Source organism: Conger conger, chromosome 3 (assembly GCF_963514075.1).
Source record: "Conger conger chromosome 3, fConCon1.1, whole genome shotgun sequence".
NCBI lineage: Eukaryota > Metazoa > Chordata > Actinopteri > Anguilliformes > Congridae > Conger > Conger conger.
Window position 1 is genome coordinate 44,294,509 of NC_083762.1, and position 72,089 is coordinate 44,366,597.

A 72,089-nucleotide genomic window follows, 5' to 3' on the forward strand; every position below is an offset into this window, starting at 1 on the left:
ATTATAGTTAAATTATTTGAAAAACAATTTAGTCAATTCGTTCGTTGGCACTCAGTTTGTAACATAAAAACGATTTACTCTGATGTTCCTCATAAGTCTCACAGATTGTGTTCTTTAATGTATTCTCAGAAGGACCAGAGCAACTTTAGTAGAATTTTAATGACCTCCTGCTACGGTCTTGGATTCTAGAATACATACATGTATTTTTGTAGCTGTAGGCTATCCCAATGTGCTTCACTGAACTAATTATATATATGCAATTCAAAATGCTGGTAGCCTACTTTGGGCTTAATTTTATTTCAGTTTTTGAGAAATTTAAAAGAGCAGTGACTCAAACACTTTTAGTCATAATGTTTACATTTTTCTCAGCACGCAGCAATGGCTGTTGTCCATGGGAGGAACACGAATTGTATTTTTCCAGGTGTTGTATTCTTCTTTTTAGGCGAATGAAAACGAATAACATGCATTGCAGTAATGATTGTAAATATTCCTTATGGAATCCATAATCCCCAGAGCAGGGTGTACAACGAGACACCTTGCAGCACAATTTTATTCTAATTCCAATCGAAGTAACTCAAACTGTGTCATATGTATTTGTCATATAAAAGTGTTAAAACATGTCTTTACGTTTTGATCATTTTAACGCACTGTTTGAATTTAGTGCTTGTCAAAAAGCGTCTAAAAGCTGCAGTGCCACCTAGTGCAATCTGCCTGTCAGTAATGGCTGACATTCCCAGATCCTATTGCCCTTTTCAGAACGCCTGCAGTAGAAGCTGGCAGAAACTGCCGAATTGCCATCATGCACAGAGCTGAAGTCATACGGGAGACCAAATGTAGATCACTACTTATATTATTAAATTAGTGTATGCATTTTTATTTAGATTTTAAAACATCAACTGTGAAAGAAGTGCTATATCTGTCTTCAGATGTAACACTCAAACAGCAGCATTACTTTTTCAGTGTACCCTCTTTTACTGTGTTTCTGTTAGTCAGAAATCCATAATAATGATGCCCTGGATATGATTCTGATTCAGCACATGTAACTGTATATGAAGCAAGAAGTTACCATTCAAGAAGTTTCTGTGTGATTGTTCTGTTCTGTCTACTGGAATTTAAATAAAGGTTAGCTTGGTCTGCGCCTGGGTCAGGGTGACCCAGTTTGGTCTCACTTCCCCAGTACCACTACAGCAAGTTCTCATCAGGGCTGTACAAGGTTAGGCATGACCATTATGAGACATTAGCCCCGGCTTTCATCATTAACAGACCACAGGCCATGAGTACTGGCCTCTATTCTTTTATCGCTGGTATTGTGTATACTCCGCTAGGGTTTGATTTCAGATATTTTCATCTGTGTACGGTGTACTTCCCATGATGAATCTGAAATCATTTATTTATTTTTACGGAGGGGTCAGTCAAACGGTCATATCATGACACAGCTGGAAGAGGGGAGAATTGGGTGTCTGGATGATCAATTCTGCATTGTGGTGTGATTTATGGACAGTCATTTAAAAAAGCCACGGTATTGACCTGGAGGGTACACCCCCATATAATGAACACGTTGAATGGATGGGGTATCTAAAAGAAATCTACCCATTGTGGGATACAGGAAGTATGAGATGTGGGTAATAGTTGGGATGTGCTGCAGTAATGACGGGTCTTGTTCTTCTCCGTGCAGTGAGGTTCGGTCATCGCAGGACTGGATTAAAATATACATGGGACACTGGAACAGAAAGTCGTTGTTTGACTTGTTTAATCCTTTAAGCTCATTATGTAGATGTGCATACATGACCCTGTCAGAAATGGACCCAGTGCTTTTGCTCAAAATGACTAAAAAGCCATATATGAACATACATATTTCAGCCATGCAATGTACCAGTGCTACTATTTATCAAATATAATATCTGAAATTATATATTTTAACAAATAGAATGAACAATTTATTTTAAAATACTTTTATTAAATGTGAATGCATAAATGAGCTCTCGCTGAATACTCATAGACCCCAGTGAAGAACTGCAGTGACACACTGGTTTCAGTGTTCTCATTGAGCCCCGTGTGTAATGCATCTATATGCATGCATACAGGCCTGCTCGTGCTCTTTTGGGCATTCATTCATAGGGGAATGAAATAGATTTTCTAAGAAATAAAATAAAAGCCCCACCATTTTAACACAATGCCACTGCTACCATACTTCATGTTATTAGATACTGTATCATGCCCACGAGCGGCTCTCGTATGTGAGAACGCACGCAGATGTGCTCATATACTCAGCGGCAGGAATACATTGTGAGGGCAGAGACAATGCAGCAGCCAATTGTTTTCAGATTCGCCCGGCGTTCGGAATTTCCACAGCGCGGAAATCGCATGCAGAACGTCGAGCACAGATGTTGTTCTCATGTGTGGAATTGGCCATTTTGTGTCAACTCCCTTCCGTAAGAATACAAGCATATATAATAGCCCACAGAGGAACGACTCCAGTTTCCCTGACTTTGATACTGAGGGATGGAAGCAAGCTTCACCTAAGTGTAGTGAAGCAGAGAAATAATGGTATCCCGCTCTGGCTGTGCAAAAGCAAGGGGAGAACGAGGGGGTTTCGTATTAAAAGTGCCTTCTAGGTAGCTGACATGACGCGTCTAGTCAGACGTAAATAATGACAGACGGAAACTATCATGAGGTCTGTGAAGCATCCACATGCAGCCATCATTTTCTGTCTAACCTTGCATTTCCAGTAGCTCCCAGCCCCGCCAGCCCGGGAGATCATTTAAAAAGCAGAGACTAATGATGCTGCCTGGCCAAACACCAGTCGGGTGGATTTGCATGATTTTAGATCAGTTAAGTAGCTCCAGGTCGCTGCCGTGTCTGACTTCTGACAGCCAGCTCTTGCATTCATTTCAATACCATACATTTTTATTTTGTTTTTCCACCCTTTTATTTGTAAATGGAAAAAAAATCGCGGAGGAATCCAAGACCCTGACTTTTGTCTCTCATAAGTTACCAGCACCGACCCCCTGCCCTCCCCTTCCCCCAACACGGCCAGGTTGTTCGCCAGGAGTCACAATGCTGCAATGAAGACAATGCTATTGATTGGTCTCTTAATGTGAATGTATCACTTTTTGCATGAGGCCGATGTGAAATTAAGATATAAGAGGAAAAAATAGCCTGCGTCTCAATTTGCGCAACGATTTGCTGTTGAGGACGGTCACTTTCTAATCGCTTTCTGTTCAAGACTGGGTGTTTACACATGCACTAAACATGTCCAGTTATTTACTGTGAAAAGCTAAATTGAGAAAGATGAGACTTGTGTTTTGATATTACAGATGATATAGTGCAGTGTAATAGAAAAGGCCAGGTTATACAGTGTAAAAACACACAAGAAAAATACATTCAAGTTCTGATTACTTCAAGATCATGAAGGTTGCTTCATTCATTGTCATTCAAAAATATATAATTTTTTGATTTGAAAAGACAATATAAGCATATTGAACTGAACACCTGTCGTACAGTTAATTGTGGGGTTGTACCCTATAAATGGAAACTAGTCAAAGTTATGAAATATCTCCTTTTAAAATGCTAAGCAAGCATTTAATTTGTAGTGTTCTAAGACAACATAGGCAGATTAAGTTTATTTAGCTGCATGCTGCAGCTGTATGCATCATGCTCTGCACTTGTGCTCTTCTGCATGCATCATGTTCTGTAGGTGTGTGTTTCTGCATGCATCATGTTCTGTAGGTGTGTTCTTCTGCATGCATCATGTTCTGTAGGTGTGCTCTTCTGCATGCATCATGTTCTGTAGGTGTGCTCTTCTGCATGCATGAGGTTCTGTAGGTGTGTTCTTCTGCATGCATTAGGTTCTATAGATGTGCTCTTCTGCATGCATCATGTTCTGTAGGTGTGTTCTGCATGCATCATGTTCTATTGGTCTGCTCTTCTGCATGCATCATGTTCTATAGATGTGCTCTTCTGCATGCATCGTGTTCTGTAGGTGTACTCTTCTGCATGCATCATGTTCTATAGATGTGCTCTTCTGCATGCATCGTGTTCTGTAGGTGTGTTCTTCTGCATTCATCATGTTCTGCAGGTGTTGGTCTGCATGCATCATGCTATTTAGGTGTTTTTCTGCATGCATTGTGCTGTTCAGGTACTATTCTGCATGTATCATGCTCTGCACTTGTGCTCTTCTCTGTAGGTATGCTTTTCTGCATGCATCATACTATGTAGGTGTTCTTCTGCACGCAACATACTCTGTGGGTGTTCTTCTCTGCATGCATCATGCTATATAGATGTTCTTCTGCATGCATTGTACTATTCAGGTGCTCTTCTGCATGCATCATGCTCGGTAGCTGTTCTTCTGCATGCAAAATACTCTGTGGGTGTTCTTTTCTGCATGCATTGTGCTATTCAGTTACTCTTCTGCATCATGTGTTTGTCAACATGCATCATGCTATGTAGGTGTTCTTCTGCATGCATTGTGTTCTGTAGGTGTTCTTCTGCATGCATCATGATCTGTATGTGTTTGTCAACATGCATCATGCTCAGCACATGTGCTCATCTGTTTGTGCAAAAGCTACTTTGTGGCCTTCTATTTCTGAAACACTCCAGAATTATGCTACAAAAGGACAATCAATGGCAGGTTATTTTGTTTTTAATCAAAATCACTCTTTGCATGAATTTTAATTTCCATGCCATTAAATGCTATGAAATTCAAGAGCCTAACTAAATGATGTGGTGTAAAAATGAATTTACATAATGTAAATCTCAGTCTCACTTAATTTAATAAACATATTAATCTAAATTCTAAAGGCAATGGCAAAATAATACTTACGTGCTGTAATTGGCATCTTGTGGTTTGCTTGCCTGAGGAGAGGGTGAGTTTTACATGTGTTCATAATAAATAGCATATTTAAACACCCAGGAAATCACTGCAAGACATCCATCCTAGAGCGTTCCATTTATTCTTGTGTGTTTAATTAAAGCCGGGAAACTGCCTGCAATTTGTTTTTGAACAGTGTCTGATTTCTGAGACTGGTTATTAAATATTAAATTGATGCATAATTCAGGCAATTAAGAAAGTAATCACACAAAGTAATGTAATGGAAGTTAATTATTACTGCATAAGCAAACAGTTCATTAATGGTAGTTAAGGCTGTGACTGCCTCCCTAATATGCGCACTAAAGCAGGCGCGGTGTCTGCCCTCTGAGCATTGGAAAGAGCTGAGCAAACACAATGCGGGCTGACTGGCTGAAGAAGGTGGCGGGCCTGCTCACCTGCCCTGTTCTGAGCGACAGTGTTCACCAGGCTGACAGGCCGGGAGGGTGCCTGTTCCTCCAAAAGAAAGGGAGTTCTGGCGTCCCGACACTGCCCGTTTCAAAAAGAAAGGTGACTGGCTTCCAGGTCCAGCGCCACCTAACTTTGTCATGTGGGACAATCCCAAACCCCTCTCTGGAAACCCCGTCACATGGCAGCCGCCTCGATAAGGTTGATATTTAGACCTGTGTCCTCAAACTAAGTACTGTTATTTGCTTCTGGCCCTGTCGCAGTACAAGGAAGGGAAATTGAAGGAGCGTGTTTTCATTAGTGCCCACGTCGATTTTCCAAGAGATTTTGTCCCAGAGAAAAGCCTGTATCAAAATGTACTTAGAGACATCCTAATGTCGAAAATATGCAAGTTTCATTTACGGGGAATTATTCTCCCTTAGCAAGTAACAGTAGAACATGACGGATAGTGTGTACTTTAAAAGCCGGGAGATGCTTATCTGCCCTCTCCCTTTTATAGAAGCAATAAGGAAGTGAGTGTCTCCTGACAAGAGACACAATGAACACGTGGAGCCCTTGTCTGGGACCCTTAGTCAATGTAATCCCAACGATTGGAGCTGAGCTTTTGAAGCTTGGGGTGGGGGAGCAGGGGGGTGCAGTAAAATGGGACCTTCCAGCCTATGGTTGTTTTCCTGAGTAAACATGCGTGTCACAGTTGACCTTTCCTGGGGTCGACCCGCTTTTATATAGGCTGACATGTTTTCAAGTTAATAGAACCATTTAGCTGCTATCCCCCGGGACTTAATATTTATTAAGCTGCAATGAGTTGCATCTGTCTGGCAGAATCAAGGGGACCTAGCAGCAGAGGTCAGATGATTTGAGTGCAAATGCACAGGCACAAGTACGCACACACACACACATACATGCACACACACAAACACGCACGCACACACACACACATACACGCACACACACGCACACACACATACACGCACACACACACACACACACACACACATACACACACATACACGCACACACACACATACACGCACACACATATACACACACACACACATATGCACTGACACATACCAACATGCACACATACATTCACACATTTATATTGGTGCTTGCCAACAAGCAAGTATGCATGCACATGCAGGCTAGCACGGATGCAAAAATGCTTACATACACACCTTGTGCACATACACTATGTGCACAAACACACACAGCTACCATATACAGGTAATGCAGGCTCATCTGCACGTCTTTATATGATTTACCATGCATTCTAATAGTTGAGCTTCATTTTCTCACATTTTGGCGATAACACATACACAGAGACATGTGTATATACACTCAGTGAGCACTTTATTAAGTAGACCTGTACACCATCTTGTTAATGCAAATATTTAATCTGCCAATTATGTGGCATCAACTAAATGCATGAAAACATGCAGACATGGTCAAGAGGTTCAGCTGCTTTTCAGATAAAATGTCAGAATGGGGAAGAAATGTGATCTAAGTGACTTTGACCGTGGAATGATTGTAGGTGTCAGACAGGGTGGTTGGAATATCTCAGAAACTGCTGATCTCCTGGGATTTTCACGCACAACAGTTTCTAGAGTTCCAGAAATCCAGTGAGCAGCAGTTCTGCAGGCAAAAACACCTTGTTAATGAGAGAGCTCAGTGGAGAAGGTCCTGACAGGTCAAAGCTGACAGGAAGGTGACAGTAACGCAAATAATCAAACATTACAACAGTGGTATTGCAGTATCTCTGAACACACAACGCGTCAAACCTCTTAAGTGGATAGGCTACAGCAGCAGAAGACCAATAAGTCTAAAAAATAGGTCTAATAAATACCTAATAAAGTGCTCACTGAGTGTATATACGTATAATTGATGTGACCGTCTTTTGTTTTGTTTTTTGTGCTATTGTTTTAGATTTGTATTGATTTATCCCTCTACAGCCATTGTACAACATCGCATAATGCTGGTCATTTTCTGAGACTGATTGTAAGCCTCTCTCTTGTAATCATGGATAATTGTCAATTATCACAAGGAGACCTTCAGATCAATTACTGGGGAATCAATATAGGCACTTAACCATTGTGTTTTCTTTCTCTCTAAAAGCACCTTCTGAGGTTTGGAACCGAGTGTTCATTTTGTTTACCTTATTACTGACATTTTAAAATGTTCAAATGAACATTTTGAGCCGTTACACCATATGTGTGGTTTTAAGGAGACCACAAAGCAGAGTTAGAGAGTAAACATAGACATAAGGTTCACTGATTTTTCTAATTTAATCACTCGCACAGTATCGGATTGCATCATCTATTACTAGCCATGAAAAGTTGTGGTTAACAGAATACCGGCACGCGCGCAAATGAAGAGAAACGTACATTTGGTAAATTCTCCTTTGATACCGCTTTTTTAAACAGCTTCATAAATAGCCTTCATCTATAAATGACATGGCTCATGGAATAATGCCCCCCTGCCTTCACTAAAGCACACCGCCAGATGGGCTTCTGTTGGCTCTTTATTTAACGCCTAATGGTGACAAAACTACAGTAAACTCAAAAAATTGAATGCCGGTATATTGGGTCTTTTCCATCATCGTTGAAAGCTGAAAAGATGCCTCTACCTTGAGAATAAAATGGTCGCGGTAATGGAAGTTAACATTGGCAGGGTGGCGGGCACACAAGGCTTCTGACATTCCTTGGTGGACGGACAGAGTTTTCACTTTCACCTCATGAAGAAAAAGACATCCCGGGAATGGCCCCTAATGTGTATGGAAACAAATGTCCTGATATAATGGCCAAACCCAGCCTGTAGCCTGATATATTATCTCTTCCTCGGCATATTTATTTACACTGAACTTCTCAGCAAATTGTGTTGTCACCTTAATGGGGAAAGATTAATCTATTGCCATATAGGTTTAGGTGAGTGAAAGAGATGGACTTTTTCTCTGCTTTGTGTACACACCAGTAAAAACAAGTTAACCCTTCAGCTGCCGTGCTTGAGAGCGGAGCAGACTCATTTTTTGGGGGAAATATCTATGTATTCGTATCACTATATTACGTTCGACTGTGGCTGTTTATGAAATATTTTAACCGAGTTACGGTCAGTTTAGAAACAACGCTGGACCGTAAAGATAGAGGCACGCTAGAGCTGAATTTTTACCATAAGGTTCACAGTAAAATGTCCAGTGTAAATTCAATGCTAACACCAGAGCAGGCAAGAGCAGTACCATATGTACCATGTGTTAGTGTTGATTTAACACTGGACATTTTACAGTGTTACAGGTTTGAGTCCCTGGGTACTGTGTGCCCTTGAGGAGGGTACTTTACTTGCATTGCTTCTGTAAATATCATGTGCAGTAAATGGACAGCAAATTAGTAAATTGCTATTCAGTAGTTAAGTCAGTAGACTGTAATTGCAAAATGACATGATATTGCATCACATTTAATTTAGCAGATGCTAACACAGGTTGCTAAGGCACAATTCACACGGTTGTAAAGCCATGTCTACTACACAAAGTAGATATGCCATGTCTGTAGTAGGTAATGAGGTCAGGAACTACAGTGACAGTATATAACAATAAAATTGCCTCCTAAGTAAAACATGTTCTCATATATGATTATGTCCCACAGAATACTTTTTTAGTGATAAATAAAGACATAAATAAGGGTTATATGTGCTCTTTTAGCCTTTATTAAATTTTGCTTCATTTTTTTCTTGCAGTCAACTTTTGTTTCGTGATTACCACATCGCACGTTGCCAGCATGGCTGTGATAATGAATCACGATAGTGTTTTACTCAGACGAAGCAAATCATTTCCTTGATTATCTGCTTTTCTAACTGAGTAGAAGTTAAATGAGGCAGAGTTTGAAAGTATGGTTTGTGGTATTGTTCGGTTAAAGTATTGTCAGGAATCCAAGAAACGTTTTAGGAGGTTGAGAAGGAAATCTTCATGGTAGTCTCCACATAATGTTGATCTTAATCCCTGTGCAAACATTACAGTTATCCTCCCCCACCTTTCATAAATCAATGCTTTACTCATATAATCCCACAATCATAAAGTCCCTCTTTGTTGGTATTCTTAGTAACTACAGGGGTGTAGGCCAACATAAAATAATGTATATGCATGCCAGTTTATAGTATGTATAGAATGTCTCGTAAAACTAGTATAGTGTGTATAGTATGAGACAGTCTGTTTTTAGCAGTAGCAATGTTGCAAGCACTTTTTGTCATTGTTTTTAGTCAAAAGCATCTGCCAAATGACTAAACTATATTATACAAATTAATTTTGGTAGGAAAAGACTAAACATGATTAGTTTTGCTAAGGACAGGCCCACAGCATTTAAAGTGAGGCCTTGCGTTTCATTTTGGCAGAAAAGAAAAACCCCAATTGCGCCTTCAACAACTATTACCTTCTCTAATTGTTCTTGAAATTGTCGTTAACCTGGCCTTGCTCATTTTTCATCCCTCCCCGTAAGACCCACACATCGGGTACGATCAGCAGAAAACAGAGTGTGCACTTTGTGCGGCGCTATTTATATCAATAAGTCCCGTGCTGAGAGCACAAAATGAGCGTTTAAGCCAGAGGGCCCAGAGAGCTTGCAGGCAGGCGGGCAGGCTGCCAGTGGGCACCGGGGCCAAGGGGGTGCCCACTGCTGCACACGTGCTGCCTCTCCTGCGCTTCCTGCTCTGAAGAAAAATAAGTCACTCTCCACAAAATTTTAGGAGACTTAAAAAGACTTATTTCTTATTTATTTCTTATATCTTTGTTAAATAAAACAAAAATATCGGCAATGAGGTCAGATTAATTTCACATTTTACCTGTCAAGCAAACAGTAACTTAAAACGAGCTTTTAATTTCTACTTGAAAGAAAAAAAAAAAGATCTTAAGTCTTATTCCAAGACTAAAAACTGCTTGTTAAGACAGACATTTTTGGAGTGTGGGTTTATCCACAGGCGTGGGTGTGTGCAGCCGGGCTATGTGGAGAAGGTTTGGGGGGAGGTTGGAGGTGTGTGTGGGGGGGGGGGGTCAGGGTTTTGGAGAGGAAGGGTTTTTGTTTTTTTGGTGGGGGTAGAGACAGGACAGCTGGAGCTGCTGGCGTTAGAGAGACAGAGGGATCCTCCTCTCACTCCGGAGGTCAGCGCCTCTCCCCAAAGGGACAGCAGACTGAAACGCCATCAATTCACAAACAAAAGGAGCCACTTCACCCGCCACAAAAGAAACATATGTGATAGTGCCGGCTACTGAGCCGCGGCTCATTTAAACATGTCAGCCGCTCCTAATTAGCATTGTTAACTCCCACTGCTGTCTGCCCCACCGAGAGCAGGCTGCCCAAGTCACACGTTAGTTTTGTCTTCAGAACAGAAGTCAGGTTTGTCCGCTCCATTTTGTTTTCGTTGAGAGAAACGAATGGTAACTAAGTGATTTATGCTCCATACAGTACCATGTTAATACAAACAGCAACAGCTAGCGCCTATCAAGCGGTTTTACTTGGAGCGCGCATAGAAAATGTTTGATATTATATTGTTTGAGAATACATTGTGTGTACGCTTCCGCCCTCCACGCTGTCTTTATCACTTAAGGAAATTAATTGTTGACACAGACCGTTGAATACAGCATAAAGGGTACAAACGCACCCTCGGTAGAGATTTTAATGACCGAGACTGTTTAATTCAAAGCAGGCGTTTTTTTTCCTTTCGTAGGGGTGAGTTCGGAGTCATTACAGAGCGGCCGTCAGATGGTGGTCCTCCAAGCGTTACGCACCATGGACACCGGGCCTCATATGACCCCTGCTGCTTACTCACCGGCAGCACCATTTAAACAGCCTGATGACATGCGGCCAGACACGCTGCACCTCTCCCCAAACCACTCTCCTCCCTCCCGGGGCCTGACAGAGCGACGTTAACCGCGGGGCGCCCCCGCTCACCTCTCCCAAACGTCTCACAAATTGGGCAGTTTTCATTGTTTGTGTTTTTTTCTGAGGTTTTTTGTTGTTGTTGTTGTTGTTGTTTGTTTGTTGTATTTGAGGGGTAGGGGTTTCAGGCTAGCTGTGCCAACTTTGAAGTCTAACGCCTAGCTTAATAGCTCTCGTAGCGTAATTGCTCCGCAGGTAAGAACCGTGTTGGAGCCAACAGCAGGAAGTTCTTAAAATTTTATGAAATTGGGCTGGAGGATGCCGAAGATGTATTTCGCATGGGGTGCGAGGTGTGCCACTGCTGCGATGCTAATTAAAGCACCTTCGCCACTGTTCAAACCCGTCGATAACTAGGCGTGCATGGCCAGAGGTCTGACAATTGACAGGCTTAAGAATTCATTGACTCTGAAGGGGGAAAAAAAAGTTTTTCTTTTATTTATGTAGCATTTTTATTGGACTTCAGCCTCAAACAGTTGCAGGAACTTGAATTCTTAAGATACTTTTACAATTTTTCTCAATCGCTTTGGCCCATTTCCTGCAGCATTTTTAATGTTCTCAAAACTGTTGGTGCATTTTCCAAAACATTTTATGCTTACAGCACAACATTATGGTTCACCTCCAAAAGTGTGTACCTCGCTGAAAATCTTTAACTCATGTTTTACATTTTTATAGCTGTTTCAATGAATTAGTGCCATCAAAAGTCCCTTTATCATTGTTTGAAATCAAGACAGTCAAAATGGTTAGACAGATTGTCATTAGGACAGTGAAGCCTGGAAGTGCATTTGTTACAGTAACTTCAAATCAGTCTCTCTTTCTGTAGTACAATATTTTGCAGTGAAATATATAAAAGACCACTTGTAAGAGATCACACAATACAGTAAACATAAAACCCAACAATACAGGGGAATCAGTTATAAATCACAAATGCATCTCAGTTCATGTTGTCTTTCTGAACTTCAAACATACATTTACTGTAAACTGAAATAGCATGAAGAATTACAATATTGCCCAATTGACCACCTGCTTTCTCTTCTGCATGTTTGTATGATTGATGACCGAGGACCAGGCCACATTAGGTTGCACTCTTCAACCAGGCTCTGCCATTGTAAGACCATGGCTGATTACATGGTCCACAATGGTGGCCCTCATTTCACAGGAGACAACCATGTGCCTTTGTCCTCTTATGCCTCTTCCTCTGTTTTGTGGTCTTCTCCTAACCATATGACCATGCATGCTTTGTTCTCTTCCTCTTGGAAGAGCAGGCACTTGCCCCTGTTCAATGATTGGTTCCTCCATGTTCAGAAAGTGTAGTACTGTATTTCAGAAAGTTTAGTACTGTAATTGTGTTGGACCTGTGCCCTACAGTAATTTGATAGCAGGTGTGACTGGTTGATCTCAGTTATGGGAAACTTCCCTTCATAAGTAACATCCAAGATTCACTTGACAAACAATTAATCAATTTAGCTGACCTTGGATCAATATCCATCCATCCATCCATTATCCGAACCCGCTTATCCTGATCAGGGTCGCAGGGGGGCTGGAGCCGATCCCAGCATACATTGGGCGAAAGGCAGGAATACACCCTGGACAGGTCGCCAGTCTATCGCAGGGCACACACACCATACACTCACACACTCATACACTCACACACTCATACTTATGGGCAATTTAGACTCTCCAATCAGCCTAACGTGCATGTCTTTGGACTGTGGGAGGAAACTGGAGTACCCGGAGGAAACCCACGCAGACACGGGGAGAACATGCAAACTCCGCACAGAGAGGCCCTGGCCGACGGGAATTCGAACCAAGGACCTCCTTGCTGTGAGGCGGCAGTGCTACCCACTGCACCATCCGTGCCGCCGGATCAATATCCTGTCAATACAATTTAGAGAATATCTACTTAACATATTATGATGGTTGGATGGACCTGATGTTGCACATGATGACATACACAAAGAATAGTTGCACAGATATGGATTTGGAGTAAAACTATTCAACAGAAAACAAACAATTGTACTTCATCATTTGCATGAATGTGCTTCACGTTTGCAATTTGTAGAAAGCAATGAGAAATGCTGTTTTGCTGGAGGTTTTCACATATTGTTTTGTGAACGTTAATACTCATTCGACAATTGGGCCAAAGCGATTGAGAAAAACTGTAATTTTCTCAAAACAAAATGTGAAAACCCTCACACCACATTTATGCAAATGATAAAGTACAATTGTCTACAATTGGCCCAAATATCAATCACATAAGTCTTGCTGATCAGAATAGATTATTGTTTATTGTTGTTTTCTCTTGAATAGGTTTCCTCTGATACACACCTGTGCTTTACTGCTCTTTATGTATAAATAAAAGCGGGCTTTTACATATTTCAGTATGAATATTGTACCACAGAAAGAGAAACTGATTTGAAGTTACTGTAACAAACATGATTGATTGAAACATTAATTTCATTTTGAAACGTAAGTTAAAGATTTTGAGTTAGGTGTGCGCTTTTGGAGGTGTTGTGCTGTATACATAAAATGTTTTGGCAAATGCACCTATAGTTATGAGAAGATTGAAAATGTTACGTGAAATGGGCCGAAAACCGTAATCATTTGCGTGAAAGTGCTTCACATTTGCAATTTGTAGAATGCGATGAGAAACAGTGTTCTGCTGTTATGGCGTGGAGGCCTTCACATTTTGTTCTGAAACATTAATTGTCATTTGGCCAAAATGATTGAGAACAACTGTAATATGTCTACAATAGTACTATTGTACAATGCCTAAGGACACTGGAGGTGTTTCAGCATAGCTGAGACATTTTAGTTTCATAGTGTGAAACTCCGCTTCCTCCCCCAATGGCCCGGCCTGCCAAGATCTTGTGGCGTCCAGCTCTTGAGTAGCACCCAGCTCAGGGCTGTGTGACTGCTGCAGGCAGGGTGTCATGATCTCTGGATCTCTCCTCTCTCTGACAGAAGGGTCTGAAATTCCAGGGCTAAAAGTTCTCATTTCTGAGGGATGATATCTCGTAAGGCTTATGTGATGTGCTGTGACAGGTATTGCTCGCTCTTGGCTTGCAGATACCCACTCCCTCCCTCCACCGTTCCCCCCCCCCCCACCCCACCCCCACTCCCTGAATTTATAGACCACATAAAATAGAAAATAGTTTGATAATTCCCGTGTAGTATTTCATCCAAACAAATTTAGAATCAATTAAATAAATGACCAACTGTCAGGCAATTTTGTACCATCGTGGCATCTGCACTGAAAAAATCAGGGAAATGAGTTTCCGCCCAAATACATACAATAAAAGCCCTGAAATCACAGAGGGGCAGCTGTCCAGCTGTCGGATGTTTGGCTGATGTCTTTGACTTTTAGCATTGCATGTGATTGTAAACTGAGTCCATCTGAACAATTTGACTGGAATTCACTCCCCGATGCGTGTAGAGGTCCCAGTCCACGAGCACGGTTTCGTGTGAAATGAGTGAATGTAATCTGGCAAAATTAATGGCTCTTTGGTCATAGCAAATTGCGGAATTAAATGACTGTAATATAAAGCTTTTATCAAGGGATGAATACACAACCTGTGTGCCATATAGTATAACACTTTGTATGGAGATGGATATATAGAATGGGAACATATCTGCTTTTGAAAGGTGCACTTTAACTGTCCTGAAGTCTATGTTCAGTAAACTGATAATGGTCTCTCAAAATCAGCTGCCATGTTTACTTCTTACCTAGTCTTTTTCCATTCTGTAATGTTTTCATTCAGTAAATATTAGGCTACAGTGACATCCAGTAAAATAAGAAGGGCACAGGCAAAATGTAAATGTCTTCCAGCCATTCCTGTCTCAGGAAGAACAGATAACAATCCATTGGATGGGCTTGTTTATTCATGTAGTTTATAGGCAGGTAAAAGAATAATTACACCTTGCTATGAAGTTAGGGGGTGTAAATATTGTCTTACTGGATGAACTCTCTGAAGTCTCCTAATGCATGTTTTACGGTCTGGATTTAATGGAAAGTGTCTTTGTCAGTGGTTTGTATAAACAAACCCCCAACCACTCGCAGACCTGTAAAAATTGCAGACTGGACAAATCATGCCTATCACAATGGGATATTATCTTACTCATCTCACAACAGTAAAATGGGCCCTCATATTGATTTCATAATTATTCTCTCCAATCCGCTCTGCATAGGCATATTTAATTTCCGATTGATTGCAGATATTGTCCCTTAAAAATCATTTCAAAAGCAGACAAAAGTTCAACCAACCGACGGCACTAGAAATGTAACGTGTCATTTAATGCAAGGTGGAAGTCAGTGCTGATTGTGCATAATTATCGTTTTAACAATGGCAGAAACTTTTACTTTTCATGACTGACAAATAACTGAAATCAGGTTTGCCTAGCAATTTTGGGCAAATATCAATGAACATTATCACTGACTGTCTCTGCCTATTTCAGAAAATGAAAGCTTTTCCTAAAGAATATTTATAAGTCTGAATTCATAAATCCAGGGGAAGTGGGCATGTCTAAAAACAGAGCACATCACCAAGGCCTTGCAGGTACATTTCCCTGTGCCATTCAGCACTATTCACTGTCATTGTGCCTGAATTTATTCACAGAGAACTAGTCAGACAAACAGGACTGTAGCTATAACTCAAGCCTGCTTATTTGAAAAGTAAATATAAAAGGATGAATTCACCTTCTGGGGTTTTCTGTGTTCAACTAGTTTTCCTGTGTAGTCTCAATTGACACAGACAAATTTTGTGCGTAATAAACTAAATTTAAGAAAGTTTCTCACAATCGGCATCGACTCCAAGTAAGACATTATCCTTGTACACACAGTATGTACAGTGGGGTCCAGAGTTATTGGCACCCTTGATAAATATGCACAAAAAATTATGTAAACAAAAAAACAAAAATAATTATAATTCCACAATTATTGGTACCCCTGGTTTAATACTTTGTGTGAACACCCCTGGTAAAGATGAGAGCCATGAATCTTTCCCTAAAATTTGTGATTAGAGAAGACATTTGGAGGGATTTTTGACCATCCCTCCATGCAGAAGAAAATCATTGATAACATTGGGATACCCCCCTCTTCAGTTCAGACAGGTTCGCAGGTTTATCATGAGATTTATGTCTAGAGACTGAGATGGCCATTGCAGAACATGGTTATTGTTTTTACTTAACCATTCCTGTGTGGATTTTGATGTATGTTTGGATCATTGTCCTGCTGGACAGTCTACCTACGACCTTTAGCAGAGGCAACCTGATATTCTGCCAAGATTTCCTGGTACTTTGTTGAATTCATTGTGCCATTGATGATAAATAGTGCCCCTGGACCACTGGCAGCAAAACATCTCCAAAATATCAATGACCCACTGCAGTAGATATAAGGTGCTTCTCCTTTTATGCATTCCATTTTGCTGCCAAACATGTTGATGGTGTGTATGGCCAAAAGTTTCAATTTTGGTCTCATCTGACCAGAGAACCCCCTTCCAGTCATTCCAATGAGGTTTGGAAAACTCAAGATGCTTGGTTTTGTTGATTGTGCTCAGTAAGGGCTGTCTATGAGCCACCTGTCCAGGTGCCATTTTATGTTTTTTTTTATAGACGTGGTGACCCCAAGACACAACCAATCTCTGCAATTATTAAACTGTGATCCTTGTACCTCCCTATCTTATGGCCTCCCTCACCATCTTTCCATCCTTGGGGATAATATGCACTTGCTTCCTCAAGTTTGCAACCATTCCATATGTTTTACGCCTTTTTATTATTGCCTGTACATTGCTAAGTGGTATGTTTAACTGTTTATGTTTTTTTTTGTGCCCATTACCCGACGAATTGCAATGGTCAATTACCATCTGTGTCTTGTTCTTTGGCTTTTCCCATGCTGATGTTTGACAAAGGGATTTTGCATGCTTGTTACCTAATTTCTATACTCTAGTGAAACAGTAAGTAATGGAATGACAATATATAGGGGTACGAATAATTTTCCCATATGTTTGAACATAAAATATAGATCACTGTCCATGTTGTTTATTATATGCATCCTTTTTCTTCCATTTTTATTAAGGGTGCCAATAATTCTGGAGCCCACTGTATGTAATTTTTAAAAGTTAGATTATAATCAAATTTCATGCAGCCTATAATAATATAACATAACATAATGATGTGAACAGGCCATTCAGCCCATCAATTCTCACCTTTTCCTAAAACTAAAGTATACCTACTGCTGAATTTGCCTAAAAACTAAATAATATCTCACATTTTATCCAGCCTGGTCTTGAAAACCCCTGGAGTTTTTGGCATGTCCTGGCAAGCTATTCCACACAGTGACCACTCTTTGTGTGAAAAAATACTTCCTAATATCTGTGCGGAATTTATCCATAATAATTTCCATTTATACCCTCAATACTGCTCTCAAGGAAATAAGGTTTCCTGCATCACAGTACTAAGCGTGAAAAAAGCTTCTCAAAGCTGCAACAAATTGACAGGACTAAAAATGTTTATCGCTTGCTTAAAAAAAGGGCAAAAACATCTTCATGTCACTTTCACAAACTACCTTTCGACAACCCAGATCTATGGAGGACGTGGCTAGTTGTCCTTAAACAGGATGTCAGCCTGACAGTTCACCTTCCTCTCTAACCTCTCAACCTCTGTCTGTTGACTCCCCATCCGTAAACTCGGGCTTGAATAAATAGCGTTCAGGGACATAGCTGAAACCCTTCTCTTTCACTGAGACATAATCAGAGCTTCAATTTCAATTTGTAAGTAGCTTCGGCATGCAAGAACAGGCCACTGCCTGTAGCTACCCTTTGGCCAGGCCAGCTGCATCAAAATCAGGCCTCAACTGGGAGCGCTTGGAACTGAGAGGCAAGGAAATTAAAATAGAATTTTATGCTTATAATTGTGAATCAATAATTTAAAATGTACGGGTTCATAAATATAACCTATGGAAAAATAATGTTGAAATACAGGCTGCTAGGAATTGCTTGACGTGCATTTTCTTGCTTTAAACCACAAAACCATTAATGTCCTTATAGGAAATATAGAAAACATAGACTGAAACTTAAATTATTTTTTAAACTTTCCTTTTAAAAGACAATTAACTATATATATATATATATATATATATATATATATATATATATATATATATATATATATATATATATATATATACACAGTGGTGTGAAAAAAGTGTTTGCCCCCTTCCTGATTTCTTATTTTTTTGCATGTTTGTCACACTTAAATGTTTCAGATCAAAAAAAATTTAATATTAGTCAAAGACAACACAAGTAAACACAAAATGCAGTTTTTAAATGAAGGTTTTTATTATTAAGGGAGAAAAAAAATCCAAACCCACATGGCCCTGTGTGAAAAAGTGATTGCCCCCTAAGCCTAATAATTGGTTGGCCAACCTTAGCAGCAACAACTGCAATCAAGCGTTTGCGATAACTTGCAATGTATCTCTTACAGCGCTGTGGAGGAATTTTGGCCCACTCATCTTTGCAGCATTGTTGTAATTCAACCACATTGGAGGGTTTTCGAGCATGAACCGCCTTTTTAAGGTCATGCCACAGCATCTCAGTAGGATTCAGGTCAGGACTTTGACTAGGCCACTCCAAAGTCTTCATTTTGTTTTTCTTCAGCCATTCAGAGGTGGACTTGCTGGTGTTTTGGATCATTGTCCTGCTGCAGAATCCAAGTTTGTTTCAGCTTGAGGTCACGAACAGATGGCCGGACATTCTCCTTCAGGATTTTTTGGTAGACAGCAGAATCTTCCAGGTCCTGAAGCAGCAAAACAGCCCCAGACCATCACACTACCACCACCATATTTTACTGTTGGTATGATGTTCTTTTTCTGAAATGCAGTGTTACTTTTACGCCAGATGTAATGGGACACACACCTTCCAAAAAGTTCAACTTTTGTCTCGTCAGACCACAGAGTATTTTCCCAAAAGTCTTGGGGAACATCAAGATGTTTTCTGGCAAAATTGAGATGAGCCTTAAAGTTATTTTTGCTCAGCAGTGGTTTTCGTCTTGGAACTCTGCCATGCAGGCCATTTTTGCCCAGTCTCTTTCTTATGGTGGAGTCATGAACACTGACCTTAACTGAGGCAAGTGAGGCCTGCAGTTCTTTGGATGTTGTTGTGGGGTCTTTTGTGACCTCTTGGATGAGTCATCGCTGCGCTCTTGGGGTAATTTTGGTCGGCCAGCCACTCCTGGGAAGGTTCACCACTGTTCCATGTTTTCACCATTTGTGGATATTGGCTCTCACTGTGGTTCGCTGGAGTCCCAAAGCTTTAGAAATGGCTTTATAACCTTTTCCAGACTGATAGATCACAATTACTTTCTTTTTCATTTGTTCCTGAATTTCTTTAGATCTCGGCATGATGTCTAGCTTTTGAGGATCATTTGGTCTACTTCACTTTGTCAGGCAGGTCCTATTTAAGTGATTTCTTGATTGAGAACAGGTGTGGCAGTAATCAGGCTAGAGAAACTGAACTCAGGTTTGAAACCACAGTTAAGTTATGTTTTAACAGGGGGGGCAATCACTTTTTCACACAGGGTCATGTAGGTTTGGATTTTTTTTCTTTCTTAATAATAAAAACCTTCATTTAAAAACTGCATTTTGTGTTTACTTGTGTTGTCTTTGACTAATATTTAAATTTGTTTGATGATCTGAAACATTTAAGTGTGACAAACATGCAAAAAAATAAGAAATCAGGAGGGAGGCAAACACTTTTTCACACCACTGTATATATATATATATATATATATATATATATATATATATATACAGTGGCTGTAATTAATACAAGTAATACCAGGTTTCAGTTTTCACATAAGATTTCCACTGAAAAAATGTTTTCTTGGAGTTCGGCCATCTCATAGTGATAAGGTGGCATCACTGTTTACGTTGACACAAACTTCCCTAAGAAGGCCTTTGATGTGATAAACAACAATCCCACCATGTCTTAAAGCTTCTTTGAAAAAGGCAAGAAGGTGATGCATTTCTCATTTGGTAAAATGGTGATGAGAAATATAGGGTGTTGGAGAAATGTTAAATAAACTGGATAACAGAATACCAGTCGTGTCTCTTCCTTCTTCCACTCAAACCAGAAAAATCGCACAGCGCTGCTATGGAGGAAAACCAAGGCAACAGTCGGAAGAAGTCTCGCCAAAAGGGATTTGTCCTTTTAGCTGGGTAGAAGAAAGTGTGGTGCTATTTGCATTTCTGAATTGCTTAACCGGCCAAGCGTGCTCTTTGTCGAGCCGGTTGAAGTGTGTCATCGCGTCACATGACTGCTGTGCTCAAAGCTTGCTGTTGGACTTTATCCAACAAATATGGATTATGTTAAAGTGGGCTCTGGATTGACGAGGATATGCTAATGTGTCCCAGATGGGCTTGGGGGCGGCTACCGATCGGGGAAGCGCTTGCAGTGGATGGCAGGAGCAGCTTTTGGCAGGTCCATCATTCTGTCATTAAAGGCCACATTATTACTTACAACCAGACTTGCATGACAATCACAGGGATAAGTGCAGCCCCTCTGAGATCAAGCCCTTCAGTTGTTTATTTTTTTCTTTTTTTCATTTCTTCCATAACAGGAAAATGATCTGTTTCTGGATACAGGTTATTTAGCTTTTTTACATTTTTTGTATTTGTATTTGTTGTTTCTGTTCCTTTGTTGGAAATATTGGAAATGGTACATCAAATGAAAGTAGAATTTAATATATATATATATATATATTCACAGTGGGCTCTAAAATTATTGGCAGCCTTGATTAATATGCTCAGAAAATACTATACGGTGGGGTGCAAAAATGGAGGCACCCCTGGTTTAAATGTCTGTTACAATGAATCTAAGTGCTCAAAAGCGAACCTGAACTCTAAATGGTACAAACTTAAACATGAGACCTTTCTGCAAATTTTAAAGGTACAATAGGTCATTTCGGACTCCGAATGGTCAAGAGAGGAATTGTAACAACAGACAACCTCAACCCACAACACTGTTTATGCTTCCCACAGTCTATGAATATAACACATAATATAAATCGTTATTATGCAGTTCAGTGTTCTTGTGCACTGTTTTGGAAAGCTGACAGTGACAAACGCAACAGAGCCTGCTGTATTTTCGTAGTGTTCTAGTAAGAAAATGTTCGCCGAACAGGTGACTTTATGAGATCTTGACTTTGGTGTGCTACACAACACTATTTATAGTTTTCACTTTAGCTAACCAGCTATATTGTGAGCAAGCAAGTTATTTGGCTGTGTAATTAGCTGGCTATATAACTAAGATATAATAGTCCACCACAAACGATGCAACTGCAACTTACAGTTTGAGAGATGTAAAGGTTTACGGGTGATTGAACACGTAAAGAGACAAAAGGAACATGTAGCTGCCCAAATTGCACTCCAGACAAGTGATCACTGAAACTATTGCTTATCTAAATGGTAAATGGTAGGCATTTATATAGCGCCTTTATCCAAAGTGCTGTACAATTGATGCTTCTCATTCACCCATTCATACACACACTGACACACCGACGGCGATTGGCTGCCATGCAAGGCGCCGACCAGCTTGTCAGGAGCATTTGGGGGTTAGGTGTCTTGCTCTGGGACACTTCGACACAGCCCGGGCAGTGGATCGAACCGGTGACCCTCCGACTGCCAGACGACTGCTCTTACTGCCTGAGCCATGTCGCGTTCGAAAACAATACCAGTTCGCAATAACAAGCAAATTATAGATTACTAGTTTGCTTCCCAAATGTACAAATATCCACCTGAAGCACAATGCTTGTGCAATCCCTACTATGTTCGTATTGCCTATATTTTATTGTAAGTGGATATTTGTAAATTCTTCAAGCTAATTTGCTTGTTGCTACAGATAGTAAACCGGTATTGTTTTATCACTAGATATGTAGTCTTTGCTTGGAAAATAAGCAATAGTACACAGAGTTTCAGTGATTGTTTGTCTGGAGTGCAATTTGGACAGCAACACGAACAATCAGAATAAGCCCCCAGAATGCCGTTGGCTGTTGCTGTTGGAACCATTTTTCAACCAATGAGCTTTAATTGCTGTACAGCTGTACAATGTTTTGATACATTTGACGATCCGACTAATGTACACTTTGAAACCTGAATTTAAGGACCATAAACACAGACAGAGGGTGAGTCAACATGTCAGTGAGCCTTTTTCAATGATAGGAAAGGATGATCTTGTAACAATGTTTTAACACAAAAATCTTACCTATTGTACCTTTAAATCATGATTGCTTTTTAATTTCATTTTTTACTGTATATAAATGATAAAAAAACGTAAAGGGCCCTGTGCAAAAGTTTGGGAACCCTTTTGGATTATTCTTTGTTACTTTTTACTAAAGCCCAGACCCTGGTGATTTACTCCTAGGGCTTCAATGAGTCAGGTGAGTATAATTCCAGGGCTGAACTTGTTATTGTGAAGTAACTCCATGCCTTCTAAAGTATCCTAAACTGTAGTGGCTGCTCTGTCTGGTGTTACCAACCATGGGTTCCTCTAAACAGTTGTCAAAGGATTTCAGAATGAAGATGGTTCATTTCCAACAAGAAGCGGAATGCTACAAAAACTATCTCAATGTTTCAAACTACATATTTCCACTATCAGAAACATTATAAGAAAATATAAGTTAAATGGAACAGTTGAAGTCAAGGCAAGGTCTGGAAGACCTTCAGAAAGATTTTAGAATGGCCTGAGACCTGGTGAGAAATGCTCAGAAGAACCCACACATCACTGTAAAACCGACGTCTAGCTGTTCACAGGACTACAAGGACTACAATACACATACTTTAAACAACAAAGACCTACATGGCAGAGTTGCCAGAAAGAACGACCTTAACACAAAATTAAGCGTTTCAGGTCTTCAAAAGAAAACATTGAGTAGCCTGAAGCCTTTTGGAACAATGTGCTTTGGACTGACAAAACCAAAATGTAACTTTTTGGCCACCACCAACGAAGGTATATTTAAAGAAAGGGAAGGGTAAAGCCTTTGTTGAGAAGAACACCTTGCCACTGTGAAGCATGGAGGTGGATCCATTATGCTTTGAGGTTGTGTGGCAGCTGGGGGAGCAGAAAATATTGTATGAGTGGAATTCTAGTTTTTTGTGGATTGTGGGTAAGGCAAAAATGTTCAATTAATGTAATAATTTCAATGAGGTTTGGCTTTGTTTATTATGCTCAGGACAGGCTTTGTGTGACCCTTCCAAAGAGTTTGCTGCTATGGAGGTGCCATTTTATGTTTTCTTTTTGGACTTGGTGACTGCAAGATGCAACCAATCTCTGCAATTCCTAAACTGTGGTTCTTGTGTTCTTCACAGGCTCCCTCACCAACTTCTTCACCATCTGAGGGGGCAACGTATAGAGGGGACGACACAATATAGTTTCTTTATATTGACTGTTCCTTAATGAAATTAAGTAAAATTGTATTGCCAGTTTCACTTTGTTTATAATAATTATTTGGCAATCTTAAAAAAATAAGAAACTTAATAGCATTGAAACATGAGGGTACATAAATGTATTGCGATAAAAGTAAATAGTCTTCCCATATGTTGAACATAACATACAGATTATTATTTGTTTGTAATATACAGCCTTTTTTCTTCATTTTTATCAAGGGTGCCAATAATTCTGGAGCCCACTGAATATCTACAGTAGTACATACTGTATTCTACAGTGGATCCCCACTGACTGCAGCTTATGTCAAATCTAATATATTATTGCATAGGTTTTTAGGCTCTTGTACTTTGCACTCTGTCTGCATTAAAAAGGCTACAAATATGTATTGATGGGGTTAGACAGAGAAAGGCCGGATAATATTCCTAGTAAATGTGCAATACGTGTATAACACTATGGCAAAGCTGTCCCTTTCGTATTGTTATTGAACCAAGGTGTTAGGATTTCTGCTGCACAAGCAGAAAGATAATGGTGGCTTATGTCTAAGTGTGCATTTGGGATGGCTGAGTGTCCTTTGATATAAGCAGCCATATAAACGCCAGACTTAAGAAAATTGATTGCCTTTTTAATGTTTGAACTATGTTAAGTTCTTCACATTGTAAAACCCATGCTGGTAGACACATCGGCCTCTTCTATTAGGATGTGTGACAATTTTTTGCCTGCATAGATAAAATGTTTTAATTTGTAGCACCATGCATAGATGCTTTTAAGATTGTTCTACGCTCATAATCTTTGGTTGTCGTTTGTGTATGTCCGGCTATAGAGGCCAGGACACACAGATTAATTGGTGGAATGAATCTGTGTGGACATTGACCCACACAAGCCTACTCATTAGGCTCCGTTCACAGCCTCAAAAACTTTTTGTAGAGACATAATTTGGGCGACACAAATGGCAGGTGACACTCCGCTCTGAACGCATGAGGGATTATGATCACCAAACTGACACAATTAAAGATGTCGGGGCTGGGCTTTGAACCAGTCCCAAGAGGACATGGGGCTGTTGCCTGCCCCTGCGCACATACAGAATTTGCTGGGGGCATTGTTAGCACACTTTGCCTCCAGCCCTGGATTTAGCCAGGCTTCCAGTGGGTGGGGGCTCCCCCAGTTCGAGTCAACACGCACCTCTGCTAGCCGCCCCCGGTAGGGGCGAGGTAGGTACCCCCGGGCTACTTGGCGAAGGGATTGGGTCAGAAGAGGAGCATTAAGTAGCTGGTGATAAATCTGGGATGACAATTCCAAACAGCCCCACTTGTGTCTGTAATTAATTCCAGTGGTGCCTGAGGCCTCTCTCCTTTGTAACCACCAGTGTGGGCTAATGCTGTGTGCCTAATGAGAGCACATTACAGCCAGGATTAAATCCCCGCTAAACCAAACAGGGTTCAATTTGACTGAGAGCGATATCGGAATGGAATACGATTGATGTTTTTGTGTGGTTCAGGCGTGTGTGTGTGTTTGTTTGCGTGTGTGTGTGTAATTTATCCACCTGGGGAATTCCCATAGCATACAAAAGCACAAATGCATGAAAGTGTACATCTTCCCTTACCTGTGTGTGCATTGCAACAGGACATACTGTATGCTGTTGCTAAAATACAACCGTGGAAGGATTTTACGAGCACGATACCCCAGGGTAGCTAAAGGGATGACGTTTTAAGGCCCAGAAAAGTGGCATGTTGCACCATATCGGTTATGCTCGCTCGTCCGATTCCAGTTCGTTCCTGCTTAGACGGGTAGGATCGCAAGAACAGACACACAGGATCCCTCTCCCTCCTTCCCTCCCGGCGTTCCACCTGATGACGGAGGACAGTGCGGAGTGCGGAGACATTAAACCCACCTTGTTCTTCTTGGGGGTTTTTTATTGCTGTTAATGTGCCTCATTAAGTAAAATATAGTAAATCTGGACATTAAAAGCGGCCCTCAGCACCACAATTAATCTTGATTTAACTTGCGAGGCTGCCGGGTAATTGCCTGCGAGAGGCACGCTTGCATGCGGCGCGCGCGATCCGTCACCCGCACGTGCCTCCTGCCCCTCCGCTCCGAGGGTACATCACCACTCACTGTCACGTCCTCCGCCGTCGCGGCTAATCACGTGATTACGCTGGGAGATGGGCTCGGCGTTGGGCCTGGCCTTCCCCTGATACCGGCCGGGCGGCGTGATGGAGAGGCGGTTCAGCGGCCAGCGCATGGGGGGCCAAGACTACGCGGAAATACGGCCGGCGAGCGACGGCCCCAGGGTGGAGTGCTTGACTTGACAGTTTTTAAAACCATTTATGTCCTTAACAAATTAGACGTTTTTGCCAGACTGGTTGAAGCCAACAGGAAGGTGACAGTAATGCAAATAACCATACATAGCAACAGTGGTATGCAGAAGAGCATCACTGAGCACACAACGCTTCAAACCTCTTAAGTGGACAGGCTACAGCAGCAGAAGACCAATAAGAAAAAAAAATTGGTCTAATAAATGGCTAATAAAGTGCTCACTGAGTGTATGTTGCTGTTATTTGCTTGTTTTTATTCATTAGCATTGGCTAAAATCACTCTTTTCTCTCACGATATTTCTGGCTGCCCAGCAGTTGTGCGGTGCTGTGGTTCGAAGTGGGAAAACTCCTCGCCGCGTTTGCCGGCGAAAGTATAACCCGGCTATTAAATTGGAACGGGTGTACTTAACAGCGCCTAACAAGGCCGGCCGCTTTATGGCAGGCGAGCCCGACAGTTTGTCGATGCAGCCTTTTATAATGCAGGGCTTTATAATTATCTCACGCCGCCTCGTTTGGGGCTGACATATCGCTTTCTTAAATGTCAGACCGGTGCTCCCCACTCCCCCCTGGCACCGGAGACCCCTCGCTGCCCCGCACGCCGGAATCATGATGGCGGAGCTTTAGCCCCGAAAACACGCGGCCCCCGCAGCCGCCCAACCACCCCCCTCCCCCCCGCGCTCCGTTCTCACTTCCCCCCCGCTACGCTGGGGAATAGCGGTTCAGGCATCACCGATCGTTGACCTGGCTATTGTTGTTTGTGATACTTACTGGTAAACTTTTGCAATCAATACAACATCAGCCAGCAGAGCCCCCGGGAATGGAACCCTGAAACAGTGCACTTAATCTTCGAGCCGGCCCATGCTCCCTGCTCTGCCGCTAAACTGGGTAGTTGGCCTACTTGATGCGGCATTATTGCAGCAGAGGTCAGATGCGAGCTGTCTCGGCCGAGCGGCTGATGAATGGCTGTTTTTGATAAAGCGCCTCTCCTATCCAACGAGAGACATTTAATAATGATGGACCATAACTACACACCACGCACACATACACGCACACAAGCAAACGCAAGCACAAACACACCAAATGTGGAGCTCGTCGGATGATCTTTTTTCTCTCTCTCCCTTTCGGTTTTAAACAATGTACAGTATGGATGGAGAAGGACTTGTGCGGTGGTTTGTGACGCACTAAGCACAATGCCGTGGATTTTGGCATCCGGAAAGCCAGTATTCAGATGGACCCCAACCCACAGGTTGAAGTACGAATAGCCTCCTGAGAACATGCCGCCATTTCGGCTCCGTGATTCTTCAGGATCTTTCCAGTCAAGGACAATTTTATATATATAAACATCTTATTAAAATCTTAGTTCTCTTTAAATATGAAATTATAACACAAAATATACACATATAATGCTCAAATTATATATAAATATCTAATCTAGTCAATTTGTTATTTCATGTTTTCTACCAGTATGTTCAGCTTCATCAGCATGACATATACTTTAGTATCTGCATATATAGTACATGCTATCTACATTCATATAGATATTTTCATTATTCATACAATGTATTCATGTCTGATTTCTCCTTTGTCCTACTTAAACCTTAAGTTAAACTTAAACTGTTCAGTGGGCTCCAAAATTATTGGCATCCTTCATAAATATGCAAAAGAAAATGCTATAAACTAAAAAATAATACAGTACAATAATATTGACATGAGCTTTATTAAGCAACATGTCTAAAGCAGTGTGCTTTATTCACGATTCAGTAAAATCAAACAAAGTCTTACATTTTTAAATAAAGAATATATTTCCCCCAAAAAACAGGTTGCACAATTATTGGCAGCCCTGATTTAATACTTTGTGCAAACACTCCTGGCAAAGATGGTAGCTATGAGTATTTTCCTATAATTTCTGGTAAGGTTTGAGAACACATCGTGATTGTTGACAATTCCTCTATGCAGAACTTTTCAGAATCATCGATATCATTTAGATATCATTTATTATAAATTGTGCCCCTGGACCACTGGCAACAAAACATCAATGACCCACCACCATACATTGCATATAGTTGCCTTTCCATTCCATTTTGCCACAAAACATGTCAATGGTGTGTATGGCCAAAACCTTCAATTTTGGTCTCATCTGAGCATAGCACTCTCTCCCAGTCATAATTCCAATGAAGTTTTGCAAACTCAAGATGCTTGCTTTTGTTTATTGTGGTCAGTAAGGGCTGTCTTTGTGCCACCCTTCCAAGGAGTTTGTTGGTATGGAGGTGATTTTTTTCTTTGGGTTACTTATGGCCTCCCTCACAGTCTTCCTTTACCTCTTCCTGGGAAGTTTGCAACCATTCCATATGTTTTATGCCTTTTTATTATTGCCCTTGAAGTGCTAAGTGGTATGTTGAACCGTTTGCGTATATTTTTGTACCCATTACCTGACTTGTGATGGTCAATTACCATCTGTGTGTTCTGAATAGACAGTTTTTTGGCTTTTCCCATGCTGATGATTGACAAAGGTATTTAGTATGCTTGTTACCTACCTCCAGTGAAACAAAAAGTGATGGAATGACACAATATAGTTCCTTTAGACTGAGATTAACTAAATTAAAGTAAAATTGTATTGCCAGTTTCACTTAAATTTCTTTTTTTTTTAAATAATTGTTAGGGGGTGCCAATAATTTTGGCACCTGTGGTTTTCAGAAGAAGTGAGATTACTAAATAAAAAACATTGAAACATGAGATGTAAATGTATTAAAATAAAAGGATATCATTTTCCCATATGTTTGAACATCAAATATAGATCATTACCCACGTTGTTTATTATATGCAGCCTATTTTCCATTTTATTAAGGGTGCAAATAATTCTGGAGCCCTCTGTATGTTACATTGTCAGATTGCACTCCAGTGCAATGATGTGTGATTTACACATGTGTACATTTCCCCAGTATAGTAAACCATATGAACAAGGCCTGTTGTAATTACTGAACTTTAAAGCACTCACCTTTGTGGCTCTGCAAGCTTGCTTACCTAATTATAAAAACTCACCAGACCTTTCATGGTCGACAGTGCATAAATTAAATCTGATGCAAATCCACTTAACATTTTATTAAAATATATGAACGCGCAAGTTCATTTGGCCAACAGGTTTATGAAACCGGGAAAGGAAACGCAATTCCTTTACTGGCATGTGAGTGCTTTGTTGCATAAATAAAAAGACGCCTTATTCAACTCTTTCATTTGTAATATGTTTATTTGGGTTTTTTTAGGAAACTATTCCCTTATGATAATGATGAATTTGAGGGGGATCAGAGTACATGCATAGGTTTTTTAATTAAGACGAGGGAGTGAGCTGGTGCTAATGTGTTTTAACTTGGCTAATGGTCCTGTTGGAGTCTGGTTGTCTTTCTATGTAAAGCACTGCATTCTGTTGGGTGGGCTGTTTTCAGCCTCCTCAGGCTGGCTGTGGAAGCTGTCATCAGCACAGCGAAGATTAACCACAATAATGAAGAAAACCCAGCAAACGATACAATGTCCATATTAATGGGGGTTCAGAAACGGCAACAGAATCTTCAAAAAGGCACCTTTTAAAACGTTGCCCCAGACAGGCATTCATCTGCTAATTTAGCATCATTTGGGAAGCGCATGATCTTGTTACTGGCTCGGAAGTGGAAAACAGAGGAAAAAAACAACGCCGAGACATTTCGCCATCCGTCATCCTGATAAGCAATTAAAACCGTATGAATTCAGTTTAAGCATTCCTAAACAAGATGCGCTCCTCTAAATGAATTTAGCCTGGAAAGGGTTACAGAAAAATTAAATGCCATTCTTCTGAAAACAAAGCAGAGAGAGGCATGACAGTGTTGAAGTAGACAATGCCTTTAGTGACAGGAATAACAAATTAATTGGGACTATAACACATTCTTTCTAAAGGTGAGGTAAACACACCTGACTGTATATTTTTCACCATCAGTTAAATCTCAATTGGGTCTAAAAATAAACCCAAGACATTGAACAGTTTTAATGGATTTTGACATCTCTGCATTATGCTGTCACTCCTCTATAAATGAATCATAACTCTGCACTGCATAGCGGAATTACCTCGCATTTAGAGGAAATATATTGCACGCCAAGCTATGAATTATGACGCAAGATCAAAATAAACTTGTAATGACTTCGGAAAAGCCCGGCATAATTTATTCATGGGCGATGATTCCTGTGTTTTAGAGAGTAGAAAGCCACTGGTCCACAAATCAACAACGTTCTGAAATGCTGTGGAAACTCCGAGTGTCATCTCTGGAATGTAAACAGTAGGACACCACATTTACAGAAACCTACAAAATGAAGACAGCTGTTCTACAAATATACTCTAACCAACAATACAGCTCTACAATCAGGTGTTGCAAGACAAATATTATATGTTCGTGCAAATTAAGCTTATTATTAAAGTAAAGACTAGTAGTAGGTATCTATAACAGCACTTTTTGAAGCGCCATGCAGTTTCCCAAGTATAGCACCCAGCCTGTGCACTGTAGTTGTTGTATATAGTTAGCAGTGATACAGTTTATTCTGCTCTTCTCTCAATAATAACAGTTTTTGGGGAGCAGGTGGGGGGTATGGGGGCAGGGGTATGTTGTTAATGATCTGTCAGTCGCCGTTGCAGCAGCTGGGTGTCGGTCTATATCGCCCCCACTGCATTAACCCAAGGCAGCGGATACGCAGCACAGTGCAGGAAGGAGGAACAGTGCGGCAGTCGTGTAACACTGTGCTCTGACAGAGGAGTACACAGCCCCTGCATCCCGCGGCCCAGCTTCTCGGGGAAAAAGCGCGGAGCCGCGGCCGTTCAGTAACAAAGACCAGACCATTTACATTCTTTGTTACATCTCCGTCTCATTTAAGGGGTCTTGACTGAAGTGTGATACCGCGGTACGTGACGCACTGGCGCACCCGCCTTTACCCCGCCGTAAACACTGTCTATCATATCATTCATACGGCGGGGGCCCCCGCGGGGAGAGTGCTCCCGCTGAGGGCCTTTTGAATATTTAACACGTGCTATTGTGCTCGCCGCCTTCGTCAAAACCCATATCTACACCCACCCCCCCACCCACCCCCCCAAAAAAAAATACTCCCTCCTCAAATCTCTTTAGCTGCAGCGGAAGGTAATCCCCGGACCCGGGCTCCCTTGTTGTCTTCCTGCTTGTTTTCGGTGTAGTTCATAAATTATAGATGGGCCATGTCGAGGGCCATCATGCGCCGTGATCCCTGTCTGTGCTGACAGCTGTATGATGCCCACTGAGTGCAGCAGATTGGGAGCTCAGAGTTTCATCAATAAATATCACTCTGACCCTCACTCCCGGCCTCGTGTCAGCGGTCAAGGTAATGGCTTTTTATTATCCTGAAGGGCAGCCCAGCGTGGGGTAGATTTAAGAGCGCTTCCTACCAGCTCTCAGGTTCGCCAGCCGCTGGAGAAGCCGCGCAGAGGGGGGAACGGGAGGAAGCGGACCCAAAACTTTTAAAAGCGGGAGAACCTTAAGGAGAAGCTCTCCGCCCGCCCCTCCCCATGTGCGGTGTGGCACACGGCTGCCATTTCTTTTTGGGGTGCTCCCCTTTTTTGCTTTTCACTGGCCTCCGTAATGCGTTTTGTCTGCTTTAGTCCCTCCGTTTAGAGTTCAGAGACAGAAACTGTGCACTTTGCTGCTGCAGATCACATGGTCTGTGTAGAAATGTGCCCAATGTCCAGGGTGTCAATGTAGCTGACCTAGTGACATTGTGATGTGATGATTTCTAACTGAATTATTTAAAAAAATAACATTGTTGCTATTATTATTATTACTTGTAGTAGTAGTATTATATTATTATTAATAATAATAATAATAATAATAATAATAATAATAATAGTAATAATGCTTTGAGTGTAGTTCTGAAAAGTCAGTATACAATATTCAAATTGATATTAGTGTAAGTTATTGCTATTGCTGTGTCAAACAAAGCTTTTCTTTAAAGACAAATCAAATCAAAATTCACTTTTCCCTCAATTTAGTCAATCCTTCATAACCATACAAACACCCCACCCTTCAAAAATTACCCCGAAAGATACATTTCACCATGTATACGCCATATCACGGAAGCTAGTGCTGCTCTAACTTCCGTTTCAGCTTGTCTTTAAAGTAAATGCATTTCAGGGGACTGACCTACTGCTAAACAGTATGTAATTTAAATTATTCTGATACCAGGTGAAAGGTTTTCTTTGGGATGGAGACTGCCCTTCTAATTAGGGAATAACAGCACTTTAAACATGTGTGTGTATGTGTGTGTGCCCGAGTGAGTGTGAGTGTGCTTGTGTGTGTGTGTGTGTGTGTGTGTGTGTGTGTGTGTGTGCCCGAGTGAGTGTATGCGTGCGTGTGTGTGTGTGTGTGTGTGTGTGTGCCCGAGTGAGTGCGTGCGTGCATGTGCGTGTGTGTGTATTGGGTGTCTTTCTATCACCTTTAGCATGTGCATACTTGTGTGTATTATTCTGCAGATGTTTTTGTGTGTACTGGTTACCCTCTGCGTGTGTGCACATGTGTATATGTGCATGTTTGTGTATATACTGTACATGTTTGTGTATATATTGGTTGTGGTATATGTTGGTTGTGGTATATGTGCTTGTATTTATTTGTATATATGTAGTATGTTCCTGTGTTTGTGTGTGTATGTGTGGTTGCATACTGTATGAGTGTGTATGCATGTGTACATGTACATACTTGTGTTTGTATGAGTGTTTATGCCTGTCTTTATGTGAGTGCATATAATGTATGTGTGCGAATGTATGCATGTATGCATTTGTGTCTATGTTTGTGTGTTTACAAGCAGGTGTATGTGGTTGTGCATTTTTGTGCATGTGTGTGCATTTGCATGGCTACAAGTATATGTGTTTGTGTGTTTGTGTGCAAGCCTATGTGTGTATGCCTTTGTGTGTGTGTGTGTGTGTGTGTGTGTATGTGTGTTTGAGTGTGTGTGCGCACATTCATTTGTGTGCATGTCGGTGCATGTGTGTATGTGTCTTTGTGTGCTTGTAATTTTTTGTGCATATACTATGTGTGCATGTGTGTATATGTGTCTGTGTGTGCATGTTTTTGTGTGCATGCATGTGAGTGTGTGTGTATGTGAGTGTGTGTGTGTCTGTGTGTGCATGCATGTGAGTGTGTGTGTGTGTGTGTGTGTGTGTGTGTGTGTGTGTGTGTGTGCGTGCGCATTGGATTGTCCTGCACTAATGTGATCCAGCTCAGTTGGGTAATGGTAGTGTGTGAAATGCCATGATTGCTTGCTGAAAGCCCTCACCTGCCTCGCTCTTTCAGTCAGCTACACGCTGCCTGTCTGCCGAATACAGGTTTTGAAACCAAACGTCATGAAACAGAACAACATTTTGTCTAAAGTTCATTCATCAAACAGCTGCATATTTTTGAAAAGGGTAAAAGCCCCACACAGCCCTGTCAGAGAAGCGCAAAGGCTAGATACTATAGATTATTTTAATCCCCCTGCCAGATATAAAAAGGATAATTACATATTTGTGGTGGAAGCTATGTGGTGAAAAAAATCAATACAATTTTTTTTGTATGACACTTCATTAGTGTGAAAAATTTTAAAGCTGGGAAGAACTGCTCTGCAATTAAATGGTTCTGCTACCTTAGAGTCAGTAATGTCTCTTTATTATCTTCTAGGTTATTTGAAGTAGTGCTTGCACCAGAGTAGTAATTGGAAACCATTGATTATGTACTTGTATGTGTGCGCTCTTACAAATCATTGAGGAAAGAAGGAATAGTTAGTTAGCCCCTCTAATGAAGCACTAATTGCACTAAGTAGGTTAAGATGTTAGTCAAACTGCACTGAGCTGAAGTCGTGGCACAAAAGATTTTGCCTGGGGAACCAGGAGAGACAGAGCCAAAAACATCGGCAGCGCGTGAGATATTGAGGCCCGTGGTTTGTTTCCTCCCTGCGTCCGAGCAACATAAATAAAAATGTATCGCGAATCAGGCAATCGTCGGTAGATAAAATTGAGTGGGAAGGGGGAGACGTGTAAGAACGGAGGGAGGGAAAGGGGAAAAATCGGAGGTGATGGAATATTAAGCCTCCCGTCGGCCTGTGTGTTTTCCTCGCCTGCTTCGGCTAAATTGGATCTTTTAAGCAGTTTCTGATATGGTCGCGGTGGGGTGGGGGGGAGATATTCCAGGCCTGATGTAATTTATTTAAGCTGGTTATAACGTTTAATAAGAAACAATGGGGAGAGGGGCCACGGGTGTGTGTGTGCGTGCGTGTGTGTGCGCGTGTGTGTGTGTGTGTGAAGGGGGGGCGGGGGGCGGCTGTTCATCACCGCCCCCGCTGTTTTCAACACACCAGGTTGTAGGGTGATCTGTGGCGCCTCCATGTTATATGCATACGGTGACCTGCATGAGTGCTCATTTACATAAGGTGGGATGCAGTTTACTGCCATTAATATCAGGGGTCAAAGGTTAGCAGCAGGGGATAAGAACTGACCCTTTATCAGCTTATCTGAGCATGGGCCTGTATGCACATTAGGGCCGTGCATGACTATGTTTAATTAATATTGTACACTGGAATTAAAGACTGTGTGCATATTTCTATGTCCACTGTTCCCCCTCGTTTATCTGCTCCTTATTTGCTCTTCTATTTTGAAGGACCTTTGGCAGACCAGGATATTTTTTTTTGACAATGTCGTTGTTAATGGTTTGCCAACTTTAGGTTACCGTTAAAGTTGTTCATACAGTATGTGTGAACTCATTAGAAGCGGACATCCATTTTTTTAATTAACACAAAAGATGTAATTGGAGAATTCAGCAAGGAATAAAATGATTTGAAGAACGCACAACTTCCCAATTCAGAGAGCAGAGCAATCGGTTAGAGCAATTAATATAAAATGACTTCAGCCAAAATAAACAAACCCCAAATCCAGTAACACTGCGAATCGTTGAATTACAGGACTGAGACAGCGGCACTTCAGCGCCCTCGGTCCTGGGTCCTCCTTCCATTACTCTTTTGCATCCATTTCACACGCGCCTCATGGGAAAGCGTGTTTTTGATGGCGTTTAAGTTCTAGTTGGGCAGATAATGGGCTTTATTACGGCGTAAGTGACCCACCAGCAGCGGTCGTTCGGAGAGAGGCGGTCCCGCGCCTCGGTCGTTCTCCTCGTAAGACTAATGATAAGTCCGCCAGGCCGAGAGTCCAGGAGGTCAGGGTGCTGGCTGGCCCTCGTTAGGGTAGCCCGCTGTGAGACCGATGTCCGAGACGCTCGCGAAATCACCGCTCGCCTCACCACCCCTGCCACTCGCTGGCGAAGGGGGCGTCAGGCAAATAACCCGTCCCCAGCTGCTGCTTAGTTCCACCCATTACAGGCCAGGAGAACTTGGGCTGTGTTTGAAACCCGATACTTAGTACACTACTCATACTACAATTCAACCAAAATTATCCTGAAATATAGTACGGGTAGCATGCTAGTATGCGGTTTCGAACGCAGCCTTTGATCTTTCTCCACCTCCAGAGAGGGTCTGGTAGGCCCACGCCACCCCACATCTGAGGGCGGCTTTGGGGCGGGAAGGGGAGGGTGCGGGGGCAGCATGTTACAGCTCTCCGAGGACCCGAACAAAAGAACCAGTTGTCCTGATCTATTAAACCTAAGGATCCTCTTTATTGCTTTTAATGCGCGACATCTGTTCGACTGCCCAACGTGGTTAAGTGTTTTCTAAAAGGCAGCATTAGGAGCGGGGAATCTCTATTATGATCTGTTATTAACACTGTCTCTTTTTTTATACAGGCGAGATATTAGGAAATCTCCTGGCTTTTCACGGTCGTCTGGGGAGGGAACGGTGCACTGTTAGCTGTCATTGCGCATGAAAGGATTAATGTCAACTTAGAAGAAGGGAGGGAGAGCCGTCTTATAGTTATTTATTCCATTTCATTCATATTCTGTCGGCTCACTGGAAGGAAAGGCTAATGTCTGATCTAATTTGTAGCCCTTTTAAATTCCCGGCAGAGATCCTTTACACATCTCCCGAGCTTGTGGCTTCTCCACGCGCGGCTCCGATCCCCTCTCCCTGACGGGATTCCTTCCTAAACCCCGCCAATTTAATATCTGTAGCGGCAGCCCCGCAGATTTACATGAGTTTGTACTCGAACGCTTCCAACCGCGGTTTCATGCACTAAACACTCCACTTTAATTACTGCGCCCCCCAGCATTCCTCTCCCCGATACCTCCTTTTCTCCCTCCCCACTTTCCCTCTCCCTGCGCCTAAACCAATTGTAGGGGAGGAGAAGGGAAGAGCGCTTATTCCCCATGCTGATTCTTAGCACTTCTTGTTCAGGATCTGTAATTGGGTCTGTGTTTTTGACTTTCTGCTAATAAGCGGCTTACTCCGGCTCCCTCTAGACTCCAGCCTGGCCACATTTTTGTTTTATGAATTTTACAAGGGGATTTTAATAGATGCTTTAGGCTATGCAAAGCGCACGGCTGAAGGCGAGGCAGCCTTGACACAGCGGATGCCTCAGTAGCTGCTTATCATTACCGACAGGTCTCATAACTTTCATTAAGAGTGGTAGTGGACAATAGGGGAGCAACGAGAAGGGGAACATGAAAGAATATTAACCTGTGCTCCTGTAACTAACTATAATTGTTTAGCGCTTTCACATCCTACAGGCAGCGAGCCCTCATTATCTTTACACGTACATCATGGTGTTGCTGATTTAAGTACCGGGGCTTGTTAGAGGAGATTCGGGTCAGGGCCGAACGTAATCTACTGCTGGTCTTGGTTTTTTTTTTTTTAAATTTTTTTAAGGTGGAACCTATTGGTGTGGGAGCCGGAGATGTTGGAGCTTGTTTAGAGATGAAAGCTAATTCTCTCCTGCCATTTTGCGCCCGTAGCCTCCAACGCCCATTGGCGGAGCAGGTAGAGAGGCGAGCGAAGGGCGCGATTTGGTGGCCGAACTTTCCTTTTTTCAGCCATTAATTATTTACATTAGAAATGTTCCAGAATCAACACCCCCAACCATGGCTATGATCCACTTAACACAACTGCCTATAGTACCATGTTTTAATCCCCCTCGGCCATTTCGTCCTTGTCAAATTAGATTGACACGCAACACATAATTGGTAGTCTTTATGACAAAAGGTACATTTTGAAAACTCCATCAGTTAGATGTACAGTGTGCCCAAAAGTGCTACCATTCTAAAGCCAGCATCAGTATTCCTCGCTTACAATTCATAATAGGATGGCTCCCTCTTAACAGACAGTGAGATGTAGATTTTGATGCCTGCTCCCCTCTTTTTTCCCCTCTAATGCGAGATTCAGTAAGAGCTCTGTGCTCATTTAAGGAGTGCGGAATGACAGTGTCTCTCTTTCAGGGTCACTGAGATGAGAAGAATGAGAAATTCAAACCCAGTTACTGACCCACGTCCTTCCCCGTGACTATTTCAATCATTAAAATACCACCGGCTGCCAAAGAATGGTTCTTTAGCATAAGCCCTCACATGGAATATCAAAGCGATATTCTCTGTAGGCTGATTTCTCCCATCGCTTTCCCTCACGTCTGATAAAACGTTGAATGGAGGGTAATTGTAACTTAAGATAAAAGACTAGTTTAATTTCATCAAGAAAGATGAAATGCGCGGCACACGTGCAACTCCTGTGGTGGGCTATGAGCGGAGCATTTTGGGAAACGATCTCAACAAAAAGCAAGCGCCCGTATCGCACGGGCACACTAATGACCGAGACAATAACCCAGCTTGGCACGTGAACCCGCAATAACGAGAAGAGGTGAGCTGGAGGTGCGCCTCCTTCCCCCCGTTCCCTCTCTCCTCCTGACAGGAGAGGCACCGGCTCTGTTTACTTCATCGCCGACGGCGAGCACCGGTGGAACTTTAAACTCACTTTGCCTTTTGCCATTTTTTTTTCCACTCTCCCTCCTCCCCCCCATCCTTTTGCTGGTGGGCAATGCTCCCATCTGGAGAATGTTTGAGAGAAACAAAGAAACAATAAGGGGAAGTTCGGAGTGGGGGTGTCAGGCTGTCAGTAATCTGACAGCTATGGTAACTACCCTCTAATCCAGACGGCTCCAGCCACGCTCCGACCTGACATCAGCCGCTCTGACTGACAGCTGAAGACCGGGCACATTCCACAGGCAGAAGTGACATTCAGTCTATTAAGGCAGACAAGCACAAAGCAGAGATTTGCCACGACTGCCTAGTGCTGAGGCTTACTATGGGGGTGATTGGAGAGGTCCTGGAGAAGGTGTCAGACTCAAAGCTCAGATGATAACCATATTGTAATGATGGTAGTGGACAATGAAGCGGCCATGATTGCCCACGCTGACAGAGGGAAGTTTATGTGTGGATATTACACATTCACAGCCAGCTCGCAACAGGCAACGGTCTCCAGGTCCCAGACGCCACTCAAAAACCCGCCCGACGTTTCCACCAAGCCACTTCTTATTCTGAGATGAGAGAGCCTGCGAACACTGATCTCTAATGGAGCCAGCCTGCATCGTGTGATGCAAAGAGAAGCACAACAAGAGCGGGAGAGAGAGAGGAGAGAGCCAGGGAGAGAGAGAGGAGGGGGGAAATAATTGCTGTTTATCTTTGCCTTTTTGAATATATATGTACACATAAAGAGACGTCTTAAGATTCATTTGAGCTGTCACAACCCAACTTGGAAGTCCCTAGTTTGTCATCTTTATCGGTACACACTATTAGAACGGGGCGTACATGACTGCGTTCCGAGTTTGCGCGGTGAGGGCAAAAAAAAAAAAAAAAAGAAATACGTAATTGGTTTCAGTTTGGTTTAATTATTTGCGCTGGCAGGTCATATTGTTGTAAGCTGCTCATTAGAATACAAATCCAAGACACTGAGCAAATTAGATTTGCTGGCAGTGCTTTGTTGCAGTTTCGCAAAGAAAATACCCTCGAAGCCAAAGCAAAACCTTAATGATACTTTCAACAGCCTACATAATGGAACAAGTTTACATAAATTAACCCACCGTATCACCACAATCACGGACAGGGTGGAATTTATGTTTGTGTGAGGATCCTAATTAAAAGATAGGAACTTGAGGGTCTATAATCCTTGATGTGCTTTTTATTCACTAGAGGCCCTGCATGTTTCAGGAAAATATTGCTACAGTGATTTACTGTATATATCTGGACGACTGCAACAGTCCATATCAATGGGAAACAGGTCCATATTTCCCATGAAAGATTCATACTAAAGAACACACGGAAGAATATTTTTACTGCTGCTAATAAAGAAAAGCAAATACTTTTATGATTATCCTAAATATCATATAGAGCCATAGAGCTGTGTAAACTCTGCTGCAACTTTGGTTCAAGGTTTTTTCATTTGTTAATTTCACCATTTTTCGTGGTCTTTTTTTGAATATAAGAACAACACACAAACCAGAAAGGCCCTGTGAATAACCCAGTGCAGGTAACACATTGAACGTCCTCATGTTACTAATGTCCTCACTTCACTGTATGGAGGCCAGTGATGAGTTTCCTTCTCACTGATGTGCTGTTATTTGAATCAGCTCTGCATTTTGGCAGTGGTGCCCAAAAGGCTTGGCTCATGTTGAGAAGTGATAAATTGGGGGGGTGTTGGGCTGTCTATGCTGATATGTTGCTCCACAAATACCCAGAAGAGATTTCCCATCGATTGTGTGTAAAGAACGAAACAGATCCGTACGGCAGGGACAACGTCAAAATTTGCCCAACGTGGCAGAAATTAAATTTATTATATGAGGGTCTCCAGTAACCGAACCTCTCAACACCCCCCCTCCCAAGACCCCACCCTGTTCTGAAGGCTTCTGCTCTCTCAAGCCTAGGAGAACATTGAAATTAGTCAGAAAGCTCTTGCGTCGAGACAAGATCGGCAGAGGCGGGGTCTCCCTTTCGCTCCCTCCCGGTGAAAGCCACACCGTCTTCCATCTTACTTAGCCCCTGTTCATGAAGACTCAAGGAACATGCTGGCCTAAGTGACAGGGAGTTAAATATACATTCCCACTGTCTGGACCAGCTAGGGAAACTGCCACGGTGGCTTTAAATCCGGCCGGTCAACATGAAAGCCATTTAGACTGAGATTAGATGGATGATAACTGGCTCCTCGGCAGCTGTCAAGGCCCCAGTCCGCTGGGGCATTTTCAGCACAACATAGCTGAAGACCATCGATACACAAACGAAAGCTTATTCGCAGGGTCGAGCTGAATCGTTCGTACGTATCACTCATTTATTCAGTTAACCAACTTAATAGCCAAAACGAAATCCATGGATAAATGTAAGCCTGGTCTTTCGGAAAATATCCCATTAAATACCATTTTTAGTGCTGTGAAATGGTCATTTTAGAAATTGACTTACCCTGCCACCAGGGGGTGCTATTCAGTTTCTTGTGTGACTCCCAAATGACACACTTGTAAATATTATCTGTAATTTCCGTTACACCTCTGTTGAAGTGTGGATGTTTTTTCATTGTTCACTTCAGGCCTTGTGGTTGACGTGCCCACGCATTGTTTATGCACCACCAGCAAGTTGTGGGGTCACAGCCACACTGTTTAAGAACTGTAGCCACCCCCCACCCTGCAGAATGTGAACAGTGTTCCTCCATATGCTGAGGGCACATCCAGATTTCAGTTTGTACTCGGTGTGCCCTGAAGCATCCTTCAAATCCAGATAACCCCCCCCCCACCCCACCCCCCACCTCCTCTCCGCACTGCAGTAATGCACTTGAACCATAACTGCCTTTTGTAGCTAAATGAGAAGGAAAAAGTGCCACCATGCTTAGAACAGCTCCGCTGTCTGAGACGTGTGAATTATCTCACGGCTCAGCGGTACTGGTTATTACCAGCCTCCATTTTCTCCCTCTCCCACGTTATTTTATTTATTATAACACTCTGTAAATTGCCCCGGCAACATTTTGTTTGCACGGCACATCCTCCTTGCTCTTTGTACATGCAGTCCGATATGGCCGTAATGAGACAGATAATTGAGGATATTTTTTATTCAATGGCTAGTTAATTGGTTGCCACTAGTGTCTCAGTAAAGGTTAAACTTAAAGTTGCATGTCACCAATTAGAATTCCAGCTGGCTTTATTCATCTGGAAATATTTATGGCAAAAAGTCAATGTTTGGGTGGCAAATGACAAGCCGGACGTGAGCGCTTTTCAGAGTGGCGTCCTCAAACGTGCCCCCGACCCCCTGCTATCTCTGGGCTCCCCTTTTTTATGAAATCCAAACAAATGTAATCACGTCTATTTCGAAAGAGGAATCAATGTGTGCATAATCAAAGCAGTATCGACAGTGTTTATAACCCTTTCACCGTGGCGAAAAAGGCAGATCCAAAAAGAGTGAATGCATTTACATGCTCTCAGTCAGTCTAGCAGATAACAAAGCCCTCTGTCTCAGTGTTAACACTGCAGATTAGGTCAAGTTTTACCCCTCTGAGCTCCTCTCCTGTAAATGACGAGTTCTGATGTGAAACAAGCAACATGTCAAAGTGAGTTGAAAGATGTAGGCATTTTCTGCCATGTCACAATGACAGGCCGCTGAATATTTGGGCCATTAGGGGCTTATTAGTGAATAAATGACCAGATGGTTCAGTGATGCACAGAGATGGACAGAACTGGATGGTACTAATCAGCACTGTCTGTACTCTGTGTCAAATCACAGGATGTGGTAACCCATGGCAACCGAATAAAAGTTAACATTAGCAAGTCAATTTGAGATCTGTGTGCAGTAAACAGCCTTATAACCAGCCTTCGACTGCTGTCTTAGAAAAAAAAATTGAGAATGTGTCCTCCACAAACAGGATTTTAAATCCCTTGGATTCTGTTCACCCCTCCCTACTGTCTTATGTATACGACCGGTGAATCTTGGTCAGATTTTATTTGGCACTTGACACTTTGACACTAATATTTTCAACTGGCTCATTCAAGGTTCCTAATAAAAGTGAATCACCCAATTGTCACCAGGACTGATATGTGCTATATGTTCACAATAGGCTGCTCTTATGAGCACTAAACAGAATAACTGACTGGTTAACATTTTGTCCTGGATACACTGGTAAAAGAATTATAGAATGTTGAGCTTAATCCTGCCAGTACATACCCAAATAAATCCAAGTGTATTTTAAATTATTTTTATTTTATTTGATATCGTGCTTTAACATCATGGGATTGCCAAACATAAAGGATTATTCTGTCATTATTTAATTGACAGGCACTATTATCTAGAATGGTCAAAATGGCATGATATATAAAAAACAGAACATGAATGTATAATAATGAATAGTATTGCATTAAAAATGGTCTTCCATTGCAACACAACTACATTTTTCAAAAGTGAGAGCCAAACAGTAACTCTGTAAAAGCTACAATACTCTATGCTGTGCAGTGTTCTAGTGAAAAAATTAAATCATGCCAAAATTACAGAAAGTTATTATACAACAGATTGATAATTCAGCTTACTGGCTGGTATATGGTGCCATCCTTCAGTATTTCTGGAAAATTACTTGCGTCACTAATTCCATTGCATTAGAGGGAGTATTGCTATATTGCGGTATAATAATGTATTGTACATAACGTTGCTATTACAACATATGGTGGCACATTCTGTCTTTTAAAGTATCATAGTTTGTGCAGGTGTTGATAGATGTTGCTGTGCTTTCTCTGTATACAAAGTTCTCTGGTCTCTGCAGCTTTGACTTTGAGGCTTATTTTGTCTGTATTTATCAATGGATTTATTCAATTCTTACATTTTATGTGGTTTCATTGATTGACTTTGGATGCTTCTCCACGTCCTCTTTACAGGGGGCTGAATCCAGCTGTGTTTCTGCTTAAATCTAATTGGCGGTGTGTTGTTTTCGTGGCAGAAGAATACACTGGGAGTTGCATTAACAGGCACACAATGCAAAGCACCTCTGAGTTTGACCACAAGATGGGTGCTGGAGTAAACACATGGGGTCACTTTAATTGTTTGGGTTTGTTTCAGACGTAAACAGACAGCTTGTTTAACAGAAACTACAAACCGCTTGAGCAAAATTCTGGCACTTCCTGGTGTCAGTTGATTTTTGTTTTGTTTTTCTATCTGTTTTTTTTTTATTTATTTTTTTTAAATAGTTTCTTAGCTTTCCCCAAAACTCACTGTAATCAGATGTAAGATCTCAGACCTCTTAGGACATATTTCCTGCAAATTGTGTGCATGCAATATAGGTTATAGCTGTAATAGGTATTGAAAGAAAAACATACTCTTATCTCCATATCAATATACATTTGATACATGCACCATGTGCCTACTGATATGGTAATCAATGAGCCCAGACTATATTTATAGGTTTATAAACATAGGTATGTTTAAGCTTAATGTACACAATCAATACAGTGCACCTAACACAAATGTTCAAATTGATTTCCCACCATTTGTTTGAATGTTTAAGCAATGCTCTACATTTTAATGCATGCATGCTGAAGCCCATTCAAAAGCATGATTTGTACATGGACATCAGTATGTATGGTGGGGATATGATACTTCATCAGCCATACCTTCCAAGACCAGAAGCCAAGGCCAGAAATGTGCAAAAGGAAGTTTCTGCCTTTTAGTGTGGTGTAACCATCTTCCATATTAAACATTTTTTATGCCTATTCCAATTCCCCATTGGACCTGGCTAATGGGAAACCATGTTGTCATACAATGTACTTGAATTTATATTTTCATGCAAATTCAGGTACTTAATCAACCTTAAAATAATACAATTGAAATGTGTTTAAGTATTGGTACTAGTTATTTGTATCTGCTATTAAATATTTGATATAATAACAGCAAGCCTTTATTGAACTAATGTAACCAGAAGTTGTTTTATGGACAGACATTGCTTGGATGCTATATTTTAAATAACAACAATAAGCTCAAATTTGAATAATGTATTCACGTCGATTGTTTTTTAGCCCATTCTACTTTTAAACAGCCGTTAATATAGTCAAACATAAATATTGTGAACATTATGTAGGATAGAAACAGTAGGATTCCATGTTATTATGGCCCCCCCTCCCTCCCCATTACAGTGAATGGGGCACATTGTTATTATTTGTCATCATATGCTAATTACACATCATTAATGTTAGACCTTAATGGCCCCAAGAGTGGGTAATAGGCTGTAAAGCTGAGCTGGCTCCTCGCAGGAAATCAGAGAGGGGGAGAAAAACACATGCTAATGAAGTCGAGACCTTTTATCTTAGAGGATTAAAAGCGAAAAGATCGCAACCCCTCAAAATAAGCGTTTTGACATCTGTAATTGGAAGAGACAACAAGCTTTTGTTCCATTATCGGGAGCAGGAGGCATCAGTCTGTGCTTATAAATCTCCTTCATGCAGATCGCTCCCTCCCTGCCTTCCAGTCAGTTAGCCAAATGAAATCTCTCCGCCGCTTTCATGCCTTTAGCTGTAGCTAGACGTAAGTGGAGTGATTCGCTCTCTCTGTGCCCCGTCTTGAAAGAGACCTGGAGCCCAAAATGTCTGGAGGAGGAATTATAAAGCAGAATAAGCAAACGCCCTTGTACGGTGAGCCCAAAGTTAACTGTGAACCGGCAGCTTACCGCGTTCTCCTGGGTGCGGCCATTTTAGGACCGCTTCATCCACGGTTTGTCAGAGAGAGAAGACTTTTTTTAAATCTCTTGTTAGAGACCACATTATTAGCGGTGCACATGACGGTCCTCACATTCCTAGCAGCCTCTCATTAACCATGATGCATTTCTGTCCACGAGACAGGCAGGCGGTCCCGTGCATTTTTATGTCGGCACGCAGGTTGGCTGGTTGGGCCGACGGCGGAGGGAAAAAGTGCATCTGGTGCTCTCAGAGGGCCCTGGAACAGGAGCGTGACAGCTGGTCCGCACTGGCTCCGTGTCCCCTCTGCTCCAGTGTCGGCTCCCCCTGTGCCGAGTGTCCTCCGAGCGGGCCCGCGTCGCTCCATACCGGCACAACATGGACGCCTTCGTCCCCTAAACACCTGGCGGAAGGAGGCTTGGGGAGAGGGGGGCATGCTGGATCCCTGGCCCTTTAGCCTCTGAAACAGGCTCTGGAATCTAAGAACCAGGCCTTCTGACCAACTCGTCCTCCAACAGCTCAGGCGACCCCGGTCCCCGCATCACAGGGTGTAAGCACCGTAGGAGGTCTATAGTAGAAGGGACAAAGGTGCGGCCCTGTACATCCTCAGTATACATTCCAGGGTGTGAACTGTTGACGCTCCCCGTGGTACTTTTCGTTTTGAAACTTGGCTATGTAGTGCATAGCTACCCTGCTGACTTTCTACCAATGCAATGCTTACTTTTTCACGATACAAAATGGTTTACATAGCTAGCTACTACCCCAAGTCTTATTTATATATTCTGTGTTGTATTTGTGAATAGAGTTTTCATATATTTCATATATTCTATAGTGTTTCATTGTATAACGTAATTTGGTGACTGCTGTGCATGCATCCTCATTGTTGTCTTCTGTTATTATTGTTTCTTTAGTATTGCTGCAAGACATGTTTCCCTAGTGATGAACAGTATCTGCACTTTGCATTTTGTATTCATACTGAAGTGGGATTTATCTATATTATCCAGAGCATGTATCTCTTACCTATAAGGATTAGCTTTGCCGACTGAAGAGGGATAACCTCAGGGTAAGAGAACGTGTAGTGTTGCCTTTACATTCATATCGTCAATAGGACATTATAGTATTAACAGTTAAGGAGAACCCAGTGAGTTACAACTATGATGTTCTGTATCCAATTGAATTAAAGCAAAGGGTGTGAGGATCGGGTTTCAAAGGATAGCCTAGCACCCCATTCATTCACTCCTGGGGCCTTTCATTGCCATCCTCACATACAGTTATTATACGCATAATATAAAAATGGGAGGAAGTTAACAGTCTCGGAAAATGGCCGAATTAAAGGAGAAAAAGAAATGTCCGTTGGTTTAATTATTGGTAGTTATTACATTTACCTGCTCTTTGACTTAAACATGTATGTAATAAGGGTGTTTCTGAGTGCCTGTGAGAAATGTGAAAGGTCAGGTGTCACTTTTAATATGACCAGTGTGCTCCTAATGAACCACTGTTACAATATGTGTTGAATACGAATGCATTAATTTCTTAAATGTCTCTCATATTTCCCAGCCCTGCAGCCTTTTTAACTGGGATAATTTGACAGCAGCCCTCTGCCTGCCTCTGACAGCTCAGAGGAGCCAGGGCTGTGCACCTGCGTCCAGCCAAGCATTAAACCTCAGATCCTGAACCCTCCACACAAATGAACTGTCAGATCATTACCACGCTTGATGCAATATAATCTGTCTCAGAAATTAGCATTGGCCGGTCTGTGCTGGATTAAAAAAAAAGGAGTGGAAAAAAAAAAGATGTATTTATTTTTCATTTCACAAAGCCTATCTCTCTCTTTCTCTCCATCTCTCTCTCCCTTTCTCTCTCTCTCTCTCTCTGGCGAATGGCAGCGGTTTGAATATGCATTTCGGCGAGCGCGAAGCTCATCTCCATGCGCCATCCGCGGGGAGTACCAGCGGAGAGCAGCTTTTGGTATTAGCATGTCGGAGAGAGACGGGTCCTCAGTTTTTTTGGGGGGCCCCAGTGCAGATGCTCTACCCCACTTGTTCATTCCAATCGCATTTCATCAGCTTGATGATGTCCACATGACAATTGAGCGTGAGGATTTTGCTCACAAAAGAGCCTCTGGGAAAACGACTTCACCGGCTAATCAGCTGATTATCATACCTCAGATGGACTGCAGTTCTCCCTCCCAAACAGCAAGGGGGGGACTGGGAGAGGGGGGGGCGACAGACACAAGGTGGGACCAGCTAGAGCAAGGAGGTTTATACCGATGGTATGGGCTACATTAAAGCAGGACTTAATCAGACCATAGACCAAGGAATTCAAAGACTGCAAGCGCAGCTAAATTAGACCCGAACGTTATAAATCAACGGGGGTGACAGTGGTCTTTCAAAGAGAAAACTCATTGTTTTGCGTTGTTGCGGTTGGAGATATTACCCGCAAGAAGTATTGTTTGCTGTAATTATTGCGAGGTATCGGGTGCCGTCGAGGTTCATGCCAGGAAGGGAACGACGGTCTGATCGATGCATCGAAACGTGCCGACGAACCGAACGCTGGAAAGAGTGACGCATTGTTCCGCCGTGATTTATGAACGAGTGCCGTGATCTTGTGGTTGCGTTGCTCTTTACTGAAGGGAAAAAATATATAATGTCCTCATTAGAACAGGCTTCATGCCTGCGTGGTTGAGAGAGTGTCTGTGTCTCATTATATGAAAGGGACGCGGCCATACAGCACATTGACAGCTCCGGCGTAACGCAGCGGCAAGTCCCGCCAGCTCCGTTCGCACGCCGCGCATGCATAATAGCATTATTTATTAATTTAATTATCACTCATTCGGAGGGCGTACATTACACGACAAATGCCCCGTCGACGCCCTACCATTTCAGCAATCATATAGGGATGCGTAGACGTTGGGAGAACACACGTCTCTGAATGACGTTAGTTAGCCGTCTGCCGCCGTAGTCATGAGTGAGCAAATGTACGGCCCAATTATAAAATCTCAAATCTGCATTGTTCCTGGAGTACGGAGAATCATCGCGCTGAAGACAATTCCCCATCAGAAGATCTAATGATGTCTTTCTGGACCACAGCCTTGTGCACTGCATAGTAATCTTCTGCTAATTAAGTTTATAATGCTCAGGCAGGCCTCCTCACAAGTGATATTCCAGGGAGAAAACGGCAATTATTTATTTATCTCATTGCGCTTCATTGTTAGTTGTGCTAATTAAAGTGAAATTATTTAAATAGGAGAAGTGTTTATGGGAATTTGTGTCGACTGAAACCATGTGAACCTGAATCGGGTTTTAAATCTTAGGTTCAGATGCATTCAAAGTAAACACTTTGCTATAATAATAAGGATGGGGGTATAGCCAGTTCATTGTGGTTGAGATATTGTGTTTCCTGGTATTGCCAGTGTATTCTGATTTGGTCCATACATGTGATCCAATGCAGCATCCATGGTTGGCTCAAGGCTGTTTTATGCTTCTGCGGAGTACAAGTAAAGATGGGTCTGAATAGGGGTTGTGTGGAATGGGCGGCATGTGTGAGGAGTGCAAACCACAACTGTGAAGATGTAGCGTACCTCCTCAAAAAAGTAAAATCGTGCAGTTCAAACATTTAAAACCACTGCCCACATACACGGCACATGTGATGATTGGTTGACTGGTGATATGACTTGGTAAAACGTCATCATTCATATGGTATTAGTTACTTCCTGTTGTAAACACATATGGAGAAGTTTGATTTCACTCAACGGGAACATATTTGATGATACTGGCAAACTTTATCAATAAATACATTAAAAATACTTGCTACATGCTGCACAAGTATTAATGCTCTGCCCGTTCGCGAGTGCCGCACACAACACAAATCAAGCAACCTGTGCCAATGATGCAGGAGTATAAAACAGCCTTCAGAAGTGTCAAAAGAATCCTTCAATAAATGTGGTGCACCTTTTAATCAGTTGTAAGAACTGGCTGGATCTCAGAAATGGAAAGCGGAGATCAGTGCTCATATGATTAGAAATGCTAAGGTCTGCATATCGATACTGCCAGGCACATTCTCCCAGTAAGGCCTTTGTGCTCTGTCTGCTCCGGCAGACTCATTAGAATAGGTCATTACAGTAATCTCTGCAGTCCACAGATTTACAGTAGTAAACAGCAGCACGAGGAGCTCCAGGCATTGAGAGTGTTTGGCTCTTTGGGTCTTGGAGTCCTAGCAGTGGATCGTGCAGTCCAACAGGACAGTCAGAGAAATTGGCAGTTGTGCTATCACACAGGAGACTACATGATTTGGGATATGTACCCTGCTGGAAAAGAAACAGCCCAAGCTAGGTTTTGAAACAGCTGGTAGCTGGTTGACCGGTTATGACCAGCTCCCAGGTTGACATGGTTTGACCAGCTACCAGGTCAGACAAGCTACCAGCACTAACTGGTTGACCAGCTCATACTCATCTAGACCAGCTTCATGATCAGCTTGGCTATGCTGCTTGACCAGCTCATGGCCAGTTAAACCAGCTTATGACCAGCATGACCTGAATTTTACAGCAGGGTAGCATTCGAATATGCAAAACCGTGAAAGATGAAGGAATTCTTGGAAAGGGGTAACATTGGGAAATTGGGAAAAAAAAAACCTTAGTGGGAAGTCACCATATTATGGGTTGTCTAGTTATTATGTCACACTACTGGCAGCATGATGTAATAACCAGAATGATTGGAAGTGTATTTAACATAAGCCAATTAATTATTGAAGATTTGCAATGCTTCACAGACACTGACACCTAGACAAACCTCCATCACTGCAGAGGTTTGGAGGTTTATTTCAAGAGTCTTACTTCAAGAGGTTACCAAGGCCGAATGTTCGCTTACCTGTTCAGGGTCTAGCATGCCATAAAGGACGGACAGAATCTGAACTTTGTGTTGCTTCTGCTTCTTTCAATTTACTTGTGGTCTTGGTCTTTCTTTCTGGGGTTAATACCCATCCACCTCACCTGGCAGGCTGTTAATTGACAAGTTTCCACTGTTTGGGGGGGATGTTATCCTCGAGCAGGACTCATCTACTCAACTGACAGCCCAAGTGCACCTGCCAAAAGAACCTCCTCTTTTTCCTTCTCCTGTGCTCAATGAGTGAGAGGTACTTATGCCGGTAAAAATCCCATTCCTTCCAACGCCATTTAATATCTCTTTTCTGTGTTTCTCTGGGCTTGGCTATCCTGTCCTTTACCAGGGCTCATTAACAAGAAGTCATGAGCAGTAGTTTATTTCTTGATGTTTACCATGTCTATCTATCTATTTATCTATCTGTCTGTTCGTCTGTCTGTCTGCCCGTCCGTCTGTTTGTCTTGTATGATTATCTATCTTATCTTATGATTAGAGGTCACAGTATGATTCAAATGTTTGACATTTCATAGGTTTTCACACAAGAAAACAATGGTATTTATCAACATTCATTAACATTCATAAGATGTTTTAACAGCATTCATAATAATTAACGAATATCATAATCTACATACAACAACTGACATGATCTGCCCTTGAGCTTAATGCATTGTTATAATGCTTTGCAGCCATTATGACCTTAGACATCAGTGGTAATAAGTAGCTGTGAATGCTAATGAATAATTATGAATTCCATTATGTTCCATAGATGCTGATAAGACATTATGCACAGGTATGTGTACATAAGACCCCTCAAATGTACCAGTGTGACATTTACATCTTGTTTTCGAGCTTCGTCAAAATTTTTGCTAATAAACTTGCTTTTGCACAAAATTTTAACCATAATTGGAGTTACTTGCCGTTAGAAATGTGACTGACTCATTTTTGACATGCTATATGCAAATAACGGTTAATATTTGTCTTTCAGAAGCCCGGAAATTTCATTGCCTGATGGATTTTTCTTGTGGTCACATGATTTGCAAAGCTTTTTTTTTCCAAGGAGGTGAACGCAAGGGATAGACTTGAGAATGTTAATGTGTTGCACTCTGTCTCCCTCAACACAAACGAGCATTCAGCTCCGTCTACTAATGCGGCAGTGACCATGATAGATAAGCCACCGCAAGGCTACAAAGCCAGTCTGGATAGTGAGGAGATTAACGAAGCTCCTCACTCTTCCTCCTTTCTAAACCCCTGTCCTGAGTACTGGAGTTGACCCTGGCTTCGGTGACATGGCGGCTCAGCCTGAACTGTGTCAGAGGAGTCTGTCAGTTCAATACAGAGTGTACATGTTCCATAATTAGCAGTGATGCTGTGTGAATACAGGAAATGACTTGGCATGTTAATGAAACTTTGTTCAGATTTAAGAACCAGGACTTATCGAAGAAAAAACATCAGGGCTCTGCCAAGATCTCTATGATGGCAATTGATTGCTATGGTGGCAATTTGCAGTGTGAGGTTCAGTATTTCCCATAACCCCTTGTGCTGCAAATGCCTTCATCAGGGGCCATCTTCTAGAATGAGGGTGGAGGAGGGTGGTTTATGTTCTCTATCCGCCATCTTAATAAGCATGGAACTGCTAATGAGGCCAAACCAACTAAAATATTGGAGATTCTTGGAAGCTATGATGTGGCTATTTGCATTCAATGATTTTATTCTGAGACATTTTTATATGTATTTTACACAGAACCAGACAAAAACCCATAGACACAGAACCTGGGTGCCATTATTTTAATTCCACTTTTTCCAGAATTTTCCTTGAAGTATTCATTATACCTTTATCAGTGCTGAGCAATAGCCAAGCCTATGCACTGTATAAATAAACATTAGAACTTGCTTACAACAAATGACAAAGCACGAAATGTGAGGCACCCTGACTTATATAATGTATGTCACATGTACCATAAAAAATGTATATAAACAGGTCACAACATTTTTGTATAGCCAAGACTGATTACAGTAATTGCATTAATGTAATGTAAGACCAACTTTAGTCTCAGTAAGACCTTTCATCGTTTCATATGCTAATTATTATTTTACGAATTTAAGGCAAAAATGGTTTAATTGTATGTATCCTCTGCTTTAATTGCATACCAACTTTATTAATAATGCACTCAGTAATATGCTAAATACATTAGGAAAGTTATAAAAACCAAATTCCACATAATGCCTAATGGAGTCTGCTGATATTACCCCTCCCATCCCCCACAGTTGCAGGTGTTTGTCTTTACAAGAGAGCCTCGTGTTCACCTTTCATTCTGTTTAAAATAGCCTGAATATGGAAGCAAGGTAATTACGATGATCACATTCCACTGGAATTCAGTCTACTTGATAATTTCCCACTGATTAAATATTATAAACTGGTCATTTCAGGAGCTGTTGCCCATTTATGAGGTTAAACTAAGGAGCAAAACAAAGGAAAACAAGGCTCCTGTAATATAAACACGTGAACTACTGTTTTTATTTGGAGACTTTTTTTAGAGAGGGTCAAGAGTTTACCTGTCTAGACTATGTGGATCAGGCAGATTTAAAAATCAAGGTGACAATTTCTGTATTCTGTGAGAAGGAAAAAAGCAGCCATTACCATCGATTTCCTCGACTTTTACCGATCAGATTTTGTCATCCGGGTGGAAGTAGAACACGCGGGAAGCGTGTTTCTTCACCGGTGCGCGTTGTTGGATGTCTCTAAAAGCAACTATAAATATAAGCAAGTGTAACGTCTCCTCCTGCAAAAAAGCAGTGATTATGCCGGGAAAGTGGCCCACTCTTTGTCAGCACTTTCCCGTGTCGGCGTAGGGAGATGCTGCAATACCACTGTCTCCTCTCAGTAAATAATGTGTCCTCATTCAGTCAAGAGTGGAGGGGGAGTGCGACGCCTCTCATTTGACTACAATGGGCTATTATTGGCCATCATAGGGATGAAACAGACTCTCTGGAGAGAGTGAGAGCTTTCTATGAACTGGAAATGTCTGCTGTGTTCGTGTTGTGTTTCATTGCAGTGCGTGTACAGACTTGCCACATGACGTGTTATTACAGTACATTCAAGTCTCACAGATGTACACTAGTAAACAAGAGGGAACATTCGGAAATAGGTTTTTGGGTTATATCAATTACTAAACTCTTAGATATTTTATATATTCTTTGTGACCATGCAATATATTGCATGTGGCATATTCACTGTTTTTTTTTCTTCTCATATCTGCATGTGACTGGTGACAGGACCAGACTTTGGAACGGGGCATATTCTCTTGTTCCGGGGAATAAAACCTTACTTCTGGTGAAATTATGGCCTGAAAAGCACAGTGTTAGGCACAGTAGTCAAAAAGAAAAAGAAAACAACAGTACTCCCAAACCTGCCCGCCCCCCCCTTCCGTTTCTCTACTGGACTCCCTTTTACCCTAACCCCTAAGTCACACACTGCCCCCCCCCCCCCCCAAAAAAAGAAACCTCCCTCACTCTCCCATCCACACCTTGAACCCCTCTTCCACACCATTCATGTGCTGAATACCCCACTTCATGCCCCTTCCTTATTTATGTCCTCTCACTCTCACCCCCCCCTCCTGTTGAAGTACGCTGCACCCCTCTCCCGTCTCACCTACACTGGGCCCGGCTGTCAGGCTCTCTCCTGTGAGTGCCTCTGCTGTGATTTCCTCTGGGCCGTCAGGTGGGCTGCTGCTAACTAGCCAAGCCTGAGACAGGGTGACCTCAAACCTCAACATGATGGCTCCGAATCAACAATGTGTTCGCTTAAACAGGGAGAGAGAGAGGCCAAACAGCAACTTAGCGCCAGAGCTGGAAAACAACCCACACTGACTGCGGAACCCAACGCCACGATCCCAAAGACCCATCGCCCTGATTAAAGTATTAAAATATCACAGAATTTCAGGGCTGCTGTTTGTTGGAGCTGTAATGTGATTTTGGAATCATCAGATAAGTATTTTGATCCTCAGTCGTGACTCATAAGTCAGATTTATTTGCCTCCCTGGTGAAAATATCTCATATTTCAGCCATGGTACAGTTTGCTTCTCAAGCATTGGGCCCCAATAACCCATTGTCCTTATTAAAGTATTAAAATAGCACAGATTTGCAGGATTGCTTTTTGTTCTAGCTATAATGTGAATTTGGAATTATCAGATAAGTATTTGATCGTCACTCATGAGTAGTAAGTCAGATTAATTTGCCTCCCTGGTGAAAATATCTCACATTTCAGCGACGGTAGGGTTTGCTTCTTAAGCATTGGACCTGCTGTGACCGGGAAAGGCTTGAATTGTCATTATAGCTATCATTAACGCTCATGATATTATAAGTCCATGGGCAAATGCCTCATAATGTGGATGCTTATTTCTGTTTCGAAAGCCCTGGTGTGTTTTTTTTTTCTCATAGAGTACAGTTCCTGATGCGGGAACAATCAGTATTTGTCTGTCTGATTACAACCAGCTCAACTCTAATGAGTTCTCACCCAGCACCACACACTGAAAGGGAGCTCATTAAGGGCAATTATACCGATTTATGTAGCCTTTTATACCAACACTTTTTTATAAAGGGAATTTAAGCTGGAATAACAAGCATAAATTTAGGTCAGATTTTGGTTGTGCTAATTAACAAATGTCAGTCATACCGGTCAGATGCAATGCTGGTGTTTATCACCTATCGGACGGTCAGAACTTTAAAACAATATTGATTGTGACTGAACAGCATAGCTTATATTTTTGTTTACCTCCACTGTTTAATGTGCCACTGTAAATTTTTTTGTGTCCTGTGCAACATTAGCCACCCAGCTCAGAGTACACGCATGTACAGGTTTACGCATGTTTACATCAGGCAACGGTAGCCATAATAGAATTTGTGTGTGAAGTACACCATCCCTCTTTTCTCCTTCGGGGTGCTTTCTCTGTTTAAAGTTAAACTTTTCCCTGCATTCCCAAGAGCTGGCCTTCCCATCATATCTGAAATGCGCTTACAGCAGTGGCTGTCTTTTGCTTCAGAGAGCTCTTTGCCTTATGCTTTCATCAGAGGAGTCTAAGTCTCACACATGCACTACTTAACAATGCCGTCCCCTGCACCCGTCAGAAGGGGTGGCGAGGGGGGCGGGTGGGGAGAGGGGGGGTTGCAGAGCTGCGCCCCGCAGAATAAGGGGGGCAGGTCCCCTGTGATTGGCGAAAGCTGAACATCGATGCCAGCTTCCATCTGTCATGATAGCCTATCCCTGAACCTTCAATCTGTCAAAAGCTTGCCGTGGAGTTGAAGGCTCCAGGAGATTTGGCACGCTAAACAGATTTGACAACAGCATTATCACTGCGAGGAGCCCGGCGAAACGCCATCAACGTGTTAATTGTGGCTGGATATGTAAACTGTCACTCCTCATCTCATTTAACACCAGTGTTGCCAATTTTTCAGCACCTCCATTTTGTTTTTCCACACTTTGCAAACATGTGGAAATATTTGGGCTGCCGTGCTATCGCCCTCCCTTCCGATGTCGCCCCAGGGCTCCAGAGCCACAGGATTGTGGATAGCCTAAAACCTCCCGCTTCCCAGCCATACTTACCTAACAGGCTAGTGCTAATGTTACAACTGCTAGTAACAGAAGGATGTTGTTTTCGTTGGCCAATAACAGACGCTGGATGAAATACCATAGCTTTTTATCATGTTTTTGATACACTATGCTATTATGAGAATGTGAGAATATTCTTTGGAAAATGTACTAACAAATAATGAGAATGTGAAAACATTCTTTGAAAAATGCTTTAGCCAAGCTGCTTGGACATGGTTTCTGGACATGTTTTCAAGTGCAGAAAGGCAAAAAAATTCTGGATACATTTAATTTAGATAATTTTTCCTGGACGTGCCTTACACCCCAAACAGCCGGCAAAGATAGATTTAAGGAAACTGCAATAAAAGCAATAATCAGAAAACTACAAATTCAGATTGACTCATTGCTTTGTATTTTTTTTTTTTAAGTGCCAAGTTAGATAATCATCTTCAGTGACTGTACTAGCTCTTGTAATATCCTTGTAATGATGTATATCCTTCCATATATACATCATCATGATTAACCACTATCACAACTGTAATGCCAACCACCACTAATACTTATGCTATTATATTTATTAGCACTGTTACATAGCACTGCTGCTACATTATTAAGGTTATTCTTGTTTCACTGGGCTAATTTTTACCACTTTGTCTTCATCTCAGTGTGTGAATCCCCCATTAGGAGGATCATTTTTAGAAGTTCAGATGAGAAGGGTCTGTTTTGTATTTAACTACATTTTGTTTTTATTGTTAGCGTGATGCTATCATGACTTTCTTGGGCCAGCTCCTGTGGCGAGCTTTTATGGGGCATTTTCCTTCCTCTGTTTTTGATGGCCTTTGGCCCTGCGCTTCCTCTGTGGTGGGATTCATCAGTGGCAGACAGGCGGCCCTGAAAAAGATCTCCCCCAACCCACCCTTTGACCCCATCTCCTCCTCCAGATGCCCCTGTCCTCTTCCGCGGGATGCGCTCTGGCTAGCCTGCATGGGTCTGGCCTTCTGTGGGACCCGCCTGGTGTTTCTCTATGCCCTATGTTCATTTAACAGAGTCCCGCCTTCCCCCAGTGCAGCGAGGCTGAGGGCTTCCATTCGGCATCGATGCATCACTCAAGGCTGGCTCCTCCCACCGTTTTTCTGTGGAGTCACATTCTACTGTTTACATGCAGATTCAATGACCAATGCAACTAAGACACAACTCTTAAGAGTTCCACAGTAAGGCACCAGAGAGTCCCAGGTCTGATGGACAGGCTGTTCTTTGACTCAGGAGAGGAGGTCAGAAGAAATGTCTGGAATTTCAGGGATTATGTACTGAGCTGAAATTGCCCTATTGAAATTATGTGTGTGTGTGTGTGTGTGTGTGTGTGTGTGTGTGTGTGTGTGTGTGTGTGTGTGTGTGTAAATTAAAGCGTCAATTCACATTTCTATTCGTGTTTCAAGTATCTAGCCAAAAAATTGTACAGAATATGTATAGTGGGCTCCAGAATTGTTGGCACCCCTGATAAATATGCATAAAAATACTGTAAACTAAAAAATAATAGTCATTGATATAAGCTTTCTTTTCCTACATGTATAAAGCAGTGTGCTTTATTAATGATTCACTGGAATCAAACAAAGTCTAACATTTTTCAAATTAAATTATTTCCCCAAAAATCAGGTTCCATAATTTAATACTTTGTGCAAACACCCCTGGCAAAGATGACATCCATGAATCTTTTCCTATAACACATTTGGAGTGATTTGGAGTTCCTCTATGCAGAACATGGGATAACAATGATTCCTTGGGATATATTCTGCCAAATTGTCCTGGTACTTTGTTGAATCCATTGTGCCATTGATATTAAATAGTGCCCCTGGACCACTGGCAGTAAAACATCAATGACGACCCAGCACCATATTTGACATTACGTATAGGTGCTTCTCCTTGTATGCATTCCATTTTGCCAACAAACATGTCGATGGTGTCTATGGCCAAAATGTTCAATTTTGGTTTTATCTGACCATAGCACTCTCTTCCAGTCCTAAGTCAAATGAGATTTGGTAAACTGAAGATGCTTAGTTTTGTTTATTGTGGTCAGTAAGGACTGTCTTTTTGACACCCTTCCAAAGAGTTTTTTGGTATGGAAGTGCCATTTTTTTTTCCTTGGGTGAATTATGGCCTCACTCACCATCTTCCTTACCATCTGTGTGGATAATATGCACTTGCGTCCTCTTCCTTGCAAGTTTGCAACCATTCCATATGTTTTATGCCTTTTTATTATTGCCCTTACAGTGCTAAGTGGTGTGTTAACCGTTTATGTATTTATTTTAACCCATTACCCGACTTAACCCATTACCCGACCCCATTACCATATGTGTCTTCTGAATTGACAGTTCTTTGGAGTTTTGCAAACTTGTTACCTCATTTACATAGGAGTGACAATAATTTTGGCACCTGTGGTTTTCAGAAAAATTACTAACAGAACATTACTATATAAAAAACATTGAAACATGTTTAAATGTTTTTTTTTTTTTTAAGTATGTAATTTTCCTGTATGTTAAAAAAAAAAAAAAAAAATCACTTTCGATGTTGTTTATTATATACAGCCTTTTTTTCTCTATTTTGATTAAGGGTGCCTATATTTCTGGATCCCACTGTAGGTATCATGCATGTAATTATTTAACTTAATATAAAACTTCATAAAAAATACAAATTAATTACAGGAAAAAAAGATTATGTGAAAAGAAATGTAATGCAGCTATATGTCATGGGCAGAACTCTTTGAGGAAAAAAGAGAACCGGACAATACGGACAATAGAAAGCACTTATGCAGCACTACCGTGACGATCAGACCTTATAAACGATCGGTTATTTACAGTATGCGAGGAGAGGAGCTCACCAAGCTCTGTATCAATTAGGCCGGGCAGGGGTACTCTATATTTGTGTTTAATCGTGTCTGGCCGCATTAAAATCTGTCAGAAGTGCTGATTTTGGGCAGGTGAGCCCCTTAAGACCAGAGGGGGGGGTTGGATGATGACCCGCGCAAGAGGTTGCACTTTCGGCCATTATCCCTTTATTTGTTGTCGTCAGAATCCATCGGCTGCTACAAGCACCATTAATCTCCGCTCTCTGTGCTGATGTGGAGGCCATCCGTCTGGATTTCCGGGGTCCTCTTCCTTGCTCCGTAACGGCGGTGAGTAGCAAAAAACATGTCGGCTCCAGGAGTACGAGGGAGGAGGGCTTTGTTATCCCGGTAATTAAGTCTGGAGTGGCTTTCAAGCAGGGCCTGGACAGGATGTGGCAAATTACTATATTCTTTATGTGGAAAAGCTGCTCCCTCTCTGCTCTGTCTGTCCTCCAGGGACCTCATCATCTTCCCTAACAGTCAGAATGGGATTTTGTACCCTCTATTCCCTCACCTTCCTCTTCTTTTTTTGCTCTCACCCCCTCTTTCTCTGTCTCTTTCACTCCCTTCCTCTGGTTTGCCTTCCCACTCTCTCACTCTCACTCAGTCTATTTCTCTCTCTTAAAGGTTTTTTTCTTTCTTTCCTGAAGCCAACATTTGCCTAAAGAGAGCAGATACTAATATACAAAGAAAGGTAAATTTGCTGCCCACTATTGTTCTAGAGAGTTCCGAGGCGGGCTTAACTATGCATTCAGCTTTCCCTGATTCCACCATTTTATTATATCACAAAAAAGCATAAAACTGCATGCAAAACATTTACAGTCTAAGATTGTTGTATTTGAAAAATAATGTTCTAATATTTGAACAATGCTATAAATGTTCATATGTATTTCCAAATAAGCTTAAAATTGTAAACTTGCCATCAAATGGCTGTAGAGCTGTGTAATTCATACATTCTGGGATGTATGGACACCATAGGACACTGTTAATAAAATAACACAATGGGGCAGACAAACAATAAAGTAAAAACAAAACCAGATTTTACACAAATACCAGTGAGTCATTCCTGAAGTATTTGGTTAATGAATTTGCTCTTTCAGTGTTTCGCAAAAAACCTACCATTTCTAATACCGTTCTCAATGATACTTGCAGTGTGGAATGTGTCTCCCAGACAAATCCGGAGATATCCCAAGAAACCACTTGGCACAGTAACTGGATAGATGACAGACAAATAGAAAATGGTAATTTATGTGTAAATCTTTTTTTTTTTTCAAGAGCTGCTGGAAACGACAGCCCACCAGGTCCCAGCGAGGCCACTGGAGAAATATTTCGTAGCCGGAAAAATCACTGCATAATTTCAGAGAAAAGGGATGATGCCGTCCTTTCTTTTGTCTGGGTATTCTCCTTCCTCCCCCGGAAAAAAGCCTGCACTCGCTCCGCGGTGCGAGCCGGGCTCCGGGAGAAGAGGTGCCCCCTCTTAGCGACTGTGGCGGCAGCGGTGGTGAGGAGAAGGCGAAGGCTCTAGGGTTTAAAAGTACCCAAAGCATCCTGGGTAATTAGCCATTACGGCGCTGTCACAGAAGGTTCTGCAGTCAATACAGAGATAATTTGGGCAATGGTGAATGACAGTGCTGTCCAGGCTTTTGGGATGATCAAGGACAGATCCAGCTGCACAAGGCATCTGTCAGGCCCATGAATCATTCCTCCAGCCAGCAGGCCGGGCTGAACGGAGCGGGGAGAAACGGCGGAGAAGCATGTGCAGACACACAAATAAACATGTTCCCCTCTCTCCCCGCCATGCCGGGAAATGGCTATTTAAGGGTTGCCATTACAGGGGAGAGAGGGAGTAAGGCTGACTGCCTTATGTGGTGAATGAATGACACTGAAGAGGAAAGGGCCAGACTGAGGGGGTGTTTTATAGCCGAACTGTTAACGCAAATAATAAAATTGTAAATATTTGTGAATTCTGAGACCGAAGGCTAAAGAATTATATTTCACTGTGTATTTATTGTGTGTTTATTTCATGCACATGGGGGCATGGAGAACGTGTTTTTTCTATGACCAGGCCTGTTGCTATTCACAGATGTGCCACACAACATTGAGTGCTGTCTTTTTCTCTCTTCTTTTTCTCCTCCTTCCGTACTCTTCTTCTCCTCTACTGTCAACTCCTTTTGGGGATGTGGCTGCACTCCAATTTGAACAAAAAATATATATTATTTTACTTCTGCATGGTGTCGGCCAACAATCTGCTCAACTCAACGATCTGTTTGGGGTCCTTACGCATAACGATTTATTGTGACGTATCGTACTTTGATTCCTGTAAACTTTTGGATGATGTATTTAGAACTAAGCTGTTCATGCCATTGCCTAATCAAAAGTAAAACTGCCGGGAAATTTAACGTCCCTTTGGTCACGTCATAAGATCTCAGCAATGTTTCAACAATGTATATGAAACTATTTCGCAATAACAGAGGTGCAAACTGTCTCTTTATTGTGTTTTTGTATTATTTAAGCATCCACACGTGTAGTTTCAACAGACCATGCAATGTCCAACACAAATAAATGTGTGAATTATACTAATACAAACACTAATGGTCAAGTATGTACATTTATAAATATTTCACTGCGCTGTGAAATCTAGTCTCATCTACTCTAAATGCAGCACATCACGATACGCCACTACACAACTAAGATATGTAAGAACCCCGAGAAGATCTTTGAGACGAGCAGATCGTCGACCAACAACGGCAAGAGTAGAGGAATGAGTAAAAACACTTCCTGATACAGTTAGAAGCTCTGGAAGCAGTCATGTGACATGTATCATGTGACATGCCAGTATTTAAAAAAGCAGCCTCAACTGATGAACTGCGACCTGTCCCTACAGTCAGAGTCCACAGTGCATACCTTGATGATTCGCTCAGTATAGTATTTTTAAGCCTGTGGCACTGCCCGTATGTGTGTATTTCAGGGCCTGTGAATAAGCATGTAGGTCCACAGGTCCTATATTCATTCGCTAAAATGAGTATTGTAAAAAGTCTAGTTTTTCTAAAATAGGTTTTGGGCGAATAGTGTAATGGGGTTGGGTTTTGTTGCAGATAGTTATGCCCTGTATATAAAGTGTGTCATTTTCACGGGAGTGATTTTCTTTTTTGGTTGCTCTTAGTAATGCAAGACCTACAGCGGAGTATGTTTAATCATGCCCATAGAAACGGCTCTGCTCTGGGGACTCCTGCAGGACGGCCTCTTATCATACTTTAATCAATATCCCTCTCAAAATGTTAACACAAAGCAGAGTCTGTGCAGAGGAGAATTACTGCCAGGCCTCACACTGCTTCATTTGGCAAATTTACTACAGGAAAAATGCGTGATGAAAACCTATCAAATAATGCTTCTCAAAAACACCATTCAGTCAATCTGACAGTGGATTGTGGCCATACTTATTCATAAACAAAAAAAGTGTGGTAAAAATATCTCTATAATCAAAAAATCATTATTTAATAATGCAGAAATGTATTAAAAAATTCCAAAACCACAGAAAGAATAAACAATGTAATATTAGTAACCATAGCATCACAAATTTCTCCAAATTTGTTCTGTACTGAACTATTCCTGTAAGATATTACAAGTATGCGACCACTGCGTTTTCACAATGCCCTCTACTGCATCTTCTGAAAGTTGAGAGGGAATTAACTAATGGAAAAGGGGAAATGGCATCTGCTGTTTACCTTGACTTTGATATGTATGAGTCGCGGTGAAATAATACCGTCCTCATTGAGGTGACTGGAGTTGTGCTTGGAGCTTATTTAATCATGTTATATGGTAGTGACCTAGTGCAGCACTCTGGAGAAGGCAAGGCAGTGTTTAAATAAGTCACCTTCCTACAGTATAATTACTGCCATTCATCTGAGAGTGGCATTAGCTTCATGATAAAGACAGTGAAACTGCCTATCCGTCTTCTATGGAATGACTATGTAGATGCACAACTGTGACAGTCAATTAAAAATGAAAGATAATACAACTCTCTTTACTTTTAATGGAGTGTTCATATGGCACTTCAAATATGTAAATCCTTGGCAGCAATTCAGAGGCGTTTTCCATTTTTATGTTTCGATAATGGCTCTTTTTAAAGCAAGAATACCATAAACACTAAATATTTACCTGCCGTATACTATCTCCAGTTGTGCTTCGTCGATGATTGTAGCATAACCAAATTTAGCATTCCTCAGGGATCCATTCTTCCATATGGGTCTATAAAGGGAGATTGCAAAGAGGAATACGAACATGTTAGATCAGATGGTTACTGCATAAGGATATTTTCTTCCAAAATGCATTTTAAATGATAAGTGGTTCTGCATCACTCTACAAAGACAACCATTTAAATGCCCTTTAATTAAAATGTCCTCCCATCCTTTCGATGCCCATGTATTTACAAAAGACTCAAATGTACCCTAACTAAATTCAATTGGGACAAAACAATGGTTTCAAGGTCTTTCTCTCATTTTATCTACAGGACTTAAATTTTAACTTTTTTCATAACTACATCTCAGTCTGGGATGGTAAATGCTGCTGTGTCATATTTAGGATCCACTGAGGTTATAATTTGGAGGGGGTAGAATAAAGGATATAATTCTCCTCAGTTTGTAAATTATAATAGCAAATTTAAGCAAGCATGAAGAATCTGTTGCCACTTGTATACATAAATTAATAAGGTTGCTCTTTTACAGTTCATATTTACACACTACATTTTCATATTTGCATTCATACTTTTACTAAAACCAGTAAATCAGTATAATTCCACCAATATGTTTTCTGTAAATTTTTCTTTAGGATTTGAACAAGAAGGTTCTACAGCACTACAGGAAATACAGTGATACTAATATGAATATGGTTGTGCAGAATGTTGTCCTGCACTTCCAGTCCAGAACATCACATATTCTTTAGTCTGACTGTCTGACCGACAAAGACAAATTTGAAACAAAATCTCCAGAAGCACACCATATAGTTATTTTTGGGGGCCTATTACAATGCTAATCATTTTGACACATTTTATGTTGACCTTCTGCTGGAAAGGAAGCAGAAGCTGCCTTTTCAGTCAAACGAAATAGCTGAGACCTGAAATGTTACCAGTGTAAGGGAAGATGGGCAATTAACAAAAACTTCTGAAATGGAACTTAATGTCCCCGCTCTCCTGTTCGAGCCATCGTGTGTGAAACTCAGCGCCCTAATTATCCATTTCAGTCTGTCTGTTTCACATCACCTGCACTCTCTCATTAGCCTATGGTCACCCTGCAGTCTGCTCAGTGTTACATTAGTAAAATAGTGCCTTTGATTTGTTCTCAGTGGTGGAGACATCGGGAGAAAAGATGGAAAGGAAGAAGAACCCCCTGATAATGTGGGGAGGGTTTTCTGTTTATGATTCAAGTTCTCTTCAAAAATCTGGTGCCGTCAAACAAGACATGTTAAAATCAATTAAGTAAATATTATTAAATGTCATCTCCTCACACACTATATTTCAGCCTTGTAGAATTATTCTTTATCTGTTATTAAGTATAAAATATTTTTCTGGTATTAATATCAATTAACATTGAACTTAATTATAGCTTGAAATTAGGACATTTAGGAGATAATCAATAGGTATATAGAAATAAACGTTGCCCATTTAGCCTGTTTCCAAAACTAATCAACGGGATTTGCTTTTCTCATAGAACAATATTAAGTGTATTTTAAAACATGCCATTAATCATACGTTTCAGTGATAGAGTCCTGATATGCGATGATTCGTGTAACATTCTTAATATAAAAAAACAGAGCTCTCTTTTTGTTTGGAGTACTACGAGCATACGGGAAAGGCTGTACAGTAGTATTCCTTCTATTAAAAAACGTCTTCACAAGCTGCCCAAATACTGCTTGTACAAGCATCACATCTGCCTTATTAAAGCTCTGTAAGGTTGTACCTCCTTGGCCATAATTCAGCTCAAAAGTGGCAGGAATAAGAACATGATCATGTCGGGTCACTTTCCCTGTGAGCAGTTCCTGCCTCTGCCTCCCTTAATTAAAGCTACAAGGCCCTCTTTTATCTTTGCATATTCCAGAGCTAGGACATTGATACTCATTATTTCTTAAGTCCAAACACGAAGACTGTGTCAAGAATGCATCCATCACCGAAGGGGCCACTCACAGTCAGCACTTTTTTCCTTTTTTCACCGCGTCAGCAAATTTGCCAATTTGCAATTTTCTGCAGGGGCTGACATGTTTTTATTGGTGAAGATCACTTTCAAACACCAGCATCATGAGGGTGACGCCTTGTTAGTCCCCTCTCTCGTCCCTGGCTCTAATGATGGTAATTAACAGCCCCCTCCCTCCCCCTCTTCCCGCCCCATTAGAAAGCCACTTCAGGAAACGTCCCTGTGTTCATTTGCATCCTGCTAATGCGGAGCTGCCGTGTGATGCCGAGCCTGCCATGAGTGTTCCAGGCTGCTCTGTTCATTTGGCAAGAGCTCCCGCTCTTAACTGCGCCAGGACCTCTCCCTCTCCATTCATTATTTGCCTAAAGCATGAGTTATCCTCTCCTCGCTGCTGAAATGAACGTTATTAAAGACCTAGCTGTCTCACACCGCTCTAATGAAAAATAGGATATTTCTGAAGGTTATATTACCAACCAGCTCAAAAATGGCTTGTTTATTTTTTCGTCCACCCTTGCACATCGCTGTGTAATTTTCACCTCCAGATTTATAAGATCTTTTAAAGGTTCTGGGAGTCCATGTGCACTGGCTTCGTGGTAAACAGGTCTACTGTCACAAGGTTCCTCTTTCTGTAGTTGAATATGCTCAAATGGTGACATTGGAATGAAAGAGAATATAAAACTGCATTTCAGTAGGATCAGGTTTCAGTGCAGTACAAACCCAGGGCGTGGTGGCCAGTCAGCCTCAGGGTGACCCACTATACCAGCAGTCACCAGGCCTCAGCTCAGCCCTTTAAAATCGTCCCCTTTCCTCTCTCGACACCTGCTGTAAAAACAGCTCAAGCTAGGTTTTCAAACAGCTGGTAGCTGGTTGACCAGTTCAGGTCAGCTCACAGCTTTACCTAGTTTCACCAGCTCAATCTATGTTTTGAAACAGCTGGCTGAGCAGCTACCAAGACAAGCTACTAGCACAAGTTGGTTGATTAACTCCCGGCTAGACCAGCTTTATGACCACCTTGGCCATACTGATTGATTATCTCATTACCAGCTTGACCAGCTCAATTTTCAAGCTCTGCCTGTTTCCCACATTATTACATTTACTGGCATTTTATTTCATTGTATTTCTTAATGTTTTGTTCTTTAAAGGAAACAAAAAGCTAAACCGGCTGGGTTTGCCAGCAGCAGCAATGTATTTAATATTGACTTCAAATATTGTATACATTTACAAATAAAATTTCTTGCTCAGAAATGCTGAACGTCAGTTTTGGAGACTACCTCTTCTGCATTCTGCATTTGTGATTAAAATCTGCACTCACTGACCACTTTATAAGGTACACCTGGTTGTTAAACCAATAGTCTGCTTCTGATCCTTCAAGCAGTGAATTGTGTGGCTGCAACTCAATATAGAAAGCATGCAGACTTGGTGAAGAGGTTTAGTTTTTATTCAAACAAACATGGGCAAGATGCATGATCTACTGCGTGCTCCAGAATTATTGACACAAAATACTGTCATATTTTTCAATTTGTTCTCATCTGACCACAGCATGTTTTTTCAAAGATATGTTAAATGACCAAATGAGACCAAAATCGAATGTTTTGGTCTGATACAATTGGTGTCAAAACACAGATGCATAAAAGGAGATGCGCCAAGGTGAAATTTGGTGGTAAGTGATGTTTTTTAAAATCAATCATGTAATGGATTTCATCAAGTATCACGCAATTTTGCCTGACAATCTGGTTGCCTCTACCTCATGGCTGAGACTTGGCTGGAGGCAGACTTTCCAGCAGTCCAGACTTTCCAGCAATTCCAACAGTCAACAATATAATTATCTCAATAATAATAATTAATTAATTAATAATTTTATTAAAGTCTTTTTGGGGGTGCCAATAATTCTGGAGCCCACTGTAAGTGACTTTGACCATGGTATGATTGTTTGTGCCAGACTTGGTGGCTCCAGCATCTCAAAACATCTGTCCTCCTTGGATTTTTATGCATTACATTCTCTAGAGTTTACAGAGAATTGTACGAGAAACAAAAAAACATCCAGCTAATCAGAGACGTCAGAGGACAATGCGCAGATTTCAAGCAAATAATGGCTAACAGTGGTGTACATAAGGGCATCTCTGAATGCATAGCACGACAAACCGTTAAGTGGATGGGCAACAGCAGCAGAAGACCCCCTGCACCCCAGTCAGCTAAGAACAGGAAGATGAGGCTACGGTAGGCATGTACTCACCAAAACTGAATGATTGAATATTGGAAAAACGTTGCCTGGTTTGACTAATCTTGATTGCTGCGGCAACATACGGATCGTAGCATCAGAATTTGGGGTAAACATTATGAATCCATGGATCCATCCTGCCTTGTGTCAATGGTGCAGCCTGGTATTGATGGTGTAATAGTGTGGGCAATGTTGTCTTGGAAGACATTAGGGCCCTTAATACCAATCTTAAGAAATCCCTTAAGACTACATTCTGATCCATAACCAGGAAAAATAGACTAACTAACCAGACTAGCTCATAACCTCTTGGTTTCACTTTTAGCATCTTTTAGCATCACTTTAGCATCTTTAGCTAATGTTGTTAACCACAGGGTAGCCATATTTCAGTGGGTCTGCTCTTGCCGACTGGATCCATGATCTACATTTTTTGGGATGAGGTAGAACAGGAGGTTTGCAGCATGAATGTGTGGCTGGGAATTTGGAGGACCTGTGTGATGCTATTGAGTGAATATGGACCAGAATCCCGAAGGAATATTTCCAATGCTTTGTGGAATCCATGCCATGAGGAAATCAGGCTGTTCTTGAGGCAAAAAGGCGTCCTACCTAGTATTAGTGTACCTAATAAAGTGGCTACTGAGTGCATAATATCCATATTGGGTTTAGGAATTACATACCTTTTTATACATACTCCTTCCATTTTAGGGGTTCAAAAGTAATTGGACAGTTGGCTTACCACCTTACCAAATCAGGTATAATTAATCGCCTCCTTTGTGCAGGTATAAGAAACATTTCAGATTCCAGTCTTCATTCTAGACTTCTGATTGTCTTTGGAGTATGTAATTGCCATTTTTCAACATGAGGACAACAATTGTGCCAATAACAGTCAAGGAAGCAATTATGAGGCCTAGAAACAAGGAAAGAAACTGGCAGACATTGTCAAACAATAAGCTTCCAAAATCTGTTTTGGAACATCATTAAGAAGAAAGAGAGCACTGATGTGCTCAGAAATCGCTGCTGGACTGGTAGGCCAAGGAAGGCCTCTGCAGTTGATGACCAAATTCTCGTCATAATGAAGAGAAGCACCAAACACCTCTCAGACAGATCAGAAACACTCTTCAGGAGGCAGGCGTGGATGTGTTTGTGACTACTCTCCGCAGAAGACTTCACAAACAGCTACACTTAAGCTACCACTCTTTAGCTGCATAAAAATGATAAGAAAAGGACAGATGAGACCAAAAGTTCTAGATTTCATTCTAGGTGTGTCATCTATATTTGGAATCTGCTGCTGTCTCTCATCATGAGGACCAAGGAAGTGTCAATGGCAGTAAAGCAGGCCATTATTAGGCAAAAGAAATCTGAATAAATCAATCAATTATAGCCAACAATTTAGGTGTGTTAAAATCAACTATTTGGTACATTGTTAAGAAACAAGAACGCACTGGTGAGCACAGCACTTGTGTTCATTGATGTTCATTGATGTTGTTCCTGCTGATGGCAGCAGCAGGATGAATGAATAGAAGAAACATCTTGTCTGCACAGATCCAAGCAAATGCCTAAGAAGTGATTGGACAATGCTTTTTTTCGATGATTTGCATCATACAACAGGTCAATGATCCAAAGCATACAGCCAAAGCAACCATAGAGTTTTTTCAGGCCAAAAAGTGTAATGTTCTTGACTGGCCAGGTAAATCACCTGGCCTCAATCCAATTGAGCATACATTTCACTTGCTGAAGACCTGACTGAATGCAAATAGCCCCAAAACAGCTGAAGAGGGCTGTAGTAGAGGCCTGGCAGAGGACCCAGTCCAATTTCTTTTGGTTCCTTAAAATTGGGGGGACTATGTATGAAAAGGGATGCAATTCCTACACTGTTCACCCAATATGAATGTATGAAACCTGAAATTAAAGCTGAAAGTTTTTCAGTATTTTATTTCAATTGTCTGTTTGCCGGAGTACAGAGCAAAAACAACAAATAAAACGTGTCACTGCCCAAATAATTATGGACTGCATTGTATATATGCACAATATGATTACTAAGTATGATATGCCCTTGGATCAACATCACTATTGTTGTCCCTAGAACAACATTCCTGTTAACTAATCACTGCCCTCTGACATCATCAGTGTGTCATCATCATCATTTCAAAATTCTCCTGAATGCATCTGACATTTCTTTTTTAAATGCTAATTATTAACAATTAGTCAAATACAGTCAAAAACAATTTTTTTTTTTCATAACAACAAGCAAAATATTTATTCCAAATTGGATTTGATTTAAAAAATATATATTGTTATCCATGTAAATGGTAATGACAATCCTGGATCATCATTAGCAAATCTATTCAGGATGAACAATGATTGCAAATCTGGAAACAACACTGTGATGATCACCCTGGATAAACATTTGAAAATATATCCAGGATCAACTCAGTGGTGATCATCCTGGATGAAAATAGGAAAATATCCAGGATCAAAAAATTATGATCATCTTGGATCAACATGGCAATAATGATCCTGGCTCAACATGAGCAAATCTATCCAGGCTGAACACAGTGATCAATGATCATCCTGGATTAACATTCGGAAATACAGTGGGCTCCAGAATTATTGGTACCCTTAATATCAATGGAAGAAAAAGGCCTCATATAAAGAACAACATGGATAATATATCTATATTTTCTTTTCAAACATACTGAAAACAATATACTTTTATTTCAATATATTTACTCTCATGTTTCAATGTTTTTTATTTCGTAATCAAAAAAAATTCTGAAAACCACAGGTACTAAAATGATTGGCACCCTTAACAATTATTGTAAATAAAACCAAATTAGCAATACAATTTTACTTTAATTCTGTTAATCTGAGTCTAAAGAAACTTTATTGTTCTAACTATAGTGATGTAATTCCATCACTTCCTGTTTCATGAGAGTATAAAAATTATGTAAAGCATGGAAAATCCCTTTGTCAACCATCAACATGGGAAAATCCAGAGAACTCACAATTCAGAAGACACAGATGGTAATTGACCATCACAAGCCAGGTAATGGGTACAACAAAAATACATAAACAGTTAAACATACCACTTAGCACTGTAAGGGCAATAATAAAAAGGCGAACTTGCCAGGAAGAGGATGCAAGTGCATATTATCCACACAGACGGTAATGAAGATGGTAAGGGAGGCCATAAGTAACATAAGGATTGCAGTTTAAGAATGGCAGATTGGTTGTGTCTAAAATAAATATATAAAATATACTCTTTGGAAGGGTGGCACAAAAACAGCCCTTACTGAGCACAAAAAACAAAATGAAGCATCTTGAGTTTGCCAAACCTCATTGGAATTATGACTAGAAGAGAGCGCTGATGTGACCAAAATTGAACAGTTTGGCCATACACACCATCGACTGATGTTTGGCAGCAAAATAGAATGCATACAAGGAGAAGCGCCTCATACCTACTGTCATTTAAGATCAATGACACAATTAATTCAGAACCAGGAAATCTTTGCAGAAATCTGGTTGCCTCTGCCAAGAAGCTGAGACTTGAGTCTAAGGTAGATTTTCCAGCAGAAGGTAGATACATCAAAATCCACACAGAAATGGTTAAGTAAAAACAACCATCACGTTTGGCAATGGCCATCTCAGTCTCCAGACTTTAATCCCATGATAAACCTGTGGTCTGAACTGAAGAGGCGGATGTCCCAAGGATATCAATGACTCTGAAAAGTTCTGCATGGACGAATGGTAAAAAAAAAAATCCAGTTCTCTATGTTCTGTAACCATATCACAAATTATAGGAAAAGACTAAGGCTGTTATCTTTGCGAGGGTTTTTTGCACAACATATTAAACCAAAATTCCAAAATTGTGGAAGCTGTTTTTTGGGGATATATTTTTTTATTTGAACTTTCGTTGATTCCATTGAATCATTAATAAAGCACACTGCTTTACAAAATAAACCTTATGTCAATAACTGTATTATATTTTAGTTCACAGAAGTTTTTGTGCATATTTATAAAGGATGCCACTTGTCCACTGTATATGTACTCACCGAGCACTTTTTTAGGTATTTATTAGACTTATTTTTTAGATTTCTACTGCAGCAGCCAAACCACTTATAGTTATGATGTATTTTGTGTTCAGAGATGCTCTTCTGCATACCACTGTTGTAATGTGTAGTTATTTGCATTACTGTCACCTTCCTGTCAGCTTTGTCCAGACTGGCCATTCTCTTCTGATCGCTCTCATTAACAAGAGATTTCGGTCTGCACAACTGCTGCTCACTTGATTTGTTTTAGTTTTTTGCACTATTCCTTGCAAACTCTAGAGACTGGTGTGCATGAAACTCCCAGGAGATCAGCAGTTTCTGAGATACTCTAACCACCCTGTCTGCCACTAACAATCATTCCTAAGTCACTTAGATCAAATTTTTTCCCCATTCTGATGGTTGATGTGAACATTAACTCCTGACCCATATCTACATGATTGTATGCATTGCACTACTGCCACACTGATTAGATAATCACATGAATATGTAGGTGTAATAAAGTAAAACTGTCCTTATAGAGTGCTTGGTGAGTGTATATGGATTTTCCTGAATATATGTGCCTGAAAAAGAACATTACCCAGCCACAGCCCTCCAAATATATTTTTTATTTTGCTGATATTGAAGACGTGTACAATAGAATAACATGCTTTCTGTCTTTCTGCCCAAATAATCTAAAATGTAACAAGCACAATATATCAAACAGAAACAGGTTGTTTAGTGTTAGGTTTAGTTTGGTGGGAAAACTTTTGATTATGGTCCCTCAAGTTACTTATCTGTGTGTCTGCGCCATCAGTTTTTTGTCAATATACTTGACTGTCATTAATTCACAACTTACAGGGGAAACCAGTGCACTCAACTTCAAACAGAATAAAAGGCTTTACCAAAACACCATTTAATGGCGTGGGTGTTCAATATCAAAATCCCATCAGGATGTAAAACTGTTCTCTGGTCACATCTTCTTTTGTCACCCTTAGCCCCTTCAATATCAGTCACGGCTGTGGCCCTCAAACGACATGCGAGGGGAACGTCACTCCTACTGCTCAGTGCCATATTAGTAAAGCCTGAATAAGTGGCCAGGAGACTGAGATCCTGAGGTGATTGGTGCACGTTCCCAGTTCACATAGCCCTGTCTGCAGATCTGTCTAATAAGCAACAGACCTTAAACACAGCTGTTCCGGGGTCAGGTGCTGAGACCTTTAAGGTTGGCCCACCAGTTCTCCTTGGGCATAAATCACGGCTGACAAAAGACCCCCAAACCCCCTCATGCCTGTGTGTGTCCCTCCTACCAGCACACATGCAATGCTGACTGGGGCCCCTTTTAAAATCCACACGCTGGGGTAAATATGCTTGTCTTTGTCCTAGCCACCCAGGTAGACAGGAGGAGCTCCTTTAAGTCGACCACCTAGTTTCAGTAAGTGGGTCCTGTTCATAAAACAGTGAGTTCAAGCCGTTGTTTGCCTGAGGAGTTCCAATACCTCTCATATGATTCGCAACCTATTCGCTACCTCAGTCACTCATTAGGGTTCGGGTTAGGGTAAGTCTTGCCACCCCTGCCAGTTGGAAATTTGTGGTGTGGTGACTGTGTTGAATGCCCGGTTAATTGCCTTTGTGTGGCTGAATTTGTGCAGCCCACCTGTGGAGTGCTTAGAACCAGCCAGCCATCTCCCACAGCCTGTCTGTGCGGCTTGTGAAGTCTTGCTTCTGAAACCAGGGCCCCTGCTTGCCAGATTAGACCACGTT